General features: G+C 45.0%; 1 protein-coding gene across 2 annotated transcripts; it reads left to right on the top strand.

Moving 5' to 3' along the window:
• Nucleotides 1–20,706: 20,706 nt before the first annotated feature.
• ARL9 (ADP ribosylation factor like GTPase 9) lies at nucleotides 20,707–50,269 on the top strand. Of its 2 annotated transcripts, none has more exons than XM_044270731.1 (4): nucleotides 20,707–20,873; nucleotides 45,267–45,438; nucleotides 47,473–47,648; nucleotides 49,204–50,269. In XM_044270731.1, exons 2-4 carry the CDS (start codon nucleotides 45,396–45,398, stop codon nucleotides 49,390–49,392), a joined length of 408 nt encoding a protein of 135 aa, XP_044126666.1. In that variant the 5' UTR covers nucleotides 20,707–20,873; nucleotides 45,267–45,395; the 3' UTR covers nucleotides 49,393–50,269. The 2 variants fall into 2 exon arrangements, with proteins under 2 accessions (XP_044126666.1, XP_044126657.1); XM_044270722.1 differs by having other exon boundaries at nucleotides 20,707–23,631.
• The last annotated feature ends 21,820 nt before the right edge of the window (nucleotides 50,270–72,089 follow it).

Below are 72,089 nucleotides of genomic sequence, written 5' to 3'. Positions count from 1 at the left end.
TTCTTTCAACAGGGGGCAGCCCCATAGTATATGTAATAAGGTCCCTCTACTGCCGCATCCCCTCCAGCACAGCAGCCCCGAGCCTGGGTAGATGCGACTTAGTCTCAGGGGGGTGAAATACCATCTGAGGAGCGTTTTCGAGTAAGATTTAAAATGTGACACACATTTTTGCCTTTTGGTCACATAATTGATAGCTGTGGACCACTGCACTGGGGAGATACATGTCAAGTGTATATTTCTTATCATCTTGTGTAGTCAAACTGTGCATTTTCATCATTATATGTATTTTCCAGGTCTGTGTGATATATCATGCTGTAATTTCCCTGTCCGCCAGCAGGTGGCAGCAATATGTTTAGCAGTCCATAGCCAATTAGTATACCTAGCCTGGAATATTCCATTCCAGTCTAGCCTCCCCTGTATGAGCAGAAGTGGGTCGTTCCCATGTCCTGTCTCATGAGACGGAGAAGGAAGTGGGTTAGTGTACCAGCCACCCCTGTTGGGGCAGGCTGTGTTAGTAGGAGCTCCCAGCTACAGGGATCCCAACCTAGGATCCAGCCTCGGCTGAGGCCAAGGATCCATCTTCCCAGCCTGAGTCATCTATCTCAGCTGGTGACAAGCAAGCAAAGACCTCCAAAACTACAGATCTCCAGGACGACCTCATTCCCTGCGAGCAGTGCTGTGAGTACATATCCAGAGTCCAGGAGAAGCCAAATTCCTCCTCAGCTAGTCAGGCCCATACTAAGCAGAAGACAGACAGAGCAGAAGATAAATACCTGCCAGATTCACTAGGCATATGATCAGAAGCAGAATATATATAAATTCCTGCCACATATTGCCAATACCTGCTAGGACCCAAATGACTATTGCTGTAACTTGTATGGATATCTGTTGCCATTAAGTAAAGACAAGTTGGATTATATCTCCTGTCTGGCTCTCAATCATTTCACCATTACTTCTACTGACCACACTCAATTTTATTGCAAGTGAGCCAGGATTCAAGAGTCCAGCTGTACCAAGGTAGGAGACACCATTGACACTACCATATCTGCCATACAGAGACCATATCCCCCTCTGGCATTCCTCACCTGGTACGTGAGTTATAACATCTTAAAGGGCCCTACTACAGTACCTGCGCAAGCTGCAATTGGCGTCACGAACTACTACACATATATACTGACCCACTGTCCTGCTCATTGCATAAATGGCGTCACGAACAGGATCGGATTGGATTGTGCGCCATCCCTGCTAATAGAACCGGATACAATTGTGCATGTGAACAGACCCGACCGCATGTTCTACAGTATTGCAAGCGCTGCCGCTTGTGTAAATATCTTGAAAAGTGACTTAACTGCTGAATTGTTCTGCCAGAAAGCGCTGGACGTGCGCTCCAACAGTCAAAGGGTTAATTCGCTATTGTTAAATTTGCCATATTCATTAAAATGGTGCTTCATCTTCATGCCCAGAAGCGGGGAAAGAAAGGAACGCCCTCTCAAGAGCGCGAAAATGCTGAATACGCCCCCCCAGAAGCGGGAAAACCTAGTAACTCCCCCTCAAGAGCGCAAAGATATCGAATATGCCCCTCTGGGAGCGGGAAAAATAGAGACTGCCCTCCATGAACTTGTTATTGGGAACCGAGGTGATAAAGACTCCTCCCTCTGCGCCCCACCCTTAGTGCTGGCAGTTTGTGTGGTCAAGAGAGAAGCAGCTATGGCCTCCCGCGCCAGAAGTGGAACGAAATGTCCCTCGGCGGAGAGCCAGTGTACCCCGAGTACCCTTTGGAGATACAACTCTCACAGCTATTGAAGCGACGCGGACCCTCCATCTTTGGCACCAGTCCGGAGGCCGTGGATCCCTCCGCGGCTAAAGAGTCTGTGTCGCCTACCCTGACCAGCATCCCTGAGGATCCGGAGAAGGCCACCGCAGATGTCCCAGTTCCCGATACTAAGAGCCCAGACCTGATGGAATCCCCGGAGGCAGTGGATCCCTCCGCCAAGTCAAGCGCCCCCGCGGAAGATGACGTACCAAGCTGGATGGAGGTCGACGTCGAGACTGTTCCCGCGCAGGACGCCGCTGATGCAGTACCCATCGGCACAGACAAGTCGCTGGCTGAGACGAAGATGGCACCCCCAGATGGCACCCAGGAGGCACCGGAACCGGCCGCCCGGCCGCAACTACAGGTAGGAGTTACCGCTCTCCCTGAGGCCCCGGCCCGGTCCGTGTCCTCCCCTGCACCGCGTCCTGCAACCCCAGCCAACATCACCAGGCCCAAGCCTGCCCCGCTGTCAATACCTCCTGGTGCGGCGGAGGCGGCAGGTGCTTCCACTCCGTCGCCCAGCTACGCCAAGTTACGGAGCCTTAATCCTGAGGTGCCCCATGAGATTACCGCGTTTGCCCAGACCGCCTGGGAATACAAGTCAGCGGTCGAGGAATGGGTAAAACAAGTGATTGATAACCCCCAGCCAGAAGACCCCAAGTTAACGAGGAGAACCGGGACTGTGTTGTGGTTCTCTGTAGAACAGGGAGTCAGGTTCCTCCAGGACAATTACTCGGGCACCAAGGTCTTTGTAGGCCGGCGTTCCGTGAAAAGGCACTGCCTGCCCCAGGCCAGGCATAACCTCTATGTGGGGGATCAGATCGAATACACCCCCATGCGATCCATGCAAGGACTCTTTGCCGCCGGAGTCACACTACTAGATACACCGCTTACCCCTGCCGTCACCCCAGAGACCTGGCAGGAGGATCCAGGCTCTGCGGGCAAAGTAAGATGCCTCCAGGAAGCCTCGGACGGCCGCATGCAGTTCCGAGAGAAGCCCCAACCTGAACCTGCGCCTCTCATCCTGGATCTGTCACCACCACCAACCCTGAGGGTAGGACAGATCAATAATTCTGTCTTGACCTTCAACCCTAAAGTGCAACCTTATCTCAAGCCACCATATCTTCTACCTTGGAAGCAGCCCCAGGCAGCTGTTCCAGCCCTTCCTGAGCCCCTGCAGCCAGAGGTCCTATCACCCTCTGTACCGGCTGGAGATCCCGGGCTACAGCACGTTACCGCAGCTTTCTCCAGGCTGTCAGCACAGCCAGTTCCTGCATCCACCAGCAGAGGGCAGTGGCGCACCACGACAGCAGCTACCATGAGCTACCACCAGAGGCAGGAACATCCTCTCATGAGGTTTAGCAGCTCCAGCAACGATGAGGAGCTGGACACCTACCTGTAAAAGGTGTCCCATTTAAAGTAAAGAAACATAATAACCAGTGACATTTGGGAGCCACTCCATAGACTGATTTCCTGACGGGTGAGGACCTGTTGGCAGTTTTTGTGTGCTTTTAACGTTTTGTTGCAGGTTGCCTGTTTTAGTCCTCATCCAGATGGTCATGTCAGTTAGGACTCCCCCCATCAGCACTTAACCCCTCATGTCCAAGTTCAGTGTTTTATCTCCTTTCTCAGGTTACTTGATAGCCTGCTGCTCTTATATGACATTTTAACCCTGTGGATTACAAATTGACTTTTATCAGTTTCCAGAGGATTCTACAACTTAAACACTTCCAGGAAAAAGGGACTCAAGTTATTGTTGAGCCTCACCTGGCATTAACATTTGCACTACTTTTATATAAAATGTTTTATTGCAACGTAAAAGTTTGCACCCAAAGAAAGGACTCAAATGTGATACCTGAGCTCTTTGTGATTTCATACTGTGATAATTTTGCACTATTGTACCAGTTTAGAAATTTTGTAACATTCAAGATAACATGCCCATTGTGTGTATTCCCTTTCTAGGTGCCACAATGTGAATTTATGCACTGTTTATCATGATTGCACTTAACAAAATTGTAGCAACTTACTTAAAGTGTGCCTTTTTACAGCTCTTGTTCTCTCCCCCTTTGTACGGACTGTCAGCATAGGGACGTTGTAATATAAATTCCTGCCACATATTGCCAATACCTGCTAGGACCCAAATGACTATTGCTGTAACTCGCATGGATATCTGTTGCCATTAAGTAAAGACAAGTTGGATTATATCTCCTGTCTTGCTCGCAATCATTCCACCATTACTCCTACTGACCACACTCAATTTTATTGCAAGTGAGCCAGGATTTAGGAGTCCAGCCGTACCAAGGTAGGAAACACCGTTGACACTACCATATCTGCCATACAGAGACATTATCCCCCTCTGGCATTCCTCACCTGGTACGTGAGTTATAACATCTTAAAGGGCCCTACTACAGTACCTGCGCAAGCTGCAATTGGCGTCACGAACTACTACACATACAGGTCCTTCTAAAAAAATTAGCTTATTGTGATAAAGTTCATTATTTTCTGTAATGTACTGATAAACATTAGACTTTCATATATTTTAGATTCATTACACACCAACTGAAGTAGTTCAAGCCTTTTATTGATTTAATATTGATGATTTTGGCATACAGCTCATGAAAACCCAAATTTCCTATCTAAAAAAATTAGCATATTTCATCCGACCAATAAAAGAAAAGTGTTTTTAATACAAAAAAAGTCAACCTTCAAATAATTATGTTCAGTTATGCACTCAATACTTGGTCAGGAATCCTTTTGCAGAAATGACTGCTTCAATGCGGTGTGGCATGGAGGCAATAAGCCTGTGGCACTGCTGAGGTGTTATGGAGGCCCAGGATGCTTCGATAGCGGCCTTAAGCTCATCCAGAGTGTTGGGTCTTGTGTCTCTCAACTTTCTCTTCCCAATATCCCACAGATTCTCTATGGCGTTCAGGTCAGGAGAGTTGGCAGGCCAATTGAGCACAGTAATACCATGGTCAGTAAACCATTTACCAGTGGTTTTGGCACTGTGAGTAGGTGCCAGGTCGTGCTGAAAAATGAAATCTTCATCTCCATAAAGCTTTTCAGCAGATGGAAGCATGAAGTGCTCCAAAATCTCCTGATAGCTAGCTGCATTGACCCTGCCCTTGATAAAACACAGTGGACCAACACCAGCAGCTGACATGGCACCCCAGACCATCACTGACTGTGGGTACTTGACACTGGACTTCAGGCATTTTGGCATTTCCCTCTCCCCAGTCTTCCTCCAGACTCTGGCACCTTGATTTCCGAATGACATGCAAAATTTGCTTTCATCCGAAAAAAGTACTTTGGACCACTGAGCAACAGTCCAGTGCTGCTTCTCTGTAGCCCAGGTCAGGCGCTTCTGCCGCTGTTTCTGGTTCAAAAGTGGCTTGACCTGGGGAATGCGGCACCTGTAGCCCATTTCCTGCACACACCTGTACACGGTGGCTCTGGGTGTTTCTACTCCAGACTCAGTCCACTGCTTCCGCAGGTCCCCCAAGGTCTGGAATCGGTCCTTCTCCACAATCTTCCTCAGGGTCCGGTCACCTCTTCTCGTTGTGCAGCGTTTTCTGCCACACTTTTTCCTTCCCACAGACTTCCCACTGAGGTGCCTTGATACAGCACTCTGGGAACAGCCTATTCGTTCAGAAATTTCTTTCTGTGTCTTACCCTCTTGCTTGAGGGTGTCAATGATGGCCTTCTGGACAGCAGTCAGGTCGGCAGTCTTACCCATGATTGCGGTTTTGAGTAATGAACCAGGCTGGGAGTTTTTAAAAGCCTCAGGAATCTTTTGCAGGTGTTTAGAGTTAATTAGTTGATTCAGATGATTAGGTTAATAGCTCGTTTAGAGAACCTTTTCATGATATGCTAATTTTTTTAGATAGGAATTTTGGGTTTTCATGAGCTGTATGCCAAAATCATCAATATTAAAACAATAAAACGCTTGAACTATTTCAGTTGATGTGTAATGAATCTAAAATATATGAAAGTCTAATGTTTATCAGTACATTACAGAAAATAATGAACTTTATCACAATATGCTAATTTTTTTTAGAAGGACCTGTATATACTGACCCACTGCACAGCTGACCCACTGTACCAGTGTCCTGCTCATTCCACTTGCTGGATCCCTCTGCCGCAAGTGTGAAAGTAGCCTTATGTCATGCCCTGCTCTGACTATGTGCGGAGGTCTGCCAGATTAGCAGCACGAGTTTAGTTTTTTGTTTTGTTTTGGAGTCGTGCTAGATCCGCCTCCCTTCAGGTGCACTGGGTGGGGTCGTTGATTTAAATTACTTCCACTCCCAGTGTTCCGTGCGGGTTATAGCTTCTGTCTGGCTTTGGAAGCAAGGAAGGAAGAGTTGGCTGTTCCTGCTCAGATAAGATAAGTTGGTTTCTGATTACTTGTTGTTTGCTGTCTAGGCTGTTTGAGTTACATCTGTCCCCTCCAGGTTTGAGGGAGCAGTCTGCCCCTATTCCCCTTTCACCATCTCAGGGATTCTAGGGTATTTTCAGCCCAGGCACGAGGATACATTATTCCCACCTTAAGGGTCTGAATGTGGACATAGCAGTATAGGGAGAGCTTCTCGCCTAGAAACCTGTTTGTGTATCTGATATCCTGCCCGCCGTGACACCTTATATCTGTTGTTTGGTTGTTTCCTTTCTGATATCTAAAATTGAATACATGGAAATCAGATACAAATCACTGCATCGATCAGTCATGCAAGTTATGCCTTGGTAAACAATGTACAGATCACTTTTCTGTCTATATACAATGTACATCACAAACAAGAAGCCTGACATCCTCCAATAGATCAGATTGGACCAATAGTCAAGATTTGCTCCTTTAAGGCCCCTTTTGTAGTGGGATTTCAAATGTCTACCTAATAATAACATGTCTTAATAAGGTAGAATTGATAAATGATTAATTGTCTTATTCACTCCTGGACTCACTGACTATAATAAAGTTTAAAACGCTTTTACTTATTGAGGCCATTCTGAGATAGTTTTTTCGTCACATATTGTACTTCATGACAGTGGTAAACTTGAGTCAAAAAATAAAATAAATACAAAATTGACCAACAATTTGGAAAAATTAGCAAATTTCCAAATTCCCATTTCTCTACTTTTATAATAGATAGTAATACCTCCAAAAATAATTACTTTACATTCCCCATATGTCTACTTCATGTTTGGATCATTTTGTGAATGGGATTTGATTTTTTGGGGACGTTAGAAGGCTTAGAAGTTTAGAAGCAATTCTTAAAGTTTTTAAGAAAATTCCAAAAACCCACTTTTTAAGGACCAGTTTAGGTCTGAAGTCACTTTGTGGGCTTACATACTGGAAACCCCCCATAAATGACCCCATTGTAGAAACTACACCCCTCAAGTTCCTCAAAACTGATTTTACAAACTTTGTTAACCCTTTAGGTGTTCCACAAGAATTAATAGAAAATGGAGATTCAATTTCAGATTTCACATTTTTTGGCAGATTTTCCATTTTAATCAATTTTTTCCGGTTACAAAGCAAGGGTTAACAGCCAAACAAAACTCTATATTTTTGGCCCTAATTCTGTAGTTTATCGAAACACTCCATATGTGGTTGTAAACTGCTGTAAGGGCACACGGCATTGCGCAGAAGGAAAGGAACGCCATATGGTTTTTGCAAGGCAGATTTTGCTGGACTGGTTTATTGACACCATGTCCCATTTGAAGACCCCTGATGCACCCCTAGAGTAGAAACTCCAAAAAAGTGACCCCATTTTATAAACTACACCCCTCAAGGTATACAAAACTGATTTTACAAATTTTGTTAACCCTTTAGGTGTTCCACAAGAATTAATGAAAAATGGAGATAAAATTTTAGAATTTCACTTTTTGGGCAGATTTTCCATTTTAATAAAAAAAATTCCCGTTACAAAACAAGGGTTAACAGCCAAGCAAAACTCAATATTTATGGCCCTGATTCTGTAGTTTACAGAAAAACCCCATATGTGGTCGTAAACTGCTGTACGGCACACTGTATTGCGCAGAAGGAAAGCAACGCTATATGGTTTTTGGAAAGCAGATTTCACTGGGATAATTTTAATCTACCATGTCACATTTGAAAACCCCCTGATGCACCCCTCGAGTAGAAACTCCAAAAAAGTTACACCATTTTGGAAACTACGGGATAAGGTGGCAGTTTTGTTGGTACTATTTTAGGGTACATATGATTTTTGGTTGCTCTTTATTACACAAGGTAACAAAAAATAGCTGTTTTAGCACAGTTTATTTTTTTTTCTATTTACAACGTTCATCTGACAGGTTATATCATGTGGTATTTTTTAGAGCAGGTTGCTATGGACGCGACAATACCAAATAGGACTACATTTTTTGGTTGTTTGTTTCAGTTTTACATAATAAAGCATTTTTGAAAAAAAATATTTTTTAGTGTCTCCACATTCTGAAAGCCGTATTTTTTATTTATTTTTTATTTATTTTTTTGGGGGCGACTGTCTTGTGTAGGGGCTCTTTTTTCGGTTTGATTGGTACTATTTTAGGGTGCATATGACTTTTTAATCATTTGCTATTACACTTTTTGTGATGTAAGATGACAAAAAAATGGCAGTGACACAGTTTTTATTTACGGTGTTCACCTGAGGGGTTAGGTCATGTGATACTTTTATAGAGCAGGTTTTTATGGACATGGCGATACCTTTGTCTACTTTTTTTTTATTTATGTAAGTTTTAGACAAAGATCATTTTTGAAAAACAAAAACATAAAAAAACATGTTTTAGTGTCTCCATATTCTGAGAGCCATAGTTTTTTAAGTTTTTGGGCGATTGTCTTAGGTAGAGTATCATTTTTGTAGGATAAGATGATAGTTTGATTGGCACTATTGGGGTGCATATAACTTTTTGATCGCTTGCTATTACACTTTTTGTGATATAAGGTGACAAAAAAATGGCTTTTTTGACACCTTATTTTTTTACGGTGTTCACCTGAGGGGTTAGGTCATGTGTTATTTTTATAGAGCAGGTTGTTACGGACGCGGCAATACCTAATATGTATACTTTTTTTATTTACTTAAGCTTTACACAATAACAGCATTTTTTTAACCAAAAAAATGATATTTTAGTGTCTCCATATTCTGAGAGCCACCGTTTTTTTGTTTTTTTTTGGGCAATTGACTTAGATAGGGGCTCATTTTTGCAGGATGAGGTGACGTTAGAGTGGTACTATTTTGGAGGGCATTTGCCTTTTTTATTGCTTGGTGTTGCACTTTTAGTGATGTAAGGTGACAAAAAAAAATGTTTTTATAGAGCCGGTCGATACGGACACTGCGATATGTCTACTTTTCTTTTTTTCCCTATTTTTACACATTTTTTAACTTTATTTTGGGAATAGGACGCTTTATTTTTTTTTTTACTTGAAACTTTTTTTCACTTTCTTTTTTGTCCCACTGTGGAACTTCAACTTTTGGGGGTCTGATCCCCTTTACAATGCTTTACAATACTTTTGTATTGTAAAGCATTGGCTGTAAGTGTATTCCAGTGTAATACCCTTACAGCCTGCTTACCTGTGAGATCCAAGGGGCTGGATCTCACAGGCTCTGCCGGAAGGCAGCCACAATGCCGAAGTAAGGCATCGGGCTGCCTTCCATGCCATCGGGTCCCTGACACAGCAGTGCAGGGATCTGATGGCAGCTTCGATCCCCGCATGGACAGCGCATGTGCCGCGGTCAGCGTGGACCACGGCACATCAAGGGTTAATGCGCCGGCATCTGTGTTTTCACCGATGCCGGCGCATGCAACAGGGGTCCGACTATCAGTGACTGCCAGACCCCTGCCGCAGCGCTTGTCCCTAAGTCACGGACATCTGCGTGGGTCCTCTAAGGGTTAAATAAATCTGAATGTTAGTACAACGTTAAAATAAAAATTCAAATGGGCTTTCTTTTTCATTTGACTTTTGGCAGGGAAAATGCCTGCAAGAGATGAAATTGAAATCTCAATCTACAATTTTCAGCTTCTACATGGTGTTTTCATTTGATTTATGATTTTAACATGAAAAACCCACTATAGGAAGAGGAGAATTAGTTGACAAAGTAGTAATTTAAAATGAAAAAGGCTATTTATTTTGACATTTATTTTTGGCACTTATGACCCAAACTGGAGTTGGAAAAAAATTCAGTAGTTATAGACAACAGAACACTGAACATTATGTGGGAGATTTATCAAAACTGGTGTAAAGGAAAAACTGGCTTAGTTGCTGATAGCAACCAATCAGATGCTACCTTTCATTTTTCAGAGATCCTTTGACAAATGAAAGGATAAATCTGATTGGTTGTTATGGGCAACTAAGCCAGTTTTCCTTTACGCTAGTTTGATAAATCTCCCTCTATGTTCTAATATTTAACCACCTTCCGTCCGCACGTTGACTATAAACGTCCGGGAGGTGGTTCTCTATTTCTGAATGGACGTTCCAGAACGTCCGTTCAGAAACTGCAGCTGCTGATTGGGTCGCCCTGATTGGGTTGCCCGCTGTCAGTGACAGCAGGGCAACCCAGAGAGAAGGCAGGGACAGTGCCCAGGTGTCCCTGCCTTCCAGATCGCTGCATACACAGCGCTCACCGCTATGCGCTTCCTGTTCCTGCCCGGCGGAGAGTGCAGGAGCTGTGTGAGGTCTTTCAGAGACCTCGATCAGCCCTGCACTGAGGCTGTACAGTGCTGTATTGCGCTGTACAGCCTCTCTGGGGGGGTGTATTTCTCCTGTAACTGGGGCTACTATGTCAGCCCCAGTTACAGGAGAAATCAACAGTGAAAAAATAAATAAAAAGTGATGTAAATGTCCCCCAGAGGTCTTGTATGACCTTATGGGGGACGAAAAGTGTAAAAAAAAAAATAAAAAAAATAAAGTGTTAAAAAAAAAAAAGGTTTCACATGTAAAAAAAAAAATCCCCAAGTAAGGAATAAAAAAAAGGGTAAAAATAGAAAAAATATTATAAAATAGACATATTTGGTATTTCCGCGTCCGTGACGGTCGGTCTATAAATATATTACATAATCGACCCAGTCCGATAAACACCATAAAAAAAATAATAAATTACTGTCAAAAAAGCAATTTTTATCACCTTACATCACAAAAAGTGCAACACCAAGTGATCAAAAACACGTATGTCCCACTAAATGGTACCAATAAAACCGTCACCTCATTCTGCAAAAAATGAGCCCCTACATAAGGAAATCTCTTAAAAAATTCAAAAACTATAGCTCTTAGAACATGGAGACACTAAAACATCATTTTTTGGGTTTAAAAAATGCTATTATTGTGTAAAACATAAATAAATAAGAAAAAGTATACATATTAGGTACCTCCACGTCCGTAACAATCTTCTCTATAAAAATGTCACTTGACCGAACCCGGTGAACTCTGTAAAAATAAATAAATAAATAAATAAATAAAAACTGTGCTAAAACAACCAATTTTTTGGTCACCTTGCCCCATAAAGTGTTATAATGAATGATCAAAAAATCATATGTAACCAAAAATAGTACCAATAAAACTGGCACCTTATCCCCTAGTTTCCAAAATGGGATCACTTCTTGGGAGTTTCTACTGTAAGGGGGAATCAGGGGAGCTTCAAATGGGACATAACATCTAAAAAGCATGTGGAGTTCCTTTTCTTCTGCGCCCTGCAGTGTGCCCATACAGCAGTTTATGACCACATGTGGGGTGTTTCTGTAAACCGCAGAATCTGGGTAATAAATATTGAGTTTTGTTTGGCTGTTAACCATCGATGTGTTAAAGAAAAAATTTGATTAAAATGTAAAATCTGCCAAAAAAGTGACATTTAAAAATTTGATCTCCATTTTCCTTTAATTCTTGTGGAACGCCTAAAGGGTTAACAAAGTTTGTAAAATCGGTTTTAAGTAACTTGAGGGGTGTAGTTTCTACAATGGGGTCATTTATGGGGTATCCACTATGTAAGCCCCACAAAGTGACTTTAGACCTGAACTGGTCCTTAAAAAGTGGGTTTTGGCAATTTTGTTAAAAATTTGAAGACTTGCTTCTAAACTTCTAAGCCTTCTAACGTCCTAAAAAAAAGGACATTTCCAAAATGATGCCAACATAAAGTAGACATATGGGGAATGTTAAGTAATAAATATTTTATGAGGTATCACTTTCTGTTTTAAAAGCAGAGAAATGTAAATTTTGAAAATTGCTAATTTTTCTAAATTTTTGGTAAATTTTGGATTTTTTCATAAATAAAGGTGAAATATATTGTACTCAAATTTATGACTATCATGAAGTACAATGTGTCACGGGAAAACAATCTCTGCATGACTTGGATAAGTAAAGACGTTCCAAAGTTATTACCACATAAAGTGAGATATGTCAGATTTGCAAAATTAGGCCTGGTCAGGAAGGGGGCAAATGGCCCAGATGGGAAGTGGTTAAGGGGGAACTCCACTTCCTGCAAAATTGGCTGCCAAAGGATACAGTTATTGGGGCTCATGAACCAAGACTTCCCACTGATTCTCATAATGAAGAGGACACAGTACCAAAATCCCTTTAGCATGGCCAAAAAATATGGACATTTCAGAACAGCACCAATATGGAACCAGGGCTTCACTGAGAGCAGCTGCCAGGAGATAGAGATTTCCTTAGGTGTAATTCCCCTGTAAGTTACTGACATATGACAACCCAGCTCTTCCATGTGACCAGGCAGGTGACCAGTAACTGCCACCGTCCAGTGCCAACTGCCATCCTATGCCCTGCAGATGTACCTGCACCCTGCAGCGTCTCCTTCTCACACCAGTGACTGGATCTATAGGAACATCACTTGTTACATTATATCTGGTGAGATCAAAAATGTAGGAAAATAAAGAACTATACAGTTCCTGTTAATGAATATTGTGTCATTGATTTTCTTCCCCGGGCACAGGTCTATCGACCCCCTGCTGTGAAGAGCCAGCCATGATATAGTCATCAGGGTGATGATCGCTGGGTCTAGGGTTATAATCGGATTGTTTCAGACCAATGAAAATTGGTCTGTAAATTCAATAACTGATGGGAATATTGTCTGCTGGGAGTTATGATCATACATCTTAACAGCCATAATGGAGGGATGATGGGGAAATACTGGAGATAAGATGGAGATAAGGAGAGCCCCTCTGGAGATGCTTCCAGCTGCTGGTTGGTTGGAGATACTATAGTTGTATACTATAGATCAGAGATGGCCAACCTGAGGCTCTCCAGCTGTTGCAAAACTACAACTCCCAGCATGCCCACACTCCTACAGCTATTAGCCAACAGCAGGGAATGGTGGGAGTTGTAGTTCTACAGCAGCTGGAGAGCCGCAGGTTAGCCATCCCTGCTATAGATACTTGATACTAGATGATGATTGTAACAAAGGAACCCAACAGTTACTATGGTGATGAGCAGAAATTAAAGGGCCAGCTACTCATACTACGCAGGGTTCTGTGTGGAAGAAGTAAAATTCATGTTGATTCTTTTTTTTGTATATAGTGCGAACATATCCTGTGGCGTTGTACAGGGAAGTCACTCAGCATACAATCACACCCCATACTAAGGACCATTTCATAGGAGACCAATTCATTTACCAGGATGTTTTAGGTCTAACTGGATTTAAAAAATCTGGAAATATGTTTTATTTCCAAGTATTTTATAATTCTCTGTGGTTTATTGTATACATGAGAATAAATTTCATATATGGTTCCAAACGGTTCACTGCCTGGACACCACCACACAACGCCCCCCCTAATGCGCATTTACCTACAGAACCAGTAACCACATTCACCTTACCAGGGTCTAACTGGCTTCTAAATTTAAGATCTATGTGGTCTGCCATATGACAAAAGGAAGACTGCATGAGAATAGGCTGCAAATCCAAAACATCTGCTATTTGAATAGAGGAATAGAGGGGAACTCTCATGCATACGCTCATGCATACGGTAGTTAGTGTTTTGCATCCCAGCTATGAGCAAAAAAATCTGAAAAACGGACAAGAATAGGACATAATTTTTTTGTGGTGCCGCGGAACGGACTTACAGATGCGGGCAGCACACGGGTGTGCAGTCCCATTGAGAAGATGTCATCTTAGCCACGACCGAAACTAAGGCCGCGTGCATGAGGCCTAACATCCTTCATGAGGGAATACGATTGAGTTTAGTGTTTCCTCCGATATGTAGCTCATTAGCAATGTCACTATTCTTTAGTATGCCACATACATGTGTCCTCTGTGTGCTGGGTGTTTATGCAGTAACCCAGAGCAGAGAGTATCTGCAAATGGTTTGTTATGTAATGTATTGTATTGTTATGCATTTTCATGTTTTGGCCCACAAAAAAAGTAGCCGGCCTTGTATATCTCCAAATCAAACTGTCTAATAGTAAATCTGTCTTAGGCTACTTTCACACTAGCGTTTTTGCTGGATCCGGCAGGGTTCAGCAAAAACGCTTCCATTACTGATAATACAACCATCTGCATCCGTTAGGAACGGATCTGGTTGTATTACCTTTAACATTGCCAAGACAGATCCGTCATGATGTCACGGCGGACAAGCACTCAGACACACAGAAAAACCAACAACCAGACTCTGAGCGAGAAGCAGGGGAAGGGTCATCTCCTAGCTAATCCCTGACCTCTCTCCCTGCACTGCTCAGCCCACAGGCAGACCTTGGTGGTAGGAATGCTGTGTCCTCGTGCCTGGGCTAATTCACCCTAAATTCCCTGAGATGGTGAAAAGGGGAAATAGGAGCAGCCTGCTCGCACAGAACCTGGATGGGAGAGATGACACAAACACAACTTAGACAGCAAACAACAAAAACTGAAACCCCACTTATCTTATCTGAGCTGGAACAGACAACCTTCCTTCCTTGCTTGCTTCCAAGGCCAGACTGATTTCTATAACCCGCTCAGAGCACTGGAATTGAGAGCCATTTAAACTAATGACCCCATCCAGTGCACCTGATGGGAGGCGGATCCAGCACGACTCCAAAACAAACACTAAAGACGTGCTGCTATTCTGGCCGACCTCCGCACATAGTCAGAGCCGGGCTTGACACATGAACTCCACTGAAAGTCAATGGAGGACGGATCCATTTTCTATTGTGGCAGATTGTGTTAGAGAAAACAGATCAGTCCCCATTGACTTGCATTGGGGATCATGCCGGACCTGTCTTGCTCCGCATTCCAGGGCGGAATTCGGAAAGCAAACTACAACATGTTTATTCTCCAGTATGGGAACGCAATTAAATAGAACGGAAGACATTTTGGAGCATTCCGTTCTGTTCAGTTCAATTTTGTCCCCATTGACAATGAATGGGGACAAAACGTAAATGTTTTTTTCCGGTATTTGGCCCCTATGACGAATCTCAATACCGGAAAACTAAAACGCTAGTGTGAAAGTAACCTTAGTTGTCCATAGCAACCAATCAGAGCTCAGCTTTCAGTTTCTACAGAGCTCTGAAAAAAATGAAAACGGAGCTCTGATTAGTTGCTAAGACAGATTTACTATTAGGCAGTTTGACTTGGAGATATTGAAGGCGGTCTACTTTTTCATGGGCTACCCTGTATTATAACCAGCATAGTTGTGTAAGGATAACAGAGCCAGGGTTAACAATCCTGGCACAGACCTTGTAGGAAGCTATGTGGGCAGGCATGCTCAACCTGCGGCCCTTCAGCTGTTGTAAAACTACAACTCCTACAATGCCCTGCTGTAGGCTGATAGCTGTAGGCTGTTTGGGCATGCTGGGAGTTGTAGTTTTGCAACAGAACCGCCGGAGGGGCGCAGGTTGAGTATACCAGTTCTAGGGATAGTTCAGAGAGAGAGAGGATACAAAGTCCATGTGCTCCCTCTTCTCAGGCCTAGAGAACTTCAGAGACTAATCTCTTCAAGATATAGAGAAAGAAAAGGAGAGAGAAAAAGGAGAGAATTTGGAATCTGCATGTCCAAGCATAGGAGTCATTAAGTTAACCTGCTACTATAGCTATTCAGACTTTGCTGCAGTGAAGGACACCGTTAAGACACCCATCACGCTTGGACACATCCTGGCCAGATGTGCCTTCAAAACCCTGTATCCCACAGTGGACATTACAGCCATTCTTGCAAGAGTCCTATTGCCCGCTATAGATTCTACTGAGAGATACTTTAGCAAAATAGTTTACAAAAAGTGCCATACATCCCATCCTTGCCTTAATTCATACTGTACATCGCTATCTGGGACAGAATTGCACTGTGTACATTGTTAGAACCGTGTAACTGAGACCACTGCACACTCTACACTCCCTGCCTTGCACCCATACAGACATTTAACATCATAGACACCTCAACTACTATCAGGCAGGAGCCCTCAGAAACAGAGTGTGCCCCGGGGGGAAGAGAAGGTGCATCTTTCTTTCACTGCATGGCCCTAGGGCGCAGAGGTGTGAAGAAAGCCACTGTAATACATAGTAATATGACAGCCAGAGCAACTACCACTCCACACCTCTGCTCCAGCTCCCCTGGGTCACTGCTACCCACAGTAGTGCATTTATGCAGTATCCCAGAGAAGAGAGTATCTGCAAATGGTTTATTATTTAATGTAATGTTATGTTATATTTTCTGCCCTATATAGCTATATATGGATGGCACAGCCAGTGTTAACAAAACTGGCTCTGCCCTTGTAGGATGTTTGTATGTGGGCTAACCTTAGAGGAGTGTGGACTGGAGTTTAGAGAGAGAGAGAGAAGTGGCAGAGCCAATGCGCTAAGGCCTATTTCACACGAGCAAGTTTTCCGCGTGGGTGCAATGCGTGACGTGAAAGCATAGCACCTGCACTTAATCCTGACACATTCATTTCAATGGGTCTGTGTACATCAGCGTTTTTTTTCCCCACACATTACTTCTGCGTTGCGTGAAAATCACAGCATGTTCTATATTCTGCGTATTTCACACAGCCCTGGCCCCATAGAAGTGAATGAGGCTTCAGTGAAAAACACGTTGCATCCGGAAGCAAGTGCGTTTTTTCACTGATGGTTGCTAAGGGATGTTGTTTGTAAACCTTCAGTTTTTTTATCACGTGTGTGGAAAACGCATCAAAACGCATTGCACCCGAGCGGAAAAAACTGAACAACTGAACGCAATCGCAGACAAAACTGACTGAACTTGCTGGCAAAATGGTGCGAGTTTAACCGGACCTAATCTGTATCGTTCTTGTGAAAGAGGCCTAACTCTTCTTAGGCCCAGACAGCTACGGAAATTAACATATTTCTGCATGATCCACCGAAGGAGAAAGACAAAAAGGAGAGAATTTGAAAACTTGCGTTGTTGAGTATTAGAGTCAGTAAGGTAACCTGCTACAAAAAGCTGCCAAAACTTTACTGCTGTGTGAGACACTGTTAAAACACCCTTCAGACTTAGACACGTCCTGGCCAGACGTGCCATCAAAACCCTGTATCCTGCAGCAGGGGAGTAGCTACCATGAAAGCAGGGGAAGAGGATGCTACGGTGCCTGAACTCAGTAAGGGGCCCTGATGCAGTTTTCTTTAAGCCACATGGCCACACAGCGTCCATAGTGCCCCGGTTCAGAGCCACTGAAGGCCCTCTTACCACCGAAGCCCACAGGCCTGCCCCTGAACTTTAGGTTACACAGTGCCTGCAGTCAGGAACCTGTACAGATTTTTTTTTTTTAAGAATGCCCAGTCGCCACACCCGGCAGTGTTTGGGCCCATATGATTTTAATATGGTAAAAGTCAGGGGCCCATTTTTTCACCACATTAAAACCATCAGGGTCTCCCTGAAAGCTTGCCCAGCCCCCTGCCACCAAACACACACAGGAATATCCCGCCCCCTCGTCTATTCTCCTCCTTCAACCTCATAGGCCTCAGACCGCTTTAAAATTTTAATACTAAACGTCAGCACTACTGGCGGCATTATATTTAACTGACACTACTGGGGGCACCAAGGAAGAAGGGGACCAATATAAATTCCTGGCAATACGGGGGCACCTAGGAAGGGGGGAGCAATATAATATATAGACCTTGCACTGCTGGGGGCACCAAGGAAGGGGGGAGCATTATATAGAACTGGCACTACTGGGGCCACCAAGAAAGGGGGGTCATTATATATACCTAGCACTACTGGGGGCACCAAGAAAGGGGGGTCATATATATACCTGGCACTACTGGGGGCACCAAGGAAGGGGGAGTCATTATATATACCTGGCACTACTGGGGGCACCAAGAAAGGGGGGAGCATTATATACACCTGGCACTAGAGAAGAGGGCATTATCTACTGGTACTACAAGGGGAGCATTATCTACTGCCACTACAGGGGGAACATTATATCTATCTATCTATATATATATATATGTATATTGTAAGGGATTTCTCTCTAAGGGGGTCGCAATCACAGACTTCTCCTCTGACAACGAGGTTAAAGTCCAAAGGGTACTTTATTTTGGCCCTTCAGCACCATCACACACATAAACATCGAAAATAAACACCTGTCGGTCTGGGCTCTACCTAATACACGTGTTGTCTCTACCTCACCTATAGAGAGCCGTTCACACACGGGATTAGATCCGGCTTCCTCAGCCATATACGGTCCAGCAGCCTCCAGACTGTGACCGCACCAGCACCCTTGGGGGGAGATGGTTCAGAAGTCCTCCCAACTCTGACCGTGCGACCCTCTTTCCGTAGGTGTCGCTGGGCCCCCGAAACTTCAGGCTTTACAAAGCCTCATGGCCCCTCAGCCCTCCTGCCTGAGACCACCCAGAGCCTCTCAGGCTTCCTCAGCTTTCTTCCTCTCTCTCATACACAGACGGTTGGTTTATCCCTCCTTGATTACAGCAGCAGGCCTCACTTGCGATCACCTCCGACAAAAGACAATACATGTAATGGAAGGGTATGGACTGGCAGATCCCACCACCAAACCTATCCCCCAGTCCACATGAAATCTAGCCCAGAACAACATCTAGACAAAACTGTTTCAGCAAACTACACTTTCAGTTCTCTCACCCAGCTGAGGTATGTGGGTGTGATATACACGCCTTCCAGCACTTATACTGTATATATATACTGGCACGATGGGGGTATTATATATATACTGGCACTACAGGGAGGAATTTTATATATACTGGCACTACAGTGGTCATGGAGGAGTATTATATACTGGCTCTACAGGGGGCATTATAATATAGGGGGCACTACAGGGGGCATTATAATATAGGGGGCACTACAGGGGAGTTTTAACTCCAGGGGGGACAGTAGAACTACAGGCGACACTGCAGGAGGGGCTTTATAAAATACTGTGGTCACTATATTATATTATTACTACTGGAGTAACTGTAGGGGCACTATTATTATTGTGCACATTATTGAGGGCATTGATACTAATGGGGGCACTCTTGGGGAGTATTATTACTACTGGAGGCACTATTACTACAGACGGCAGTCAGGGCGCACTATTGCTATGGAGGGCACTGTTATTTCTGACAGTATAGCGTTTGTGGACATGGGTGAGCACAGCGGGCACTGTATTGGGAGTAGCAGCAGGATGACAGTGGTCTGTATGAATTTGGGGGCTTATCTGAAGTTTGTAAAAATCTGGGATCTGATTAGCAAAATCTGTAATAGTCCCCCATGTACTATATAGTAATCCTGGTGTCTTCTTATGTGGCAGAGAGGGCTGCACACCCCTGACCAAAGACATCCATCCGTGGATTCGGCCACACAATCAGGTTTCTGCATGTGGTTTTGGTAACAAAAAGAAGCGATGTCATATCTGTCCTGAATACTTTCTCTCCTATTATGATCCACTTCTGATTTTTGCTTCCAAAACTGCATGCAGAAACCTGTCCATGTCGCTGTACCCTTAGAAAGTAGGGTCGCTTTAAATTGATTCAGGAGAGAGGAGAAGGGTGGCGCACTTTGCCTGCTCCGCCTAGAGCACTGAAATACCTTGTCCCGGCCCTGGCACTACCCTGTCATAGCTCTTCTGTGCGTGTTGTGCGACACACCCTTGTTGTGAGGAGGTTACACATACAACACACAGCTCTACTGAAGATACTGTATGTGCCATAGGGCTAATTCACATGACCGCACTCGGTCCGGGAAACACAACCCATGTGCCGGCCGCATTTCCCGGACCACCGCGGATCCCCTGACCAGAACTGACTGCAGCATAGTGATTTATGACAATCTGATCTGGGGTCTATTGTACTGTACTCACATCATCATGTAGACCCGCAATCAGATAGGAACTGACTGTACCATAAATCACTATGATAGTTCAGGTCAGGGGAGCCGCGTTCAGTCCGGGAGATGCGGCTGACACGCGGGTAGCGTTTCCAGGACCGAGCGCGGTCATGTGAATCAGCCCATACACAGACAACTTTCTATAGTGGCCATTGTCACCTGTGAAGATTTATCAACTGCAACTTTGTAAAAAAAAATACCCTAAAAATTGTCTTAAAGGGATGGCATAGAAGGCGGAGTAACATATCAAGAAGATGCACCACATTTATAAAAAATCATGACATTTGATACATCGGGCGCTAATTATGGCGCACGACTTTACATGTGATGCATTACAATGGTGTCGCAATGCGACATGCTGCGACGTGACAGCCACATTTTTCTGCGACGCGACATGTTGCTCTGCGACCCCACTGTAATACATTATGTCAGTTGTAGCCATACCCCTCCGTCACCGTGGAGCTGGACCCTAAACTGTATAAGGGTATATTCACGCCTGACAGGCTTTTCTCAGTGTCCCATTTATTTGAATCATTGCTGCAGAAACAAACCCATTCAGAGTTATGGAATGGATTTTCAGTCATTTCTGCAGCCTGCCGTGTGACTCCTCCCATACATGTGACTGGTCACATGATCATGACATCATCAAAGGTCCTTTAGCCGTCACATAGTCTCCCCTCAGTTAGCACTCCGATGTAGACCTGTCTGTTCCGCTGGATTTCTCCTCAGGCTGAGGGAAGATGTCGGCCCTCCGGAGCTTGGGTCTGCCGGCTGCTTTGCTAGCTGCCACAGGAGGGGTGGCCCTGGCGACCTGGAGGTATCTGTCCACTAGGAGGCAAAAGAGTGCAGAGCACGGGGACACTCTGCGGGTGGAGGAGGAAGGAAATGTGGAGGCTGTGTCACCTCAGGGTGCCTTCAGAACAGGTGGGCAGCATGAGGACGTAAAGCAAGAGTTTAGGGCAGGCACAGCTGAAGAAGTATCTGCAGTGCAGAATGTAGAGGGCGGAACGGGCTCACTAGGGAGTGATGGGCAGTCACCTCCGGGCACCTCACCTGTGTGTCTGGAGGAGAAGAATGCAGCAGCTCCAGTCACCTCACCTGTGTGTCAGGAGGAGAAGAGTGCAGCAGCTCCAGTCACCTCACCTGTGTGTCAGGAGGAGAAGAGCGCAGCAGCTCCAGTCACCTCACCTGTGTGTCAGGAGGAGAAGAGTGCAGCAGCTCCAGTCACCTCACCTGTGTGTCTGGAGGAGAAGAATGCAGCAGCTCCAGTCACCTCACCTGTGTGTCAGGAGGAGAAGAATGCAGCAGCTCCAGTCACCTCACCTGTGTGTCAGGAGGAGAAGAGTGCAGCAGCTCCAGTCACCTCACCTGTGTGTCAGGAGGAGAAGAGTGCAGCAGCTCCAGTCACCTCACCTGTGTGTCAGGAGGAGAAGAGTGCAGCAGCTCCAGTCACCTCACCTGTGTGTCAGGAGGAGAAGAGTGCAGCAGCTCCAGTCACCTCACCTGTGTGTCTGGAGGAGAAGAATGCAGCAGCTCCAGTCACCTCACCTGTGTGTCAGGAGGAGAAGAGTGCAGCAGCTCCAGTCACCTCACCTGTGTGTCAGGAGGAGAAGAGTGCAGCAGCTCCAGTCACCTCACCTGTGTGTCAGGAGGAGAAGAGTGCAGCAGCTCCAGTCACCTCACCTGTGTGTCAGGAGGAGGAGAGCGCAGCAGCTCCAGTCACCTCACCTGTGTGTCAGGAGGAGAAGAATGCAGCAGCTCCAGTCACCTCACCTGTGTGTCTGGAGGAGAAGAATGCAGCAGCTCCAGTCACCTCACCTGTGTGTCAGGAGGAGAGCGCAGCAGCTCCAGTCACCTCACCTGTGTGTCAGGAGGAGGAGAGCGCAGCAGCTCCCGTCACTTCTAAGGCTGTGGAAAAGAAGAGCGCAGCAGCTCCAGTCACCTCACCTGTGTGTCAGGAGGAGAGCGCAGCAGCTCCCGTCACTTCTAAGGCTGTGGAAGAGAAGAGCGCAGCAGCTCCAGTCACTTCACCTGTGTGTCAGGAGGAGAGCGCAGCAGCTCCCGTCACTTCTAAGGCTGTGGAAAAGAAGAGCGCAGCAGCTCCAGTCACCTCACCTGTGTGTCAGGAGGAGAGCGCAGCAGCTCCAGTCACTTCTGTGACTGCGGAAGAGAAGAGCGCAGCAGCTCCAGTCACTTCACCTGTGTGTCAGGAGGAGAGCGCAGCAGCTCCCGTCACTTCTAAGGCTGTGGAAAAGAAGAGCGCAGCAGCTCCAGTCACCTCACCTGTGTGTCAGGAGGAGAGCGCAGCAGCTCCAGTCACTTCTGTGACTGCGGAAGAGAAGAGCGCAGCAGCTCCAGTCACTTCACCTGTGTGTCAGGAGGAGAGCGCAGCAGCTCCCGTCACTTCTAAGGCTGTGGAAAAGAAGAGCGCAGCAGCTCCAGTCACCTCACCTGTGTGTCAGGAGGAGAGCGCAGCAGCTCCAGTCACTTGTGTGACTGCGGAAGAGAAGAGCGCAGCAGCTCCAGTCACTTCACCTGTGTGTCAGGAGGAGAAGAGCGCAGCAGCTCCAGTCACTTCTAAGGCTGTGGAAGAGAAGAACGCAGCAGCTCCAGTCACCTCACCTGTGTGTCAGGAGGAGAAGAGCGCAGCAGCTCCCGTCACTTCTGTGACTGCGGAAGAGAAGAGCGCAGCAGCTCCCGTCACTTCTGTGACTGCGGAAGAGAAGAGCGCAGCAGCTCCAGTCACTTCTGTGACTGCGGAAGAGAAGAGCGCAGCAGCTCCAGTCACTTCACCTGTGTGTCAGGAGGAGAAGAGCGCAGCAGCTCCCGTCACTTCTGTGACTGCGGAAGAGAAGAGCGCAGCAGCTCCAGTCACTTCACCTGTGTGTCAGGAGGAGAAGAGCGCAGCAGCTCCCGTCACTTCTAAGGCTGTGGAAGAGAAGAGCGCAGCAGCTCCAGTCACTTCTGTGACTGCGGAAGAGAAGAATGCAGCAGCTCCAGTCACCTCACCTGTGTGTCAGGAGGAGAAGAGCGCAGCAGCTCCAGTCACTTCTAAGGCTGTGTATGAGAAGAGCGCAGCAGCTCCAGTCACTTCTGTGACTGCGGAAGAGAAGAGCGCAGCAGCTCCAGTCACTTCACCTGTGTGTCAGGAGGAGAAGAGCGCAGCAGCTCCAGTCACCTCACCTGTGTGTCAGGAGGAGAAGAGCGCAGCAGCTCCAGTCACTTCTAAGGCTGCGGAAGAGAAGAGCGCAGCAGCTCCAGTCACTTCTAAGGCTGCGGAAGAGAAGAGCGCAGCAGCTCCCGTCACTTCTAAGGCTGCGGAAGAGAAGAGCGCAGCAGCTCCAGTCACTTCTGTGACTGCGGAAGAGAAGAGCGCAGCAGCTCCAGTCACTTCTTTGACTGCGGAAGAGAAGAGCGCAGCAGCTTCAATAAATTCTATGGCTGCGGAAGAGAAGAGCGCAGCAGCTCCAGTCACTTCTGTGGCTGCGGAAGTGCATGCACCCAGATCATCTGTAGATCCTCCTGTGGAAAAGGGAATCGGCGACTCCTTGTCATCTGCAGAAATAGAGCATAAGGTGAGAAGAATCTGATCCTTAAGCTTCATGCACACAACCGTTGTATGTTTTGCGGTCCGCAAAACGTGGATAGTGTCTGCTTGCGTTTCGAAATTTGCAGAAAGGTGCGTACAGCCATTAATATAACTGCCTATTCTTGTCCACAAAATGGACAAGAATAGGACAGGTTATATATTTATTTATTTATTTTGCGGACCACAGAACGGAGCAACGGATGCGGACAGCACACGGACTGCTTTCCGCATCTTTTGCGGCCCCCTTGAAGTGAATGGGTCTGCATCTGAGCCGCAAATACTGCGGCTCGGATACGGACCAAAACAGCGGTTGTATGCATGAGGCCTTACACTAAGCGACTTGCACACGAGTGCAGGTGAGCGCTCACAAGATCCATACAATTTTCCGTGTGGATTTATGTTCGTTTCTGCACCAAAATCCACAATTTCTAGCAGCTGATTTTGTTACGGATTAGATGCGGTTTTGCAGCAGATCTGACCCTTCACTGGAAAAGGGTGAAATCCACAGCTAATGCCTCAGTCACATGTCAGTGTTCGGTCAGTGATTTCCATCGGTGATTATAAGCCAATAAGCAGGTGCAGCTCTACACACAGAACAGGAGCAGATCTTTCCCTTATACCTTATGTCTGTGGAGGCTCTAATCCTGGTCTTGGCTCACAATCACTGATGGGAATCACTGACCGAACACTGACGTGTGAATGAGGCTTAAAACCACAAACATAAGTGTCATGCTGAGGATCTGGAAATCCGCACGGCAGGTCAATTTCCGCACAGAAAAAATCCACAAAGCTTACATGACATTTGTGTATTCTTATGCACTTTGCTGGTACTGTACTACGCTGCTGTTTTTCCACACAGAAATTTGCACAAAAAAAACTGCTCGTATTCTACAACATGTGCAGGTAGCCTTTCTGGTAGCCCTACTTGCCTAGATCTGGAAGGCAGTGTTCTACAAGCTAAAAAATAGGAACTAGTGTTGAGCGAACTTGTGTTGGAAGTTGGGCGTACAAGGTTGGGGGTTATCTAAGAATTTAAGTTATAGTCCGTGGTAGTGGAATCCATAGCGGAATTCTTAGAGAACCTGAACATTGTACGCTAAACTTGCAATATTTTTCCAAGGGTGGATACCAAGTTTTGAAAGTTGCTGAGAGTGCAGCTCTTCACTATCTTACTTTTAAGCGCACTCAACTTCCTCTGGATAGATCATCAGCATCTGATCGGCGGGGGTCCGACACCCGGGACCCCTGCCGATCAGCTGTTTGAGAAGGCAGTGGCGCTGGCAGTAGCTCCATGGTCTTTTCTCAGTTTCCCTCGGGCTCAGTGATGTCACGACTAGTATCACTGGCCTGGGAACGGCTACACTCTGTTCATTTGAACGGAGCTTAGCCTCGCCCAGGCCAGTGATACTAGTCATTACGTCACTGGGCCTGCGGTATACAGCGAGAAGGCCACGGCACTACTGCCAGCACCGCTGCCTTCTCAAACAGCTGATCAGCAGTGGTCCCGGGTGTCGGACCCCCGCCGATCAGATGCTGATGATCTATCCAGAGGATAGGTCATGAGTTTAAAATAAATAAATTTAATAGCTTTTTATTTGACGGTTCATGTACTTTTGATTTAAACTTTTTTTTTTCTTTAAGATTTTTTTATTATTTTTTTAGGTCATGAGTTTAAACAAAGTGCAGAACCCCTTTAACCTCTTAGTGACCAGCCTGTTGTGGGCGTTAGTGACCAAGCGTTTTTCTTCCTTTTTTCATCGTCTCGCTCCAAGACCTATAACTTTTTTTTATTTTTCCGTCTATATAGCTTTATGAGGGCTTGTTTTTTGCTGGACAAGTTGTAGTTTTTAATGGCGCTATTTTGGGGTACACATAACTTTCTGATTAACTTTTATTAACTCTTTCTGAAAGGGAAATGGGAAAAACAGCAATACTGCCACTGCGTTTTTCATAATATCTTTATTCTCTGGGTCTGTACAATTACAGTGATACCAAATACATATATTTTTTTTTTTTAGGTTTTACTACTTTTTTGCAATAGAACCCCTTTTTAAAAAAAGAAAAATATGTTCTTACTTTGGCGCTTCCCAAGACCCATAACTTTTTACAGCGTTCACCGTAGGGGATAATTTATGTGATATTTATGTAGTCCGGGTTGTTACAGACGCGGCAATACTAAATATCTGGGAGAGATTTTTTTTTCCGCTATTTTTTTCATTGAAAAGCGTATTTTCAATAGAAAAAAAGTGTAATTTTTTTTAATGGAATTTTTTTTATTTAACCCCTTAAGGACTCAGCCCTATTTCACCTTAAGGACTTGGCCATTTTTTGCAAATCTGACCAGTGTCCCTTTAAGTGCTCATAACTTTAAAACGCTTTGACTTACCCAGGCCGTTCTGAGATTGTTTTTTCGTCACATATTGTACTTCATGACACTGCTAAAATTGGGTCAAAAAAGTTAATTTTTTTGCACAAAAAAATAAATTTTTTACCAATTTTTTTGAAAAATTAGCAAATTTCAAAGTTTCAGTTTCTCTACTTCTGTAATACATAGTAATACCCCCAAAAATTGTGATGGCTTTACATTCCCCATATGTCTACTTCATGTGTGTAGCATTTTTGGAATGATATTTTATTTTTTGGGAATGTTACAAGGCTTAGAAGTTTAGAAGCAAATTTTGACATTTTTCAGAAATCTTCAAAATCCCACTTTTTATGGACCAGTTCAGGTTTGCAGTCATATTGTGAGGCTTAGATAATAGAAACCTCCCAAAAATGACCCCATTCTAGAAACTACACCCCTCAAGGTATTCAAAACTGTTTTTTCAAACTTTATTAACCCTTTAGGTCTTCCACAAGAGTTAATGGCAGATGGAGAAACAATTTAGAAATTTCTATTTTTGGGAAAATTTTCCAATATAATCAATTTTTTCCAGGAGTAAAACAAGGGTTAACTGCCAAACAAAACTCAAAATGGGTTGCCCTGATTCTGTAGTTTGCAGAAACACCCCATATGTGGTCGTAAACTACTGTTTGGCCAAACGGCAGGACATAGAAGGAGGGGAACACCATATGGGTTTTGGAAGGCAGATTTTGCAGGACTGGTTTTGTTTATACCATGTCCCATTTGAAGCCCCCTGTTGCACCCCTAGAATAGAAATTTCAAAAAAGTGACTCCATCTAAGAAAGTACACCCCTCAAGGTATTCAAAACTGGGTTTACAAACTTTGTTAACCCTTTAGGTGTTCCACAAGAGTTAATGGCAAATGGAGAAACAATTTAGAAATTTCTATTTTTTGGAAAATTTTCCAATATAATCAATTTTTTCCAGGAGTAAAACAAGGGTTAACTGCCAAACAAAACTCAAAATGGGTTGCCCTGATTCTGTAGTTTGCAGAGACACCCCATATGTGGTCGTAAACTACTGTTTGGCCAAACGGCAGGACATGGAAGGAGGGGAACGTCATATGGTTTTTGGAAGGCAGATTTTGCTGGACTGGTTTATTTACACCATGTACCCTTTCAAGCCCCCTGATCCACCCCTAGAGTAGAAACTCCATAAAAGTGACCCCATCTAGGAAACTACAGGATAAGGTGGTTGTTGTTTTGGGACTATTTTAGGGGTAAATATGATTTTTGGTTGCTCTATATTACTCTTTTTTGAGGCAATGTAACAAAAAAATTAAATTCTAAAAATGTTTCTACATTCGCTATTTAGTTTTGTGGAACACCTAAAGGGTTAACATAGTTTGTAAAGTAACTTTTGAATACCTTGAGGGGTGTAGTTTCTTAGATGGGGTCACTTTTTTTGGAGTTTCTAGTCTAGGCTACATCAGGGGGGCTTCTAATGGGACATGGTGTCAAAAAAAAAACTGTCCATCAAAATCTGCCTTCCAGAAACCGTATGGAGTTCCCTTCCTTCTATGCCCTGCCGTGCGGCTATATAGCCATTTACGACCACATATGGGGTGTTTCTGCAAACTACAGAATCAGGGCCATAAATATTGAGTTTTGTTTGGCTGTTAACCCTTGCTTTATTACCGGCAAAAGGGATTCAAATTGAAATTTTGCCCAAAAATTGGTGTTTTGGCACCGTTTTTGTTTTATATTTTTAACGCCGTTCATTCGAGGCGTTTGGTCAAATGTTATTTTTATAGCGACGACTTTTACGCACGCGACGATGCCCAATATGTATGGCTCTCAGACTTTGGAGACACTAAGCAGGCATCCTAAAAACTGCGGCCCTCCAGATGTTGTAAAACTACAATTCCCACCATGCCCTGCTGATGGCTGTAGGTTGTCTGGGCATGCTGGGAGTTATAGTTTTACAACATCTGGAGGGCCGCAGTTTGAGGATGCCTGCTCTAAAACTAATATTTTTTTGGGGAAAAAAAATTGTTTCTGTGTCTCCAAAGTCTAAGAGCCATAGTGTTTTATGTTCTCTAGTGGACTGTTGGGGATTATAAAAATGTAGTACTCCATGGAAGTGTGATACTCCCTGAAGCAATCGATAACGCAGAGGCCCGGATGATCGGGGCAAGTGTCACATTGAGTGGTGGTGTCCTTCCGTATCCCCCTCTTGTGACACACTCTGCATCTTTTTTGGGTTCGTCCCTTCTTTCCAGTATGGGGGACCACACCTGGAAAGTGTTGGCCAGGGACGATCCGGGCGCCTCCAGTTCCCGAGGTACTCCGGCCTGCTCTTTCCCGGTCCGAAAAGATCAGGTCTTTGAGGACTGCCTCATAGAATTGGAGGAATGTCCCTGTGCTGCCAGCGCTTCGGGATAGTACAAAAGAGTTGTACATGGCAACCTGCACCATGTAGACCGTAACTTTTTTGTACCATGCCCGGGTTTTGCGCATGGCATTATATGGCGTGAGGACTTGGTCAGAGAGATCAACTCCTCCCATATACCGATTGTAGTCGACGATACAATCGGGCTTGAGGACCGTTGCCGTGGTACCTCGCACAGAGACTGGGGTGGTGCTGTTACCGTGGATTGTGGACAGCATAAGGACATCCCTCTTGTCCTTATACCTGACCAGCAGCAGGTTTCCACTGGTAAGTGCACGGGTCTCACCCCTGGGGATAGGTACCTGGAGGGGGTGGGCAGGGAGGCCGCGCTGATATTTCCGCACGGTCCCACAAGCGAACGTGGATCTGGCGGCAAGGGACCTGAACAAGGGAATGCTGGTATAAAAGTTATCCACGTACAAGTGGTAACCCTTATCCAGCAGTGGGTGCATAAGGTCCCACACGAGTTTCCCGCTAACACCCAGAGTGGGGGGACATTCTGGGGGTTGAATACGGGAATCTCGCCCCTCGTACACACGAAATTTGTAAGTGTACCCTGAGGTACTCTCACAAATTTTGTATAGCTTCACGCCATACCTCGCCCGCTTTGTGGGAATGTATTGGCGGAAACTGAGTCTCCCCTTGAACGCAACGAGAGACTCATCAACCGCGACCTCCCTTCCAGGTACGTAGGCCTGCTGAAATGTGGCCCCAAAGTGATCGATGACCGGCCGTATCTTATACAGCCGGTCATAGGCAGGATCACCTCGGGGTGGACATGCTGCATTATCGGAATAATGCAGACATTTCCGGATGGCCTCAAACCGGGGACGTGTCATGACCATACTGTACAGTGGGGTCTGGTATAGGACGTCCCCACTCCAGTATTGCCTGACACTGGGTTTTTGGACTAGACCCATATGCAGCACGAGGCCCCAAAATGTCCTCATTTCGGCTGCACTGACCGGCGTCCAGCCACCGGGTCTAGCCAAAAATGAGCCTGGGTTTTGAGCAACGAACTGTTGGGCGTACAGATTCGTCTGCTCCACCATCAAATTCACCAGTGGGTTACTGAAAAAAAAACTAAAAAAGTATATTTCAGTAAACCCCACTGTGGGAATCTGGATTCCAGGATTGCCAGCGAAATCCGGAATCTCAGGCTCAAAGTCCACTGGGGGACACCAGCTAAGTTCATCGGCAGGGTGCTCCGGTGAACTTATTTGGTGGGCCGGGAAACCAGTACGAACCCCAGGGCGGCTCGTACTAGGGTGGGCCACAGGATCCCTAGCATGTGTGGCCCCTGGCTCCGCCTGGCGGCGTCTCCGCCGCCTTGGTGGCTCATCGTCATCCGATGATGATGAGGAGGATGCAGATGACAAAAGGAACGTGGGGTCATCCTCATCCTCACTGGGGCTCTCGGAGTCGGAGGCAATCTGGGCGTATGCCTCCTCGGCCGAGAACACCCGGCGGGCCATGGGTGTGTGTGTGTGCGTGTAGGTGTGCGTGTGTGGAAACCTTTATTATATGTGCGTGTGTGTGGGGGCAACGGGTGTTCGCGTACTAAAAAAAGGAAAATAAAGGGGCAAGTGTTAGAAAAAAAAAAAAAAAAGTTCAAAGTTGCTGATCAGCGGTGGGGCGGGCGATGCGCTAACAGTGGACGGATGCTAAAGTGCCGACCAGTCAGCGAACGCAGAAAAATAAAAAAAAAGTGGTGGTAGGGGGGGGGGGGGGGGGGGGCTGGGGGAGGGCTGGTGGGGGGGAAGGGGGGGGGCTGGTGGTGGTGGGGGGCTGGTAGGGGGGGGCAAGTGGCAGGGGGGGCTCTGGGGTCTGATAGATGGATCAAAAAAGTTTTGTGTAAAAGTTCTTTTTTTTTTTTTTTCCTAACTAACTTTTCCCTTCTTTCCCTTCCTAATGGTGCCTCTCCCTCACTGACCCTAACCTACCTGAGTGGCGATGGGTGCAGGAGGGTGATGGATGCCGATTAGGGGGACACAGGAGCTGGTGCTGGACGATGCTGCACGGTCAGGGTGCTGGACAGGAAGAGGAGGGGAGAGAGGAGCGCAGGAAGTTTGAATCTCGCGCCTCTCTCCCCTGCACCAATCAGCACCCTGGACAGCAGTGTTCAGCACCAGGGCCAGCACCGCCTCCTCAAATCCTCGGACTGCGATTGGTGGTGTAAAATTACGCCACCGATCGCAGTCTTTTTCCGGTTCATCGGGTCACAGCACACCCGAATGGACCGGAAACGCAGAAAACCGCAGGTCTGAATGGACCTGCGGTTTTCTGCGATCGTCTATACGGGGGGGTCAAATGACCCCCCCCCTGCGTTGTTACGGTATGCCGGCTGAATGATTTCAGCCGGCATCCCGTTCCGATTAACCCCCGCGGTGCCGGAATCACGAATTAAAGCCATGACGTACCGGTACGTCATGGGTTCTTAAGGATTCGGGAAACATGCCATACCGATACGTCATGGGTCCCTAAGGGGTTAATGTGTTTTTTTTTTTTACCACTTAATAGTACCACAAGGGGACTATAACTTTAAAATGCAATGCACTATCCCTATAATGTATTGCATTTTAATAGCAATGCTATTTTAATATTGACCAGCAGGCTGTGCCAGAGAGGCGCAGCCTGCTGGAAATTACTACAGCCGGGACCAGGGCCTACATCGGAAGCAAGGTAGCCTTCAAACACATCGGCACCCCGCGATAGCATTTGCGGGGTGCCGATGGGAGACAGAGGGAGTCCGCTCCCTCTGTCACCCCTTCACATGCGGCGGTCGCCTTTGCCTGCGGCATATTAGAGCAGGGCCGCGGCTCTCATGCCCAGCCTAAGGCCCCTTAGTGATCGCCATAAAAACACATATCTGTGGTCACTAAGGGGTTAACTAAGGAGTTCAGGACATACATTTGTACTTCTGCACACACCGTTGTGAGACTTATCAAACTGGGGTAAAGTAGAACTGGCTTAGGGCTCTTTCACACCTGAGTTCTTTTCTTCCGGCATAGAGTTCCGTCGTCGGGGCTCTATGCCGGAAGAATTCTGATCAGTTTTATCCTAATGCATTCTGAATGGAGAGAAATCCGTTCAGGATGCATCAGGATGTCTTCAGTTCCGGAACGGAACGTTTTTTGGCCGGAGAAAATACAGCAGCATGCTGCGCTTTTTGCTCTGGCCAAAAATCCTGAAGACTTGCTGCAAGGCCGGATCCGGAATGAATGCCCATTGAAAGGCATTGATCCGGATCCGGCCTTAAGCTAAACGTTGTTTCGGCGCATTGCCGGATCCGACGTTTAGCTTTTTCTGAATGGTTACCATAGCTGCTGGGACGCCAAAGTCCTGGCAGCCATGGTAACCAAAGTCCTGGCAGCCATTGTAAAGGGGAGCGGGGGAGCGGTATACTTGCCGTCCGTGCGGCTCCCGGGGCGCTCCAGAGTGACGTCAGAGCGCCCTAAGCGCATGGATCACGTGATCGCATGGCACGTCATCCATGCGCATGGGGCGCTCTGACGTCACTCTGGAGCGCCCCGGGAGCCGCACGGACTGTAAGTATACTGCTCCCCCGCTCCTACTATGGCAACCAGGACTTTAATAGCGTCCTGGGTGCCATAGTAACACTGAAAGCATTTTGAAGACGGATCCGTCTTCAAATGCTTTCAGTTCACTTGCGTTTTTCTGGATCCGGCGTGTAATTCCGGCAAATGGAGTACACGCCGGATCCGGACAACGCAAGTGTGAAAGAGGCCTAATAGTTGACCATAGCAGCCAATCAGATTTCACCAGTTTGATAAATTTCCCCCAAATGCTCAAAGTGTACCTAAACTTTAGAAAAACTTTATTAAGAACTATTCAAAATGACAGGTAATTTTTTTTTTTTTATTTACTTAAATTTTTGTGTGTGTTTTCCATGTGAAATAGACACCCGGACTTCAGTTGTCTATCACATGTTTTTAATCCGTACCCACTACAGATTCCACCAGAGCCGCAGTGAGCGCACATCTCTGCTCCTACCTGTACCAGCTGTGCTCGGCTAAAGCCTGGCATAGATGTGCTGTCCCAGGCTGGAGCGGGCACAGGCAGGAGTAGCAATGTACTATGCAGCGCTCCTGCTGTGCCTGCTCCGCTAAATCATGGCAAAACAAATCATGCTAGGGTGAAATCTGCTGTGGACATCTACGGTAATTCTGCAATAAGTTGAGGATTTGAAAATTCTGTTATGGTATGTTCACACGGCTGGGTTAAAAAATTTAGGCACAGAATCTGCATCCAAATTCCTAGCATTTTCTAATGCAGATTTCTGTTTGAAGCATGTTTTGGTGTAGATTTTGATGTGGTTTTTGACATTTTATTGATTTCAATGGGAATTTCTATGCGGAATCCCCCCAATCTCTCCAGGGTGCCCACGCTCCCCAGCTCTTGGAGGGCCAGCATACGGACACTTTAATCTTCTCCAGCCTATAGTACTTAAGACATCTTCCTGTAGGTAATTCTAGTTTACTGGTTCCTGCAAAGATTTTCTTTTCCATTTGCCTGCCTCTGTACAATTTGTAGAAATAATCAGTCTGGGAGAAGGTGGTGCTCGTATCCTGGGTTGAAAGCCCATGCATCCAAGTATTAGTGGATCAGCACTCACTTTTTGATGCAAATAAATCTTCACTTTATTGCTATAAGAAGAATACAAGGGATGTGACGTGTTTTGGCTTGTTTCATAAAGGCTCTTTAGCCAAAATGTGTCATTTGCTTTTATTCTGTTTATGGAAATAAAGTGAAGATTTGTTAGCATCAAAAAGTGAGTGCTGATCCACTTTATCTATTCTGCCTTTGTACAGATCCCTCCCTATTTCCTGACTCTGACCCTCCACTGCCTGTCCCTATCTGTAAAGAAAATAAAAGTGGGAGTCAGTCAGCACATCCCAGTGCACAGGAGCACATCGACATGGCTGAAAGCACAAAAGCAAAAAAAACAAACGCAACAGCACTCTGCAAACATAAATAACAAGATAAATACAATCGTGCCATACTCGCTATAGAAAATGTAAAATGCTAATGCTGCGTTATAAATGTGACATTCTTGGCAAATACATTTTGTACAAAATTTTTTGTGCCCGTCTGCCGGAGATCTCTTTAAGGCGGGAACCTAACACTAAGGCTCCATTCACACGTCCTCAGCGTGTTTTGCGGACCGCACATTGCCGGTACTAATAGAATATGCCTGTTCTTGTCCGCAATTGCGGACAAGAATAGGACATGTTCTATTTTTTTGCGGAGCGGAAGTGCGGACCTGGAAGTGCGCCCCATAGAAACGACGATGTGCTGCCCCATAGAAATGAATGGGTCCACAATTCCGTTTCGCAAAATGCAGAACGAAATTGTGGAGGTGTGAATGGAGCCTAATACCACATTCACTGGTGCCATATTGGCCTCCATTAAATTCGGAAAATGCAGGTTCCACATACATGCTGAACCCACACTATAATGTATCTCTTTGGAACCTGCATTCCCTGAATTTAATGGATGCCGGTATGGCACCAGTGAATGTGGTATTTAGTGTTCGGTTCCCGTCTTAAAGAACTCGCCTTAACGCCAGTAGATGTATTTGCCAAGAATCTCACATTTATATCGCAGCATTAGCATTTTACATTTTCTATAGTATGGCACTGTTGTATTGACCTTGTTATTTGTGTTTGCAGAGTGTTGTTGCATTGTTTGTTTGTTTTTTGCTTCTGTCCTGATCTGTACCTGATTACTGTATTGACCCTGTGCTGCCATCCCTGACCTTGGACATGTTTCACGGATTCACTCATACTCTGCCTGTCCGGACTTCAGCCTGTCCCAGACTATGGTTTTGAGTGATTCCTCGGAACTCTGCATCAATTTCTCTATTACCTGTAGGTCAGCTGTCAACCACACAGGGACTACTCTAAAAGGTCGTGGCTTGGTGGCTCCCTTGCAGTGAATTCCAGAAAACCAGGGGAACTGCCAGGGTAATGCCCTTAGGATTAGCCCACGGTCAAAGTCCGTAACACATGCCTTTAAGATGCCTTCACACACAGCAGACTTTGTTGCAGAAACTTCTGCAACTATAAATCAGTGCTGTTTATTGGAACGGGCTTGTTTGGTGTCAAGCATGCACAGTTATGTTCAAAATAATAGCAGTCAGACATCACTAACCTCATCAATCACTGTTTTTGGTAGAAATTATATTTCTACATGGCAAATAATTTGCTAGCAGGTGTAGTAGAGTAATAGAAACCCAACAGTCATGACATGCATGCTGCTTATTCTTTGTAATTCAATCACTTATTGAAAGGGGCATGTTCAAAATAATAGCAGTGTGGAGTTCAATGAGTGAGGTCATTCATTCTTTGAAAAACAGGTGGCAATTATTGCCCTTATTTAAAGGGGTTGTCCAGGTTCAGAGTTGAACCTGGACATCCCTCCATTTTCATCCAGGCAGCCCCCCTGGCATGAGCATCGGAGCAGTTCATGCTCCGATGCTCTACTTTGCCCTGCGCTAAATTGCACAGGGCAAAGGCATTTTTCAGAGTTCCGGTGACGTACCGGGGCTCTCTATGGGGCTGACAGGAACCCCGGTGACGTCACAGGCACTGATGGGCGGGATTTGGCTCTGCCCTAGCCAGTAAAACGGCTAGGGCAGTGCTAAAGCCCACCCCTGAGAGCCGGTGACGTCACCGAACACACTGCTGGGCGGAAGTTACTGCCCGGCAGTGTGTTATTGAAAACAAAAGAGCCCGTTCCCTGCGCGATCTAGCGCAGGGCACTGGAGTGCATCGGAGCATGAGATGCTCCGATGCTAGGCTCAGGGGGGCTGCCGGGGTGAAAATAACGGTATGTCCGGGTTCAGCTCTGAACCCGGACAACCCCTTTAAGGAAGGAAGGCAGCAAATGTTGTACATGCTGGTTACAGTGCATTTCTCTCTGAAATTCTGAGGAAAATGGGTCGTTCCAGACATTGTTCAGAAGAACAGAATACCTTGATTAAAAAGTTGATTGGAGAGGGGAAAACATATGAAGAAGTGCAGAAAATGATAGGCTGCTCAGCTAAAATGATCGCAAATGCTTTGAAATGGCAACCAAAGCCTGAAAGACGTGGAAGAAAGCGAAAAACCACCGTTCAAATGGATAGAAGAATAGCCAAAATGGCAAGGACTCAGCCAACAATCAGCTGCAGGAAGATCAAAGAAGGTCTAAAGTTACCTGTGAGTACTGTTACAATTAGAAGACACCTATGTGAAGCCAAGCTATCTGCAAGAAGCCCCCGTAATGTCTCACTGTTGAAAAAAAGACGTGCAGAAGAGGTTACAATTTACCAAAGAGCACATTGACTGGCCTAAAGAGACATTTTGTGGACTGATGAAAGTAAAATTGTTCTTTTTGGGTCTAGTGGCCGGAGACAGTTTGTCAGACGACCCCCAAAGTGAATTCAAGCCAACAGTACACTGTGAAGACAGTGAAGCATGGTGGCGCAAGCATCATGATATGGGGATGTTTCTCATACTACGGTGTTGGGCCTATTTATCGCATATCGGGGATTATGGATCAGTTTGAATACTTGAAGAGGTCATGCTGCCTTATGCTGAAGAGGAAATGCCCTTGAAATGGGTGTTCCAACAAGACAACGGCCCCAAACACACAATTAAATGTGCAACATCTTGGTTCCAGACCAACAAGATTGACGTTATGGAGTGGCCAGCCCAATCCCGGATCTTAATCCATTAGAAAACTTGTGGGGTGACATAAAAAATGCAGTTTCTGAGGCAAAACCAAGAAATAGAGAAGAACTATGGAATGTAGTCCAATCATCCTGGGCTGGAATACCTGTTCACAGGGGCTAGAAGTTGGTTGACTCCATGCAACACAGATGTACAGCAGTTCTCAGAAACAGTGGTTATACAACTAAATATTAGTTAAGTGGTTCAAAGCAAAATCTTCAAACCATTTCAGTTTATATAGTGCATGTTTGAGTTCTTAAAGAAGAATACAAACTGCTATTTTTTAACAGTAATATTCACTTTTCTTCAATTATTTTAGTGGAACAACACAAATTTGTTTTTTTTTTTGTTTTTTTTCATGTTTTGATTTGGAATAGAATGTGTAGTGTTCCCAATGCATTCATGCATATGGAAATAAAAGCTATTAGAAGAGCTTTATTCACTTTTTTTAAACGCACTGCTATTATTTTGAACACAACTGTATCATTTAGATAAATGGAGCTGATTTCCTGAAGATCTTCAGCGGATCTCCCAGAATTCCACAACAGCAAAATCCCCACAAAATGGTTGCATTTCAAAGGGCGATATCCACTGAAGAAATCCGCAACATAAGTTGTCGTGCTGCAGATTTAAAATCCGCACAGTGTCGTTTATACAGGGAGTGCAGAATTATTAGGCAAATGAGTATTTTGACCACATCATCCTCTTTATGCATGTTGTCTTACTCCAAGCTGTAATAGGCTCGAAAGCCTACTACCAATTAAGCATATTAGGTGATGTGCATCTCTGTAATGAGAAGGGGTGTGGTCTAATGACATCAACACCCTATATCAGGTGTGCATAATTATTAGGCAACTTCCTTTCCTTTGGCAAAATGGGTCAAAAGAAGGACTTGACAGGCTCAGAAAAGTCAAAAATAGTGAGATATCTTGCAGAGGGATGCAGCACTCTTAAAATTGCAAAGCTTCTGAAGCGTGATCATCGAACAATCAAGCATTTCATTCAAAATAGTCAACAGGGTCGCAAGAAGCGCGTGGAAAAACCAAGGCGCAAAATAACTGCCCATGAACTGAGAAAAGTCAAGCGTGCAGCTGCCAAGATGCCAATTGCCACCAGTTTGGCCATATTTCAGAGCTGCAACATCACTGGAGTGCCCAAAAGCACAAGGTGTGCCATACTCAGAGACATGGCCAAGGTAAGAAAGGCTGAAAGACGACCACCACTGAACAAGACACACAAGCTGAAACGTCAAGACTGGGCCAAGAAATATCTCAAGACTGATTTTTCTAAGGTTTTATGGACTGATGAAATGAGAGTGAGTCTTGATGGGCCAGATGGATGGGCCCGTGGCTGGATTGGTAAAGGGCAGAGAGCTCCAGTACTCCACGCCAGCAAGGTGGAGGTGGAGTACTGGTTTGGGCTGGTATCATCAAAGATGAGCTTGTGGGGCCTTTTCAGGTTGAGGATGGAGTCAAGCTCAACTCCCAGTCCTACTGCCAGTTTCTGGAAGACACCTTCTTCAAGCAGTGGTACAGGAAGAAGTCTGCATCCTTCAAGAAAAACATGATTTTCATGCAGGACAATGCTCCATCACACGCGTCCAAGTACTCCACAGCGTGGCTGGCAAGAAAGGGTATAAAAGAAGAAAATCTAATGACATGGCCTCCTTGTTCACCTGATCTGAACCCCATTGAGAACCTGTGGTCCATCATCAAATGTGAGATTTACAAGGAGGGAAAACAGTACACCTCTCTGAACAGTGTCTGGGAGGCTGTGGTTGCTGCTGCACGCAATGTTGATGGTGAACAGATCAAAACACTGACAGAATCCATGGATGGCAGGCTTTTGAGTGTCCTTGCAAAGAAAGGTGGCTATATTGGTCACTGATTTGTTTTTGTTTTGTTTTTGAATGTCAGAAATGTATATTTGTGAATGTTGAGATGTTATATTGGTTTCACTGGTAAAAATAATTAATTGAAATGGGTATATATTTGTTTTTTGTTAAGTTGCCTAATAATTATGTACAGTAATAGTCACCTGCACACACAGATATCCCCCTAAAATAGCTAAAACTAAAAACAAACTAAAAAACTACTTCCAAAAATATTCAGCTTTGATATTAATGAGTTTTTTGGGTTCATTGAGAACATGGTTGTTGTTGTTCAATAATAAAATGAATCCTCAAAAATACAACTTGCCTAATAATTCTGCACTCCCTGTATGTGGACTTTCTTGCAGAAAGTACAGCGTGTGGATGAGATTTGTGAAAACCTCATCCACTTTCCTACTACTTTAATCACTGCAGATTTTTCAACACTCAATTCTGTGGTTGAAAATCTGCAGATCTGCCACGTGTAGGCATACCTAAAGGGTCATACCTATATCAGACATTGATGGCATATCTCTAATATACTCTATCAATATCTCACCCCTGGACCTTCTCCCCCTCCTATCTCCAGAATGGGGCCCCCAAAGTGAAGGAGTGCATACAAGCAAGTGCTCTTGGCTATTTTCGTAAGTCCCGAATAGTGATTGGAGAGTACGCAGTGTATACACGGCCACCTCTCCATTCACCACTATACGGCTGCTGGTGCTTGGCTATTTTGGAACTCAAATAGTTATGAATGGAGGTTGGCCGCGCTTGCACTGTGCACTCTTTCACTTTGGGGGGGCCTATTCTGGAGACAGGAGCAGGGACCTATCTGACATTGATGGTATAAACCCTAGCCATATGACATCAACGTCTGAGAAGGGATTACCCCATTAAGGGTGGATTCGCATGCAACAGATTTTGTTTCAGAAATTTCTGCGACTGAAGAGCCATTTCATTCATCTGAATAGGGTTGTGAGGTAGAAGGGGGTTCAACACTGAGCTGCTTTTATTGCTTTCTGAGACAGTCAAAGGTTTTTCTGCAGCTGCCACTAGGGGGAGCTTGACGCATAAGAATTTATAGAACTATTCAGTTCTATTTTAGATGTACAGTATAACTTCATATATACTTAGCTGCCCCTGGTGGTGGCTGCAGGTACGGATGTAGCAGGGGTAACACTCATGCTTTACAGGTGAAACTCGAAAAATTAAAATATTGTGCAAAGTTCATTTATTTCAGTAATGCAAATTAAAAGGTGAAACTAACATATGTGATAGACTCATTACATGCAAAGTGAGATATTTCAAGCCTTTGTTATAATTTGGATGATTATGGCTTACAGCTCATGAAACCCCAAAGTCACAATCTCAGGTACCCTTTGCTCAGGGGGTATGATGGATTAATTAGCTGACTAGAGTGTGACACTTTGAGCCTAGAATATTGAACCTTTGCACAAAATTCTAATTTTAAGCTGCATTAATGCGAGTTTCACCTGTATGTGTATCCACAGTTTTACCAGTTTGCCTTCATTTGCACAACCGCATTTGAGATGACATAGATACACGTCTGATTTGCATTTTTTTTAGGGGTCAGACACTTTTCCCAATTCATTTTGTCACAGTGCAGAACATTGCTGCAAGGTCGCTGTCCATAGGGAATGCAATGAGCAGCGGGAAAATTTCTTCCAAATCACAGCAGCCAAGTATTGCCAGTGTGAGACGCGCTCTATGATGCTGTATGGCACCAGAGGCATGACCGTATTCTTCCCAAGGGCTTATACATCCGACCGTTGGATGTTTTGCAGTCCGCAAAATTTGGGTACCAGCCGTGTGCATTCCACATTTTGCGGAACGTCCAGCCCATAATTGAACAGTCCTATCCGTGTCCGCAATACGGACAATAATAGAACATTTTTTGGGGGCAACGGCCATACGGTCACGGAATGCACCCTTGAGTAATTTTAGTTTTTTTTGCAGCCCCATTAAAGTGAATAGTTCTGCATACGGGCCGCCCAAAAACCCGGAATGGAGATGGAAAACAAAATACCGTAGGTTTATGAGCTCTAACCCAGAAATTTGAACCATACTGAATGGAGTCGGGTTATTTACATACAGTGCACATGCCATATAAATGTGTTTTTTTTTATTTTATTTTTTTTATTACTTTTATTTCTTTTCTGAAATAATAAATTGATGGTAGGCCCTCTTTAATGACCAGCTAATTTATTTTTTATTTTTTTGTTTGCCTCTGCATTTATTTTCTTGTTGCCATTTCTGTAAGGCCAAGTTCACATCACCATTATTTTTCCATTCTTCTGGTCTGTCAGGAAAAAAATAAAAAAGAAGCAGATCCTGAGCATCAGTTATGCAGATTTGGCATCCGTTTGAGCCATATCCGTCTGAGATCCACTATTTTAGAAGGAAAAGAAGTCTTGCATGCAGGACTTTTTTATTCTGTCTAAAAAACAGATCTGAGATATGGCTCAAACGGATGCCAAATGTGCATAACTGACCTATTCATTCTCTATGGGGCAGGAATGGATGTGGACAGCACACAGTGTGCTGTCCGCATCCGCATTTCCGGAGCGCACCCCTGATCTCTGGGTCCGTGGCTCCGGAAAAAAATAGAACATGTCCTATTCTTGTCTGCAATTGCGAAAAGAATGGAGCAGCCAGTTGGGCATGTGCGCAGCCTCTCCATTCATTTCTATGGGAGTTCCCGAGATAGCTGAGCGCTGTACTCTCTATGCGCTATGGGGTCCCTGTTCTCGTGATCAGTGAGGATCCCAGGGGTAGGACCCTAACTAGTCTAATAGTTATCTCCTATGTCTTGTGGTTAGAGGATAACTTCACATAACGAGAACACACCGTTGTCCAGTTTCTCATATATATTTATCTATCTTATCTAATATTACTATTTACCTTTCTATCTATCTCCCATCTTATCCAAAATCAGAAAAACAAGGTAGCACTCCAAAGAACGGTGAATAGGGTGTTGGACCAGATTTATTCCTCAGCAACATATCAGCCCAGCACAATGAGGTATTTGTTGAGCCTTGACTAAGCCCTCATTGTGCTGGGCTGATACGTTGCTGGGGGATAATGTGGGTCCAACACCCTATTCACCGTTCTTTGGAGTGCTGCCTTGTTTTTCTGATTTTGGATCATACAGTGGACCACGATTGCACCCACTACACCTGTGACCATGCTGCTGCCTTTGTCTTGTTTAGTCATATCTATCTATTGTAATATCTATCTGCCTGTCTATCTATCATCTTTGATAATTCACCAACCATGCTTTTACCTGTTGTTTTCTTTTGCTAACATGATGCACAGTGTATACCAAGGTAGGTAAAGATGTGTTTGCTTTTAGGTCACAGTTGGATTAGATTTAACTGCATTAACTGCCAAATCTTATTAATGACGGCTCCCATTAGCCACGTCACCACATTTGCTTTCTACCTCTTGTTTCCACTTGAGCCTTGCTATTATTGTGGACATGAGAGCCAGTAATTTGGGCATGAACTCACACGAGAAGGAATGAAGAAAAGAATGGTAATGTCTCGTCTGTTTCTCAATATTGATGGTGCTCCTTATGTTTTGGTCTCCTGAATGGATTTCTTTTACGAATGTGTGCAGACCTGGTGTTAACCATTCTTACTTGCATTACATATGCATTTATTCTGACTTTTATTTATGTATTTCATACTAGTAAATTGTGTAACCTGTTACACTATTCCCGAATTTGTGGAGGTCTCGGTGATCAGACCCCAATGACAATATATTTTATGACATGTTTATTTAACATGTCATAAAGGTTGGTGGTAGGAACCAATTTAATGAATGCTTGTGGGATGAGTAGCTGAAGTCTATATGGAATTTATGACAGAGTTAGGTGAACATACACAGATTTATTAATCTGCACATTGCAGTATCCTCCAGCAGTAGTCCATATTTTGCCTTTCGGGTGCATGGTGTCCATCTCGGGCTTGCACTCCTGTAACAGAACAGAAATATGCAATGTCCGATGCAGATGTGCACAGTGCCTTATGAAATTGTCCCAGGGTAACAAGGCTCAGCAATTGGATTCAGCTAAAAATAATTTGAGCAAATTTCTTGAAATTCGTTTGGCTCCGATTCAAACTAGTAGGTTGTAAGATTGGATTCAGCTACAAATAATCTGATCCAAATTTAAAAGTGCTTAGATTGCCCTGAAAAGTCATGTATAGACACTTTAAGCTCCTACGACTTTATCTAAGCCCCTCAAGGTCTTTAACGCGAGGACAGCATTAGTAATGTCAAAGTGACAATGACATATATGGCTATTGGTAAATGGATGGTAGCTGGTGGATAATTATTTCTTTTTGGAGACCAATGTCTGCCGGTGTTCACACACATGGTCTCAGAAGAAGCATTAGCTTGTTTTTAACAAGTGGTTCAAAAATTGTCCCTTTTTGTGCAGTACCAGCAGATCTGGTGTTATGTTAGATATATTATAGATTATATACTGTATCCACCAATTCCAGCACAATTACATGTGGCTGTGTATGGGTAAAAGTAGTGGCAGCAGAGGTAGTAATAGCGGCAGCACTACAGTACAGAACATGATGGACACGATAGATGATGTGCGGTTGTGTAGTAGAAGCAGGGGCAGTAGTAACTGCAGTGGCAGCAGTACAATATGGAACATGGTAGACAGCAGCAGTGGAATCATTACGCTGTGATAAATGGCCAATTGCCTCTGTGAGCAATGGCAGCTAATTAATTGGTATCAAGTGGAGTTGTGTGCAAATCCTCACAGATCAATGCCTGATTCATTTTCACAAATGTAATGTTTTCCACACTTGTAGAACATATTTCTGTCTGGTAAATCCAATATTTCAGGTCAGGTACACTAGTCTGTGAGCAACTGAGATTGTTTTTTTTTTTTTTTCAAAGAAACGTTGCAGTATCTTTATTTTTTATTTATTTTAATTTAGAATAGTCCTGTGCAACTATGATGCAGAAAAATATATCAACCAGTACACTGTTGGCACCAGGATTAATGTACTTTAAGATTTGTGTCTTTGATTGTGATTTTTTTTGGGCTGGCAGATGGCAAATGCACATTAAGACAAGATGAGTACTGTAGCTTTAAATGTTGATGTGCAGTACAGAGTCTCACGGAATGACTGTAGCCCAATGACACCAACTAGTATACTGCTATACATTGACTCTAACCTCTCTGTTGTTTAAAGGGGTTATTCAGTATCTACAACAGCCCCCCCATGTGCAGGGCCCCTCCGTGGGAATATACTTACCCCGCTACCTGCTGGTCCCCGCACCGCCGCTGCTTCTCCCTGTACAGGGATGAAAACATCCGGTGGGGGTCGCAGAACAGACGTCTATTGAAATATTGGGTCCGCATCCAATCCGCAAAAAATCGGGATCGTATGCGGACCAAACGCATTACATCATCATATGGGCAGTCCACAATTGTTTATAGGCATAGTAATCTTAGTGTATGTAAACTTTTGACATTGCAGAAAGTAATAAAAATGCCTTAAAACATTCTCTCTATCTCTTTAATTAATCTGGCATTTGGAAAATAATAATGGTAATCCTAATTGACCAAATGGTATCCCTGTAATCATACTGTTAGAACACAAGTTATTGTGTTGTGTTATTTATGCTGAAAAATTAAAACTCGGTGGCAGTATTGCTGTTTTTTCCCATTCACCTGAGAAAGAGAGTTAAAAGGATCTTCTGACTTTTTACTTGAGAGGTCATCAGTATCTGATCAGTGGGGGTCCAACACCCAGAACCCCCGCCAATCAGCTGTTTGAGAAGGCAGCAGCACTGCCTTTTCCATGTTTGCAACCACATAGCCATACAGGGTATAGCGGTTGTGCTTGGTAATGAGCTCAGCCCCATTCACTTTAATGGAGCTGAGCTGCACCTAGGCCATATGACCAAAGAAACGTGTCATCACTGACCTCGGAAAAGCCGAGAGAAGGGTGTGGTGCTACTGCGAGCACCTCTGCCTTCTTGAACAGCTGATTGGTGGGAGTCCGGGGTGTCGGACCCGAACTGATCAGATACTGATGACCGATCGTTAGGATAGGTCATCAGTAGAAAAAAGGTCAAAGTCCCTTTAATAATAGTTAGTAAGTGTGTGTACCACAAAATGGCACCAATAAAAACCGCAACTTGTCCTGCAAAAAACAAGCACTCATACGGCTACACAGACGAAAAATAGGGCAACAATGGAAAGAATTGCTTGTTCACTAAAGCCCAAAATTCGTAGAGGGAGAAGGGTTTAAAAAGCATAGAGTAAGGCTGGGGTACACCTAGTGAGTTTGATTTATTTTAGTGACAGCTTCAGTGCACAAGATAGCATACAAGTCAACTTACAGCTTTAGACTACAGCTGTCACTCGATGGTTAAAATCAATTAAAAGTGCGATGGACGTTCATCCCCAGCCCACAGATGCAGTTACATATACTGACATGTAGGTAGTGGTACGATGATGATGATGATGATGATGTCGCAGGTCGATATGTGTTTTATTTCATGTATTAGTTCTCTGACGGTGGACGGATTGTTAAATGGTCACACACAGGGTACTGTAAGCCTGCTCCAGGTTATGTCTGACCATCATTAAAAGCGAGAATCTGCAATATTGGCGTAGGGGCTCAGCAGTTCACTTTACATTCTAGGTGCAGCTTTGTGTAATTGCTACAATGCCCAATCTGTACATTGTGCACGCAGAAAGTTAGAATATGTACTGTATTTGATGTGATTTAAAGGGGTTTTCCAGGCTCCTTATATAAGTCATACTATCCAATCAGTGACGGCCCGACACCCTGCACCCCCATCAATCTGCTTTTCCCTGCAGCCTCTGGTGCTGGAACTAGCATTTTGAATGGAGCAGACAGCAAATCTCTGTTCTAGTAGCAGTACCAGATTACTGCAGCTCAGCTACCATTAAAGTGAAAGGGAGATGATATGCAGTAATCTGGCATGGCCACTACACCTTGAATGGAGCTCAGCTTCTTGCTCCATTCACAGTGCTAGTTCCAGCTTCAAACGCTGCAGGGAACAGCTGATCGGCGGGGGTGCCGGGTGTGGGACCCTCAATGATCCTGAGAATAGGTCATCAATATGAGCAGCAGTGTCTGTTACATGTGTTGTAAGAGCTTTCTCTATGCTGTCTACAATCTGCTTTGCTTCTTTGTTAGGAAAAGCATGCACCATGCAAGCAGGTTTTAGTACTCGGTCTGGATGGAGCCGGGAAGACAAGCATCTTGAACTCTATTGCCGCCAATAAAGGAAAACTTATTACAACACCCACAGAAGGAGTAAATGCGATGTGTGTCAGCAACGGCAATTCCAAAATGGACTATTTGGAAAGTAAGTTTTAAGATTTAGTTGATTCTGTAGCCAAAGCTACAGTATGCTCCCTTTCAGCTTGGGCAACTATTCAGTTTCCTGCTAAGGCTACTTTCATACTAGCGGCAGGATGGATCCGACAGGCTGTTCACCCTGTCTGATCCGTCCTGCAGCTATTTCGCCGTGCCGCCGCTCCGTCCCCATTGACTATAATTGGGACGGGGGCGGAGCTCCGGCGCAGCACGGCAGTGCACGGCGAAAGGCCGCCGTACTAAAAGTACTGCATCTCCAACTTCTTAGTTAGGTGGCCTCTCGCCGTGCACTGCCGTGTTGCGCCGGAGCTCCGCCCCAGTCACAATTATAGTCAATGGGGACGGAGTGGCGGCACGGCGAAATAGCGGCAGGACGGATCACCCTATCGGATACGTCCTGCCGCTAGTTTGAAAGTAGCCTAAGACAGAGTGGCTACACACTAAGGGCTCATTCAGATGGCTGTATGTTTTTTGCGGTCTGCAAAATTGCGGCTCTCTTTTCTTGCGGTTAGTTCAGCATGTCGGCAAAAAAACAGATGGCATTCCACATTTTTGCTGACCCATAGACTTCCATAGGTCCACATCCCGATTTTCACTCATCAGTATAGGGCGTGTTTTTATTTGCTTTGCGGGGCCGTGGAAGTGAATGGGTCCACATCTAATCCAAAAAATGGCGGATCAGATGCAGAAGGCAACATACGGCCGTCTGAATGAGTCCTAGCAGAGAGGGCTTTTTTAATAGTTAAATAAATTCCTCTTAACAGCCCTTAAATTCATAATGACCTCAATAGCTAACTATATACAGTATTCCCTACATAGGGATTATACAGTTCCCACTCCTTCCTTTGACGTCAGTCTAACTAAATCATTAGGCTTATATTTGCTCTATAGATCCGTTATATCGGCTAGCACCTTGGTGCATTTATTTCCCGTTGTTTAATGGCGCCAACATATTCCACCATATTTGTCAGCACTCGCAAGAGTCGTGTCCCCAGTGACGCTCACAGTGTAAGGCTACTTTCACATTAGCGTTTTTCTTTTCCGGCATAGAGTTCAGTCACAGGGGCTCTGTACCGGAAAATAACTGATCAGGCATATCCCCATGCATTCTGAATGGAGAGCAATCCGTTTAGGATGCATCAAGATGTCTTCAGTTCAGTCATTTTGACTGATCAGGCAAAAGAGAAAACCGTAGCATGCTACGGTTTTATCTCCGGCGAAAAAAACTGAAGACTTGCCTGAATGCCGGATCCGGCATTTTTTTCCATAGGAATGTATTAGTGCCGGATCCGGCATTCAAAATACCGGAATGCCGGATCTGTCCTTCCGGTCTGCGCATGTGCAGACCTTTAATAATGAGAAGAAAAAAAAACGGATCCGTTTTGCCTGATGACACCGGAAAAACGGATCTGGTATTGCAATGCATTTTTCTGACTGATCAGGATCCTGATCAGTCTGAAAAATGCCTGGTCAGTCAGAAAAAATGACATCTGTTTGCATACAGTTTGCCTGATCAGGCAGTCAGTTCAGGCAACAGAACTGCTTGCCGGAATCAAGCAACGCAAGTGTGAAAGTACCCTAATATTTCTGTCTCTGGTGGACACATGTTACAGTTTTTCTGATGGAAGCGCAGGATACATAGGCTGACTTTGTATGAGAATTAGGCCCCATGCACACGGCCGTTGTTCACGGCCGTGTGCGGGCCGTGGAACCGCGGCCTGGATCCCTTCCTGTGAGCTGGAGCGCACGGCGTCACTGGTTGCTATGACGCCGTGCGCTCCCTGCTGCCGCCGCAATACAGTACTACACTGGTATGATCTATACCAGTGTATTACTGTACTGTGCCGGCAGCAGGGGGCGCACGGCGTCATAGCAACCAGTGACGCCGTGCGCTCCAGCTCACAGGAAGGGATCCAGGCCGCGGTTCCACGGCCCGCACACGGCCGTGTGCATGGGGCCTTATTGGGGCGGTCTTCATTAACATTTGCACTCCAAGCCAAGGGATTTTCTTTTTCATGTACAGTTGGGGGAAGTGAGCAGCTTCGTCCTTACTGGAAAATGTACCTCGCTAGAGCCTTTGCTGTTATTTTTGTGGTGGATTCTGCTGATCATGGTCGTCTTCCACTCGCCAAAAGACATCTTCATCAATTAATCCAGCAAGACTCTGTACTTCCTCTTCTGGTACTTGCTAATAAACAGGTATTGATTGATGGTGCATGCTGTTATAAATGTGCCTGTTTATTTTAAATATTTGATATAACTAGCTCATAGTTTGGAGAATTATAAGAGAAACCTGTCACATTGAACTTGGGGTCCGATCTGCCAGCGGTATGTTAGGGAGCAGAAGGAGCGGAGCAGATTGATTCAGAGTTTAGTGGCAAACGACAGTATAATTTTTGAAATGTATTAATCTGAATCTCTGCTCGTTCTGCGTTTAGGAGCCGTGTGGGTAGACCTGCTTGGTGATTGACAGCTCTATATGCACAGTCATACACAGATGGCTGTCACTTCTATGTGCTTCTGGCTCCGTGTGGTTGCGCCAGAAAAGATAGGACAAGTCCAATCTTTGGCCGCAACATGCGGCTCACAGACCCTTTGAAGTCAATGGGTGGACATTGTGATGCGGGGTGCACGTGGCCAGTGTCTGTTTTGCGGATTCACTGTCATGTATGTGAATATTCTTTTCCCACAAAACTATATATTGATTTGCTCAGCTCCTCCTGCTCTATAATACACTGTGCCTAGACTTCAAAGCATTACCAATGTGGCAGGTTTCCTTTTAAGTGGGAAAAATGAATTGTCAGTACATCCGAGGTATAATGGTGACATGTGGCCTTAGACACTGAGACCTCAGTTTCTTATCCTCTCTTAATATTTAGACAGTAATCTTAGACTAGAGTCTAAAGATGCAACAAATGTATCAAAGTGGCTCACACTGGATGATAAATCTGGATTAGGCTACTTTCACATCTGTGTTTTCAAAGCCAGGACAAAACTGATCAAGCTGCGGTTTTGTGTCCGGTTGGCAAAGAAAACAGGTCAGGCGCCCGTTGACTTACAATGATTTTAATACCAGATCAGTTTTCTTTCGTTTTGAATTAATACAACTGGATCCGGTCGATATACATGAATCTGTTTGATTCCAGTTTTGAGATCCTCTGCCGGATCTTAAAACCAGAATTAACAATGCAGATGTGAATGTAGCCTAAGGGCTCATGCACACGAAACGTATTTTCTTTCCGTGTCTGTTCCGTTTATTTTTATTTTTTTGTGGACCGTATGCGGAACTATTCATTTCAATGGGTCCGGAAAAAAAACCTGAAGGTACTCTGTATGCATTCCGTTTCCGTTCCGCAAGAAATAGAACATGTCCTATTATTGTCCGCATTGCGGACAAGGATAGGACTGTTCTATTAGGGGCCAGATGTTCTGTTCCGCAAAATACGGAATGCACACGGACGACATACGGTCGTGTGCATGAGGCCTAAGATTGAGACCTTTTTGTGTCAGTACTGTATACACCACCTATCGGTTAACGATTTTCTATAGACATTATTTAGCAATTAGGAAATTCCGCTTACTAGCCACAAACAACCATCTTATTTGCATAATCTGGCAATTTATTATGTCCAGGATTCTTTTGATATTGAGACATTTTATGCAGTAATACATTGCAGCATTTTGCTATATTGAAGGCTCTGTGTTAGCGGTTGATAACTGTAATATCCAAACACTTTTTCTGTTTTCTCTGTAGGATTTGGAAACTGCACATCACATCCCCGAGATTCACGATGCCCTGGCACTGTCAGAGATCTGTGAAAAGAGGAAGTTATTTCTCATTGGAACATACGTGACAAAGGAGGGCTCTGAGGTTTCCTCTGGGATTCAGGACACCAAAGAATTTCTTGCACATCTGCTCTTAGAAAACTCTGAAATCCAATAACTCTATTTGTCCGACACCAGTACTATCGCTCAGTATAAACTGGGGGTGTCCTGTTTGGATACCTACGTTTTAAATTTAAGGGTCCCTGCCAAAGATGATGGAACCGAGGTCAGATGATGTCCATAATGTAAATGCTCATTACCCCTGCACCAGTGCTGGAGGGAAAATGAAACATTACATTGATATGAGCATCCATTCATTTTCACTGAATGCTTGCGATCCCCCAGAATACATAGCAACACTGCTGGAAGTCCTCAATAGGGCTGGACTGACCATTAGGGCAAAGCCCAAGGTGTCATAGCCAGAAGGGGCCCTGCGATTGATCCTTTAAAATTTAAAGGTAAAGTCTGCAGAAAACATGGGCTACATGAGATAAACACTGCCCAAATGTATTATGTTCACCTGACAGTAGTGCATTTTTAACTCTGGTGGCTGATCAGGGGCCATGAATGTTAGTGCCCAAGGGTGCAGACCTCTCAATTTTCTGGTTCTCACTAATGCGAGAGAACATTTCGAGAGGTTGTCTTGACTAAATAGCTTCTTTTTAATAATGGGTCAGAACACAATGTGTTATAATTAAGGGTGGTGGATATTGTATACTGAAGGTGATCACATATTGCAGCAGTCCATTTTCTGGTTCTTATTCTCCTGCATCACAGCCAGTTCACAGTTCTCAATGATGTCACTGGTTTCTGGAGAACTAATAGACTGCAGTTATAATGTCTAGTGGACTGATAATTTCTGTATCTTTAAACAGGTCTCAGGAGTCTTGGGTACTGCAAATAATGGCTTGATTGCTGAGATGTTCAAGACAAGCCATAATCTACTATGTTGTACAATACAGTCTAGGATTGCGGTGGTGGCATGGGATATGGAGTAGGGCAGAAAAAATGGCAGCAGAAAATCTATGCTTCCCACACGCCCTTTTGTTTATTAAACCATCAAAATCTGATAATTTAATTTTGGTATTCTACTTTGAATATCACAAAGCAGCAGCTGCAGTCTGTAGAAAGGCACAGAGGGTTACTATGCAGTGATGTTTAAAAACTCTACCCTAAACCTCACGTGCTTGACTATATATTACAATTTTGCACAACATCTGTCGTATGATAGGGCATCCACTTTATACAGACTTCATACATTATTTTTTTTCCTGTAGTGTTCAAAAACATGTTCCACTGGATGCTGTATGTATTAAAGGAATTAAGAAAATGAAAATACTTAAATATTATTTTATTATAAATATATTCCAAAATACCTTTCATTAGTTATAATGGCTTGTTTTGTCTGAGGAGCAATCATTAGCAGAAATAAAATGGCCGCCATCCTATTACACACTCAACCTGTCCTAATTACACAGGAGGACAAGTTACATCAGGGCACTGAGGTAAAGAACTGCGCCATCTTCCTCTCTTACTTGTCAGGGATTATGATCAGGAATACAGTTTTAATATGATCTTCAGCTGAATCTCTGTGGAAATGGATTTCATGAGGAGACATAAAGTACAGAGAGAGGGGGTGGGGATGTGGCTAATGAGCAGCAGCTCTTGTATGCAGTCTCCATTACCACAGTCTGTCCTGTCCATTCTCTCTGTACTTCATGTCTTCTCATGAACTCCATTCCTACAGAGATCCAGCTGAAGATCACATTAAGGCTGAGTTCACACCAGCGTTCAGCCTTTCCGTTCTCCTGCTCCGTTATAAGAGCAGGAGAACGGAAAAGACGGATTGGGCACGTAACTGAGGCGAGCGGAGCCTACGGACCCCATAGACTATAATGGGGTCCGTTAGGTTTACGCTCAGAAGATGATTTTGGAGCGGAGACAAAAGTTGTGCATGCATTATAGTCTATGGGGTCCGTAGGCTCCGCTCGCCTCAGTTATGTACCCAATCCGTCCTTTCCGTTCTCCTGCTCTTATAACGGAGCAGGAGAACGGAAAGGCTGAACACTGATGTGGACGAGGCCTAAACTGTATTCAGGATCATAATCCCTGACAAGCAGAGCAGAGAGGTGGATGAGGCATCTCTTTAGCTTAGTGGTCTCCTGTGTGATTAGAACATGTTTTGTCTGTACTACTAGGACGGTGGCCATTTTATTTCTCCTAATGATTGCTCCCTAGCCAAAACAAGCCATTCTAACTAATGAAATGTATTTGGGAATATATTTATAATAAAGTCATATTTAAGTATTTTCACTTTCCTAATTCCCGGAGAACCCCTTTAAGTAGCTGTTCTTCTGTAAAAGCATTAGGGGAATAAAACCATAATCTAGTTGAATGTGGAACATCATGAGGTGGCACACAGAATTCCTGTGGATCTCTAGTATGAAGCTCTGGGGAATCGCCGTACAGCTTCCTGCACATGGCTCTGCCATGTACAAGAGGCCTTATCCAAAAAAAACAAACCACAGGATCAGTCTCTGCATGCCTAGATTTACAGTTCATTACCAACTAAAGGGCCCTTTTACATGGCCCAAAAGAGCAGGCAGTGATCATAAATGAGTAATGTTAACTCCTGATCATTGCCCACCTGTTAGCTGCATTTGCATGTGGTAATGATCTCTGCTGTATGGGGATGAACAGTCATTACTAAGATCATTCATCCCCATATAGATTCATTGTTTACACAGGGCAATGTGCTGTCAAAAAACAAGGATTTTTGGTGCCACAGTATAGACTCAATCACCTGACAAACAAGCTGGTTTGTCAGATGGTCAGCAGCAAAATAATCAGCACCTCTTATCTTGTGTAACTGGGCCGAAACAGTCAATTCTGCATATAGACTGTTTATTAATAACTCAGGGTCAGATATAAGATATGACCTCACCAAAGAGACATAATGCACTGAAAGTAACGAAGACGCACTTTTTTTCATACGTTTTTATTGCCAGTCTCGTTAGCTGATAACTCTTCTTAATATATATATAATTTGTTTGTGTGTCCTAATGTTCAATATTATCTTTGTCAGCTGTTTAATAAAAAAATTTCCTAGTGCACTGCAGTATTGTCGATGTGACGTTTGTTTGCAATGCATTCATTGGGTAGCGGTGTATTGTATGGTAATCACAGACTGATCACTAAGGGTCCCTTTACATTGACTGACGCAGCAGGCAATTGTCGGGAACGATCTGTTTGTTCCTGACAATTGCCTGCTCGGCAGAAAAGGTGAGGGCTACATCTCCGCTGTATGGGGTCGAGGGAACACTGCTGATAAAGAATCCATAGAGAATCTAGGTTCTGGGCAGGAGATCCCTGATTACACAGGATGATATGCTGCACAGAAAACTATGATTTAGGTAAGTGATGGCTAACCTCTGGCACCCCAGCTATGGTGAAACTATGATTCCCAGCATGCTCCATTCATTTCTATGGAGTTCTGAGAACAGCCAAGCAAGTATACATCTTGGGAGTCGTAGTTTTACCACAGCTGGAGTGCCGGAGGTTAGCCATCACAGATTTAGGTGAACGTACCAGCTATGGCAACTTTAGACAGGGCAGTTATCAGGAATGAGCATTCCTAGTAACACTCCTTTTCAGAAATTTGCCCCGATCATTGTCCTGTATAAAGGGGCCTAAACACGGTTATCTCAAGTCATATCCTGGATTCCAGGTTGTATAAGTTCCCAAGTTTTGTTCACTAAAAGGGGTTGTCTCACTTCAGCAAATGGTATTTATCATGTAGAGAAAGTTAATACAAGCCACATACTAATGTATTGTTATTATCCATATTGCTTCCTTTGCTGGATTCATTAATTTTTCCATCACATTGTACACCTAGTTGTTTCCATGGTTACAGCCACCCTGCAATCCATCAGAGGTAACCATGCTTACACAATATAGGAAAAAGCGCTGCCCTCTCTGATGGCCAGGACCATGGAAGTGCACATAGGCTTTTTTTTTTTTTTTTTTTTTTATATAATATGCAAGCACGGCAAACGCTGATGGATTGCAGGGCGTGGAAAAAGGGCATGTATACTGTGATGGAAAAATGAATCACACCAGCAGTATGGACAATCACAATACATTAGTGAGTGCTTTGTATTAAGTTAGTCTACATGATAAATGCTATTTGCTGAAGTGAGACAACCCCTTTATAATTACTTTACTTTTGCCAATGATTGGGACAATTATCATGAAAGAACACTTGTTCCTGATAATTGCCCTGTGTAAATGGTGCTGGCGATAACCCAAAGAACGAATAAACAAGCTTATTCCTCATGTGAAAGCATCGCCTGTGTTGTCACTCAATTCATCATTTCTAGGCAGCAGCGCATGCTGTCCAAACAACGATCTGAAACAATGAATTTGATCTCGATACAGTGGAGGTGATCACTGCATGTAAATGCAGCTCTCCCCTCCTGTGTGTCTGCTCATGTAAAGGGGCATTTATAGAAGAGTAAGGCCAGGCACACACGAGCAAGTTCAATGCAATAAACTTGCAGCATGTGTCAGTGAGAGGTCCCGTTCTGACCTCCCCTTGATGCTGTGTGAACATGCAGAATCGGTATATACTGAATTACACTGAGCGTTAGGTCTGTGTAATAAAATAGATTCCATTACTCTCAGGGTCACACAGCATTATAAATCAGTATAATGCCCTGTGATCCTGTCAGAGATGGGGAGGTCAGAACGGGACCTCTCACTGACACATGCTGCGAGTTTATCGCATAGAACTTGCTTGTCACTCGGCATCACCATTTTTTATTTTTATTATACCTATTTTTGAAAGATCAGCAAATGAGACCATGTGGATCCATTTACAGTGGCCAATTATTGTAATGATTTGCTTGTTTCTGAGCATATGTAATATTAGACCAGTATGAATGCATGAAAGTGTGTATTCCACAAACTGATATTCATTTATTCGTAATAGATTCTTTATTCATTTTAAAACAAGAAATACATTATATTTCATCACTCTATCAATTCATTTCATATTTGGATTGCAGCATCCACGTGGATTCAAGTCCATGTGCACTCCCTTAGTGTCCCAGTGAGCACCATTCAGAAGCACCGGAGCAACATATTGCATTCAGCTTTGCAGCATTTCAGGGACATGCCCTCTTTGTCAGGCATGTGCCACTGCCTTATAAGGCCCATATTTAACAAATCAACATTAGCATAAATTGACATATGGTAAAAATATCAAAGTAAGATTAAAAAAAATAATAATAATAGATATATATATATATCTATCTATCTATCTCTCTGCAACAACAAAGATGATTACTAGATAGAATCGAAGTTGACAAAGTGGAATTCGATCCGAATTTCCCCAGCTTCGTGATAATGAATCGCATTTTTTCCGAAAATGGCTGCTGCACGTGTTAGGACATGGAGCAAGGAACGAGGAATCACCCACAATGCCATGCATGCAGCCAATCAGCAGCCAGCCAGCCCCTTTGATGTCACAGCCCTATAAATAGCCTTAGCCATCTTGGATTCAGCCATTTTCCAGTGTGCTTAGTGCACGGAGAGACGTCAGAAGGCGCTAGGGACAGTGGTAGAAAAGACTTTCAAACTTTTATTTTGCTGAATAGAAGCTCAGGGAAAGGATAGGCAGGAATAATTCCACAGTATTGAAGCAGAACAGGGTTCAGTAGGGGAGTTTACAGCCTGAGTAATAGAAACAATCCAATTACACCTTGCTGCACTGACTGTGGATCCAAATTGCCATTATACAGCTCTGTAGTTCCAGCAGACCGTTCTTGTTATTGGGGTGCAAGTGCTGTTTGATACAGCCATTAACAGGGTTTATTGCAAGGAAATATTTCTATGTCTTATTTGCCCTTATGAGGTGCAGTTATATGTTCTAAAACATTTTTTGGCTTGTATTAGTGGAAAAAAGGGCTTATTAGCCATTGTGTGGTTAAGTGCTAAAATTACAGCCCTTTTTGGCGTGTATTAGTGGCAAAAAAATATATATTATTTGCCGTTCAGCGGTGCAGTTATACACCCCACAAAAAGCTTTAGAACGTATAACTGCACCGCTGAACGGCAAATAGGCCCTTACTTTTTCCACTAATACACACCACAAAAGGCTTTAGAATATATAATGGCACAGCTGAACTCAAATATATATATATTTTTTGCCACTAATACACTTCAAAATGGGCTTTAGAATATATAACTGCACCGCTGAACGGCAAATAATATATATATTTTTTGCCACTAATACACGCCAAAAAGGGTTTTAGAACATAAAGTATAACTGCACCGCTGAATGGCAAATAGGCCCTTACTTTTTTCCTCTTATACACCCCACAAAAAGCTTTAGAACATATAAGTGGAAAAAAGTAAGGGCCTATTTGCTAGTCAGTGGTGCAGTTATACCTTATGTTCTAAAACCCTTTTTGGCGTGTATTAGTGGCAAAAAATATATATATATTATTTGCCGTTCAGCTGTGCCGTTATACACTCACCTAAAGAATTATTAGGCACACCTGTTCTATTTCTCATTAATGTGATTATCTAGTCAACTAATCACATGGCAGTTGCTTTAATGCATGTAGGGTTGTGGTCCTGGTCAAGACAATCTCCTGAACGCCAAACAATGTCAGAATGGGAAAGAAAGGTGATTTAAGCAATTTTGTGCGTGGCATGGTTGTTGGTGCCAGACGGGCCGGTCTGAGTATTTCACAATCTGCTCAGTTACCGGGATTTTCACGCACAACCTTTTCTAGGGTTTACAAAGAATGGTGTGAAAAGGGAAAAACATCCAGTATGCGGCAGTCCTGTGGGCCAAAATGCCTTGTTGATGCTAGAGGTCAGCGGAGAATGGGCCGACTGATTCAAGCTGATAGAAGAGCAACGTTAACTGAAATAACCACTCATTACAACAGAGTTATGCAGCAAAGCATTTGTGAAGCCACAACACGCACAACCTTGAGGCGGATGGGCTACAACAGCAGACCCCACCGGGTACCACTCATTTCCACTACAAATAGGAAAGAGAGGCTACAATTTGCATGAGCTCACCAAAATTGGACTGTTGAAGACTGAAAAAATGTTGCCTGGTCTGATGAGTCTCGATTTCTGTTGAGACATACAAATGGTAGGGTCCGAATTTGGCGTAAACAGAATGAGAACATGTATCCATCATGCCTTGTTACCACTGTGGAGGCTGCTGGTGGTGGTGTAATGGTGTGGGGGACGTTTTCTGGGCACACTTTAGGCCCCTTAGTGCCAATTGGCCATGGTTTTGTCACGGAAGGTGTACAGGAAGCAAGACAATACAAAATGAATATATGACTCACTGGATCCAAAACTAAGGAACAAAAAGGGAAACCCCTGCATAAGACCTGGCACTCTCCCTGACTGCTCAGCCTATGCGAACATCCCAATGGTAGATGATCGCATATCCTCGTACCTCGACTGTATAACACCTGAACACCCTATAATAGTGAGGGGACACGACCACCGGCTCCCTACACTAGACACGGAGGGAGTCGGGGTCACCTGGGATCCAGCAAACATAAAATCACAAATGAATGTACAACACTTATCTTGTAGAAGACTGGGAAATAGGATCAGCATGCACACACACTCCAGGAAGTTGTATAAACCGCACACTAATGCATTATGGGGAGGAATTTAAAGGGATGCAATCAGTCCAACTACAAGACAGCTGAGAGAGGCTAACGAGATGAGGAACTGAAAACCAAAACAAAGAAAGCTCAAGGAGGAGGTTCTGAAAGGCATGTGTCAGAGCTTCTCAGATGTCTGGTTGTGACAGTACCCCTCCCTCTATGAGTGGACTCCGGACACTCAGAGCCCACCTTCTCAGGATGGGACCTATGGAAAGCCCTGATGAGACGAGTGGCCTTAATGTCCGTCACTGGGACCCACATCCTCTCCTCAGGACCATAACCCTCCCAATGAACGAGGTACTGGAGAGAACCGCGGACAACACGAGAATCCACAATCCTAGAGACCTGAAATTCAAGATTACCATCAACCATAATCGGAGGAGGAGGCAAAGGCGAGGGTACAATGGATTGAACATAAGGTTTTAATAAGGACTTATGAAAAACATTATGGATCTTCCAAGTCTGAGGAAGATCAAGACGGTAGGCAACAGGATTGATGACAGACAGGATTTTGTAAGGCCCAATAAACTTAGGACCCAACTAGACAACCACACCAGATCACCCACATTCAGGTCCGGACCAGGCACACGTCTCTTATCTGCCACACGCTTATATCTCTCACTCATGCTCTTTAGATTATCCTGAATCTTTTGCCAAATCGATGACAAAGATGAGGAGAATCTGTCCTCATCAGGTAAACCAGAAGACCCCTCTCCCGAGAATGTCCCAAACTGCGGATGAAACCCATATGCACCAAAAATTGGTGACTTATCAGAGGACTCCTGACGACGGTTATTTAAAGCAAACTCAGCAAGGGACAAAAAAGAACACCAATCCTCCTGATTCTCCGCCACAAAACAGCGCAGATATGTCTCCAGATTCTGATTGACGCGCTCTGTCTGGCCATTCGACTGCGGGTGGAAAGCAGAAGAGGATGACAACCGAACCCCCAAGCGAGAACAGAAAGCCTTCCAGAATCTGGAAACAAACTGCGTGCCCCTATCAGAGACTATGTCTGAAGGAATACCATGCAATTTGACAATGTGATCAATAAATGCCTGCGCCAGCGTCTTAGCATTGGGCAAACCAGAAAAAGGGATGAAATGCACCATTTTGCTAAAACGGTCCACCACCACCAGAATCACAGTCTTCCCCGAGGAACGAGGCAGGTCCGTTATGAAGTCCATGGACAGATGTGTCCAAGGACGGGAAGGAATGGGTAAGGGAAGGAGAGGACCTGATGGCCGTGAATGAGGGACTTTGGCACGAGCGCAACTCTCGCAGGCAGCCACAAAACCCTCAACCGACTTATGAAGCGCAGGCCACCAGAATCTCCGAGCGATGAGATCCACTGTGGCTCTTGCCCCCGGGTGCTCAGCAAGGACAGTATCGTGGTGTTCCTTAAAAATCTTGTGTCTTAAAGCGAGAGGCACAAACAACCTCCCAGGAGGACAAAGATCAGCAGCCTCTGACTGGGCTACCTGCACCTCTGCCTCCAATTCAGGAAAAAGAGCAGAGACCACCACACCTTCAGCCAAAATGGGACCCGGGTCTTCAAAATTCCCACCTCCCGGGAAACAACGTGACAGGGCATCTGCCTTCACATTCTTAACCCCAGGGCGGAACGTGACAACAAAATTAAATCTTGAAAAGAACAAAGACCATCTGGCCTGTCTCGGGTTCAGATGCTTGGCTGACTCCAAGTAGGCCAGATTTTTATGGTCAGTAAACACGGTAATAGGGTGTCTGGCTCCCTCTAGCCAATGGCGCCATTCCTCAAAAGCCAATTTGATGGCCAACAACTCCCTATCTCCCACATCGTAATTTCTCTCTGCGGAGGAGAGTTTCTTCGAGAAAAAGGCACACGGTCGCCATTTGGCAGGAGAGGAACCCTGAGACAAGACCGCACCCACACCCACCTCAGAAGCATCAACCTCAACTATGAAGGGTAGAGAAATATCAGGTTGTACCAAGATGGGAGCGGAAGCAAAACTCTCCTTGATATTAGAAAAGGCCTTACGCGCCTCTACCGACCAGGAAGAAAAATCTACCCCCTTTCTGGTCATATCAGTGAGTGGTTTAACAACAGAGGAATAATTCAAAATAAACTTCCTGTAATAATTGGCAAAGCCCAAAAAACGCATCAGCGCCTTCTGATTCTCAGGAAGCTCCCACTCAAGCACAGCGCGGACCTTCTCGGGGTCCATGCGAAAACCAGAAGCGGAGAGAAGAAACCCCAGAAATTGAATTTCTGGAACCGCAAACACACATTTTTCCAGTTTTGCGTATAATTTATTCTCCCGTAGGATGAGCAAGACCTGACGTAAGTGTTCCTTATGAGTTTTGAAATCAGGAGAAAAAATCAAAATGTCATCCAAATACACTAATACAAATTTTCCCATTAAATGATAAAAAATGCTGTTCACGAAATGCTGAAAAACGGCTGGGGCATTCATCAAACCAAAAGGCATAACCAAATTCTCAAAATGGCCCTCAGGGGTATTGAAGGCCGTCTTCCATTCGTCTCCTTCTCTGACCCTGACCAGGTTGTATGCCCCTCTTAGATCTAATTTGGAAAAGACTTTAGCCCCAACAATCTGGTTAAACAGGTCCGGGATCAGAGGAAGCGGATAAGGGTCACGAATAGTGATACTGTTCAGCTCCCTGAAATCCAGACAAGGTCTTAAAGGAAACCTGTCACCGGGATTTTGTGTATAGAGCTGAGGACATGGGTTGCTAGATGGCCGCTAGCACATCCGCAATACCCAGTCCCCATAGCTCTGTGTGCTTTTATTGTGTAAAAAAAATGATTTGATACATATGCAAATAAACCTTAGATGAGTCCTGTCTGACTCATCTCACGTACATGACTCATCTCAGGTTAATTTGCATATGTATCAAATCGTTTTTTTTAAAACAGCGGCAACAGGTGACTTCGAGGGTCGGATGTGTCCTTTTCTCAGACTCTCAGAGATATAAGCACGCATAGCAACCCTTTCAGGTTGGGAAAGATTGTATAAACGAGATTTAGGCAGCTTGGCGCCTGGGATGAGATTAATAGGGCAATCGTACTCCCTGTGCGGGGGCAAATCCTGAACTCCACTCTCAGAGAAGACATCCGAAAATTCAGAGAGAAAAGGTGGTACAGTCTTAGTTGAAACCTCAGAAACAGATGTCGTGAGGCAATTCTCTCTGCAAAAGTCACTCCAACCATTTATTTGCCTCGCTTGCCAATCAATGGTGGGGTTATGTTTAGTGAGCCAGGGTAGCCCCAACACAAGAGGAGTAGGTAATCCGCTAAGGACGAAACATGACACATCCTCAACATGAGCATCACTCACAATTAAACGGATATTGTGAACTATGCCCTTTAATGATTTCTGAGAAAGTGGAGCGGAATCAATAGCAAAAACAGGAATATCCTTTCCCAAAGTGCATAACTGGAAACCATGAGTTATCGCAAATTGATTATCAATGAGATTGACAGCTGCTCCACTATCTACAAAAAATGTTCTTGCTCTCTAGCGCCACCCTGGCAGGCAGGACAAAATGGGAACTACAAGCAAACGGAAAACCTTCAATTTCCGCCTCAACCCTGCCAATAGTAACAGATGGAACATTTTTAAAAGATTTTTTCCTTTTTGTTTCTTTATTACTCTCAAAAAGACTGCCTGAATCTCCTAGAGGGACAAACATTTGCCAAATGATTTATACCTCCACAACAAAAACAAACCTTCCCATGCGGGCTGAATCTTCTACATGCCAGCTGCATGGGCTCATGCTCAGAAGGGGCTGACAGCGACTGAGACCCCTGCGCACAGAATGAGACCGCCGCACTGTCCTGGGATTGAGTATGACAGGAAGGAGTGATCTCTCCTCTCTCTCTCTAAGATGCCTGTCAATACGAACGGCCTGAGACATAGCAGAGTCCAAGGAGATAGGCCTCTCATGAAAGGCAAATGCATCTTTCAATCCCTCTGAAAGACCATTGCAAAATTGACTTCGGAGTGCAGCATCATTCCAACCAGTATCAGCTGCCCATCTCCGAAATTCTGAGCAGTATATCTCTGCGGATTGTTTACCCTGGCATAAGAGACGTAGACTAGACTCAGCCAAAGCAATGCGATCCGAATCATCATATATCTGACCCAGGGCTAAAAAGAATTCATCCACTGAACGAAGGGGCCGTGCCCCCACCGGCAGCGAAAAGGCCCACGACTGAGCGTTACCCCTGAGCAGCGATATAATGATCCCCACCCTCCGTTCCTCATCACCAGAGGAATGGGGAAGAAGGCGAAAATGGAGTTTGCAAGCCTCTCTAAAACGCACAAAATTCTCACTACCCCCAGAGAACGTATCCGGGAGCGAGATCTTAGGCTCAGAACAAACTCCATGAACGCAAGCTGAACCGGTCACTAGAAACTGAGAAAGAGTCTTACGGAGATCAGCTACCTCCAATGAAAGACCCTGAAAGCGTTCAGTCAAAAGTGAAACCGGATCCATGCTTGAGACGGTTATGGCGGTTTATAATGTCACGGAAGGTGTACAGGAAACAAGACAATACAAAATGAATATATGACTCACTGGATCCAAAACTAAGGAACAAAAAGGCAGACCCCTGCATAAGACCTGGCACTCTCCCTGACTGCTCAGCCTATGCGAACATCCCAATGGTAGATGATCGCATATCCTCGTACCTCGACTGTATAACACCTGAACACCCTATAATAGTGAGGGGACACGAACACCGGCTCCCTACACTAGACACGGAGGGAGTCAGGGTCACCTGGGATCCAGCAAACATAAAATCACAAATGAATGTACAACACTTATCTTGTAGAAGAACTGGGAAATAGTATCAGCATGCACACACACTCCAGGAAGTTGTATAAACCGCACACTAATGCATTATGGGGAGGAATTTAAAGGGATGCAATCAGTCCAACTACAAGACAGCTGAGAGAGGCTAACGAGATGAGGAACTGAAAACCAAAACAAAGAAAGCTCAAGGAGGAGGTTCTGAAAGGCATCTGTCAGAGCTTCTCAGATGTCTGGTTGTGACAGGTTTAAATGCCACGGGCTACCTGAGCAGTTCTGAAGGCAAAAGGGCGTCCAACACCGTATTAGTATGGTGTTCCTAATAATTCTTTATGTGAGTGTATGTTCTAAAGCCTTTTGTGGTGTGTATTAGTGGAAAAAGTAAGGGCCTATTTGCCGTTCAGCGGTACAGTTATATGTTCTAAAACCCTATTTGGCGTGTATTAGTGGCAAAAAAATATATATTATTTGCCGTTCAGCGGTGCAGTTGTTATATGTTCTAAAGCACTTTTTTGCGTGTATTAGTGGTACCCAAAAAGTATTTGCGGTTGTGGGGTGAAGTGAGAAAATTACAGCCTTTTTTGCCTGTATTAGTGGCAAAAAAAAAATGCTGTTTAGTGCTGCAGTTTTATGTTCTAAAGCCCTTTTTTTATCGTGTGTTAGTGGCAAAAAAATGCCGTATTTTTCACCCCAAAAGACGCACCCCCCAAAGTGGGGGACTGGGGGCTGAATTATACATTGTGACATGTATTAGTGGGGAAAAAAGTTTTATTTCCTTTTTATTTATTTAGTGGATCTAACAGTATGTCAGACAGAGAAGTGCCAGGCCCTGCACAGGGGAGTGGCAGAGGCCTAAATATTTCTGGTGCAGGCACAGGTCGCAGCAGATATATGGGGGAGAAAAAAAGAACTGGGTCGCACATCCACAGTGCTTGGCTTTGACCTAAAAAGTGTACAGCCCCCGTATTGCATGCTGTACAAGAGGCATTAGTGTACATTTTGATCAAAAGGCATAAGCCCACTCACCACGTCAAGGAAGCCTCTATTGAGTGGGACCTACTCTGACAAAAGGGCGCAGCACGGTGCGATGACAAAGCGGCGATATCCTGGTAGGCGGCGGGACCCAGGAGTCAAAGCAGCAACCATGCTGTCTGACGATGCCACCCATGGCACTGGGTCCCACCAACCCACCAGAACAGCACCACAAAAACAAAGGCCACCGCACAGTACTGCACCATATGAACAGCTGTCTAACACAGCATGTCCATTACTATCAGGAGCTACAGGTCAATGACCACTATATGCAATCCTGTGTGATTAAAACCACCTGTGCCGAATGGGAGGAGTGCTGACACCAGTAATAAAGAAGAAAGATTCAAATAACAATTATATGGGGGAGAAAAAAGAACTGGGTCGCACATCCACAGTGCTTGGCTTTGACCTAAAAAGTGTACAGCCCCCCGTATTGCATGCTGTACAAGAGGCATTAGTGTACATTTTGATCAAAAGGCATAAGCCCACTCACCACGTCAAGGAAGCCTCTATTGAGTGGGACCTACTCTGACAAAAGGGCGCAGCACGGTGCGATGACAAAGCGGCGATATCCTGGTAGGCGGCGGGACCCAGGAGTCAAAGCAGCAACCATGCTGTCTGACGATGCCACCCATGGCACTGGGTCCCACCAACCCACCAGAACAGCACCACAAAAACAAAGGCCACCGCACAGTACTGCACCATATGAACAGCTGTCTAACACAGCATGTCCATTACTATCAGGAGCTACAGGTCAATGACCACTATATGCAATCCTGTGTGATTATTACCACCTGTGCCGAATGGGAGGAGTGCTGACACCAGTAATAAAGAAGAAAGATTCAAATAACAATTATATGGGGGAGAAAAAAAGAACTGGGTCGCACATCCACAGTGCTTGGCTTTGACCTAAAAAGTGTACAGCCCCCCGTATTGCATGCTGTACAAGAGGCATTAGTGTACATTTTGATCAAAAGGCATAAGCCCACTCACCACGTCAAGGAAGCCTCTATTGAGTGGGACCTACTCTGACAAAAGGGCGCAGCACGGTGCGATGACAAAGCGGCGATATCCTGGTAGGCGGCGGGACCCAGGAGTCAAAGCAGCAACCATGCTGTCTGACGATGCCACCCATGGCACTGGGTCCCACCAACCCACCAGAACAGCACCACAAAAACAAAGGCCACCGCACAGTACTGCACCATATGAACAGCTGTCTAACACAGCATGTCCATTACTATCAGGAGCTACAGGTCAATGACCACTATATGCAATCCTGTGTGATTAAAACCACCTGTGCCGAATGGGAGGAGTGCTGACACCAGTAATAAAGAAGAAAGATTCAAATAACAATTATATGGGGGAGAAAAAAAGAACTGGGTCGCACATCCACAGTGCTTGGCTTTGACCTAAAAAGTGTACAGCCCCCCGTATTGCATGCTGTACAAGAGGCAGGTCGCAGCAGAGTAAGGGGGCGTGGCAGCAGGAGTCGCAGCGAGATGCCTGAGCTCCCGGTGTCATCTAGCATTCGTGTCTTGACCAGCAACCCAGCGGTTCTTGAATGGTTGACTCGTCCCAAGTGACATCAGACACCCCTAACCAAGAGTCAGTGGGTTCGTCAGACACAACCCTTAGTTGGCATGGCCCGGGAGCAGGCCCTGTGCCCTCACCTGTCCTCAACCTGCCTCTATCCTTTTCTGTCCCCTTTTCTGACCGTTGAGGAGGATATCAGTGACGTGCGGACAGTACTTGATGATGATGTAGCTGATCTCACTTGGGAGCCGGGTGAATTAGGGGCTTCATCATCATCATCATCATCATCGGGAGAAGAGGGTGACAGTTTACCCATGAGGCAGCGGCAGAGCCAGCAATTCGCTAGCGTGGCCGGGAGTCAGCAGGGTGGCAGCAGTGGGAGTCAACCTGCCCAGAAAGTAGTGGTGCAGGGGTTCACGGAAGCAGTAGCAGTCAGTCAGTGCGGAGTGTTGAGGGTAAAATCACCTACTCGGCGATGTGGCAGTTTTTGGCTAAGCCATCGGAGGAGGTGACCATGGCCATTGGTACAATCTGTGGGCAGAAGGTGAAGCGTGGCCAGGGTGCCAATGTTGGCAACACGGCCCTGCGTCAACATATGCAGTGTCACCATAAAGTGGCAGTCAAGGCTCCACCATCTCAGCCAAAAGGAAGCTGTCTGTCCTTCCCATCATCTGCCGGTCCTGATGCTCCTGCTCCTACTCCTCGTCAGTCATTCTGTCAGCAATCGATCACCGAAGCGGTTGCCAAGAGACAACAGTATGCACTCATCCAACTGTGCAGAAGCTAAATGTGCTCCTGTCCAAGTTGCTGGTGCTGCAGTCCCTCCCTTTCCAAGTCGTGGACTCTGCACCTTTCAGAGAACGGATGGCTTGTGCTGAGCCGAAATGGAGAGTCCCAAGCCGTAATTTATTTGCCAAAAAGGCAGTACCAGCCCTGCACATGTATGTAGAACAGAAGGTGAGCCAGTCCTTGAGCCTGTCGGTGTCTGCCAAAGTGCATGGCAGCACCGATGTGTGGACCTGTAACCATGGTCAGGGACAATACATGTCCTTTACGGCCCACTGGGTGAATGTGGTTCCTGCACAGCCACACCAGCAACTTGGCCAGGTGACGCCGCTTCAGCCTCCACGTTCTCACGCCATTGGTCCTGCGACAATGTCCGCCTCTACCTCCTCATCCTCCACCGTGTTCTCAGCCTCCACTGCAGGGACAATTCAGGACAGGGCACGGCGGTGTCACGCTGTTCTGCACCTCGTTTGCCTGGGCGAACGGAGTCACACAGGGGAGGAACTGCTCCGTTTCCTTCATCAAGAAATCAAATCCTGGCTTTCCCCGTGACAAAATTGGAACCATGGTGACCGACAACGGTAGCACATGGTGTCAGCGCTGCGTCCAGGAGGGCTGAGCCATGCGCTCTGCATGGCACACGTGTTCAATCTGGTTGTCAAGCTATTCCTGAAGTTTTCCACCCATCTGCAAGACATCCTAAAAATACCCAGGAAACTTTGCATGCACTTCAGCCACTCGTACACCGCAAAGCACACCCTCCTTGAGCTGCAGCGGCAGAACGACATCCCCCAACATAGGCTGATATGCGACGTTTCCACCTGTTGGAATTCCACCATCCATATGTTGGACCGACTATACGAACAAACGATTTCTGGATGATCCAAGCAGACAGGAGTACTCGTCTGTGTAACTTTGATGTCAGCCAGTGGCAGCTCATACGTGACACCTGCCGCTGGCTCAGACCCTTTGAGGAGGCCACGTTATTTGTCAGTCGCCAGGACTACAGGATGAACAACATCATTCTACTGCTTCATGTCCTGGAACAGATGCTGGTAAATCTGGCTGGTCAGGAGACTGGAGACCTGGCGCCTAGATCTCACGGTCATATGAGCCCTGTGGGGGCTGAACTGGAGGAGGAGGAGGACATTGGAGCACAAGCAATGTGTAGCGAAATGGGTGGTTTTTATACACAGGTGATAGGAGGGGAGGAGCAGGAGCAGCCAGACAAGCTACAGGGTGATGAGGAAGACCAGGCAGAAAACCTAGACACACCATGGCAGTATGCAGTGGAGATGGAGGCAGGGAGTCCCTCCGAGTCACTTGCACAAATGGCCCGATGCATGCTCACTTGCTTGGGTAGTGACAGCCGAATTGTCAGCATTTGGCAGTGGGATGACTTCTGGCTCTCCACCTTGTTGGACCCTTGCTACTGGTCCAAAATGGGGGCCTTTTTTACACCTGCATAGAGGGAGGACAAACTGAACTTCTATAGAGACATACTATGTAGTCAGTTGGCCGCTGATGAGCAGCTTTCTTTACCCGCCTAGTGAAGAAACTACTCGCCAGCAGCAGCAGCTAGACCTGGAGCAGGACCTGAAGCAGCAGGTGGTGGCATACTTGGGCAGCACCCTGCCACCCCATATTGAAGATCCGCTGGACTACTGGGCAGCCAAACTGGATTTGTGGCCGCAACTAGCAGACTTTGCCCTGGAAAAGCTGTCCTGCCCGGCAAGTAGTGTGGCATCAGAGCGGGTGTTTAGTGGGGGGTGCCATAGTTACCCCAAGAAGAACTCACCTGTCCACCCAAAATGTGGAGAGACCGACCTTTGTCTTGATGAATCAGGTGTGGATAAGCCAGGATTTCCACCCACCAATGCTTGATGCATCAGACTAGGTCATCCATGGTGCCACACCAACACTTTGACAACAGAGACAGGTTTCTTCTGGCTACCTGCCTCAGCTACTATTATGACGCTGCCACCCTCCTGATGCCACACATCTGATGCCAAGTGCTCCTTTTTACCCACCATCTTCAGCTGGTACTGGCATTGCCACCCACTGGGGGTCACTCTGTGGTCTCCTGATGCTGCTGTCACCTCACCACTCAAGTCTCCTGATGCTGCCACCTCCACACTGTCATTGTGCCACCCTGTGGCCTCCTCCTGATGCTGCTTCTGCCGCCACCTCCACACTGTCCTTGTGCCACCCTGTGGCCTCCTGATGCTGCTGCCACCTCCACAATGTCATTGTGCCACCCTGTGGCCTCCTGATCCTGCTGCCAACTTCACGCTGTTATTGTGCCACCCTGTGGCCTCCTCCTGATGCTGCCGCCACCTCCGCACTCTGTCATTGTGCCACTTGCTGGCCTCCTGATGCTGCTACCACCTCCACACTGTCATTGTGCCACTCTGTGGCCTTCTCCTGATGCTGCTGCCACCTCCAGACTCTGTTATTGGGCCACGCTGCAGTCTCCTCATGCTGCTTCCACCTCACCACTATGTCATAGGGCCACTCTGTGTACTTCTCATGCAGTTTCCACTCTCCCCACTTCAGGACTGGGCCACTATTTTGCCTTTCGGCCTGGCTGACCTCATCATTTATTTGACCCTTCTGCTCTGTCAGAAGGAAGAAAAAATTAAACGCACAACGGATCCTGTCTGTGTAGCAGCTGTAAGGCCTGTATGGCCCCATCAGAATTGGCTTGTGATTTGGTAGCCAAAAACAGGAGTGGGCACAAAACACAGAACACATGCAAATATTCCATTCACGTGTCATCTCTGTTTTGGATCTGCTCATGTATTTTTGGCTTTAGCAATACTGATGGATTACTGACCAAATGCTGAACGAGTGAAGGCGGATGCTCCACAGATGGATCAGGGGAAGTGCAAAATAATCTGCGACGTCAACACAAACTTACTGCTGACACCCTCTCCACTCTGTCGGGGGAGGGGGGCTCTACTTGTATAAGCGTTTAATAGAACAGGTTCTGTAGAAATCTATGTCACGTTATAGTAGGATCTTGGGCCTCTGCACGGTTCTTTATACCTGGCGCTAACATTGACCTGTAAGGCTCAGTTGACACTTGAGTTATTTGGTCATTTTTGCCCCCGCAACTGCCCAAATAAGTGAAGTGTGCAGTGATTCTAAGAGCAACGCCTGTCATCTACATGTCACACTGACTCACAGTATTGTTTCACTACTAAAGCAGACTCCCTATGCATGTTACTGCAAGGCACAATGTTCTACACCACTATACAGGCTCTCTGCAGCCAGGAAAAGCCGTTTTTAAACACGATTCGCCACAAATAAATTCGAATTGAACCAAATTTTGGGGGAAAATTCGGCGAACCAGCCCAATCAAATTTTTTTGAAATTTTGAAATTTGCTGATCTCTAATGATTACATTCTATCTGTTACAGGAAAACGCCAAAATTACAAATCTCATTCAGGCCGTTTTGGCCTTGGACCTTATCCTACAATAGCTTAGAGTTAACTCCTTCACTACCACTTCTTTCTACATACAAGTACATCTTAATAAATTTGAATATCAGCAAAAAGTTTACCGTAATTTATTTCAGTAATTCAATTCAAAAAGTGAAACTCACCTACTATATAGATTCATTGCACACAGAGTAAACTATTTTATGTGTTTATTTATTTTAAACCCTTAATGCGTAATGCTGAACATGTACGGCATTATGCACCCGCAATTGTATGGAGCGGGCTGCTGTGGTGAGCTCCATACGTGGCGGGTGCCAGCTGTATCATAGCAATATGGTAAGTTTATGCTTTTTTTCAGTTTTTTTTCTCATGTAGATATCATCTTTTTGTTTTGTTGTGGCAGACATTTTTGCAAACATAACAGGCATAACAGCTATATTGGTTGTCACCTTTCAGTTAATTTCTCAGACACTGATAATAAATAAGAAAATAATTACTGAGAAGTTAATTCAGAAGTAACAACTAATATGGCAGCAATTTGTGCTACATACATAAAGCATAATTGCCAAACTGGGGCTGCTGCTCTAACATCCATCCTAGGGCTCATGCACACGACCTTTGTTTTGCAGTCTGTTTTTCACACATCCGTTGTTCCACATCTGAGTTTTCTCTGATTTAAGTCCTCTTCCATTCTCTTATTGCACAAAACATATCCATATGGTTTCCATATTTGATCCGTTTTTTGCGGATCGGAAACAGTAACTTATTAATCGCCAAACACATGAGCAATATGGGCTGGGCATAGCATTTCTACAGTATGGATCCGCAAAATACAGATGACATACGGATATGTTCCGTGTGCGTTCCATATTTTTTGCGGACCCATTGACTTGAATGGGGCCTAGGACCGTGATGCACTACTTTTTTGCGGAACGGAAATACAGAAACTGAATGCACACGGAGTATATTCCATTGTTTTTGCGGACCCGTTGAAGTGAATGGTTTTGCATACGATCCGCAAAAAAACTGAACGGAAGCGGAAAGAAAATACATACGCGTACATGAGCCCTTAGGCTGAGTTCACACTTCACTTTTTTTGTCAGTTATGTCGATCAGTTATTGTGAGCCAAAACCAGGTGTGGATCATAAAATCTGTGTTTCGGATGTATATAACATCCTTAGTCGTAGCTATGACTAAGGGTTTTATATACATCCGAAAAACACGTCACAGGAGGTGCGTTTTTCTGTGCATACCTGGATTCCATTGTTTTATCCGGCGGCTGGAATGATCTTTTTATTCAGTTTGCATTTGTTGGAGTGCCACGCTTTTCCGTGCCCTGGACCTCTGCATTGGATCTAGCCGTGATTATCTTTTGCTTGTTCTGTGGATATCATATACTTACAGTATATATATATCTGATGATAAAGAAAGTGTATCCCTTTAGGTCGGGAAAAGGAGAGATTGACGAGTCTGATTGTAAGAGAGAGAAGCTAGTCTCCATATACATCCTTTGGGAATTACTTGAGTCGACTGTAATGCCTGCATTTCATATGAATAATGCTGGTGTGGATCACCTGCTGACCAGTTTCAGTAAAGTACCGTGAATTAATTATACCAAAACCGGTTTCCCCACCACATGCAGAGGAGGCTATAGCCAGATAAGTGGCGATTGCCTTCACCACACTACAATTTACTCCATCACTATCACCGCAATGGACGCCTGGGAGCAACGGCTTGAGGTAGGACACCAAGACCATTACAACTCCCATTCGCACTATGACTCCCATCCTCCACACCGGCTCCCACAAGTGCCCGCTGCAAATAGAGAAGGTATGCCATGGTATACTGCCCGAAAGTATGCCAAGGGGACATTCTTTTTGCATATGTCAAGCATTTCCTCAAGTAAACCAGGAACATAAGGAAAATGAGGGGTGGGCATAGCCATTAAAGATTTCTCCAGCTTTTTCTGTTAAATTCTGTACCAATTGGATAATTAATACTTAACCCACTTCTCTGTTAAGGCTCCTTCGCTCTCATCCCTGGTCTTCCAGTCCCCATCTGTTAACTTCCGAATGGACAAAGAAAGACAAATCTCAGCGGCATGTCATCCAGTAGTGGCATGCTGCATGGGGACAAGTCACCACAGAGGCCAGTCATTGGCTGCAGTGGTGCCTTTGGGAAGTTGGGAAGCTGACAGACGAGGACTGGAAGACCAGTGAAAGGAGCCGGAAAGGAGTGGCGGGAGCAGGTAAGTATTGAAGTATCGAGCTAGTTGGGGCACAGATTTAAAAAAAGCTGGACAATCCCTTTTAATCCTTTTAGATTACTGTCAGCTGAATTTGTCAATTTTGGTAGGACTGGATAACCATATAACATATATTGTGGCCTAACAGCTTTCCCCCGACAGCAGATGTAGAAGGATCAGACAGTTACATTGTAATATGCCTGATCCTTTTGTTGCTGTTGCTAGTGGTGTCCAGTAGTGGCTTTCTCCCCATTCAGAACACACGCACACTCGGCTGAAGGGAGAGTTCAAGAAAGATAGCAGTCAGCTGAACAAGCAGAAACCAACATGTCTCTAAAATGTATAGCCAGCTGAAGTTGTATCAAACAATAAAACTTAGAAATAGAAAAGTTTCCTACATGGCAAAACTCCCAACATGGCTGACTGACATAAGGGCAAAACGTGCAGAATATATTTAAATGGTTTCTGTGGTACAAGAAAACTGCTGTACAAAACTGTGACTGTCTTTATATTGTAGTATTAGCTTGTAATATGTTTGGAATGACGACTGACAGACAGCCAAAAAACAAAATATGTAGCAATATTTTTTGTACTATTGCTGTTCACTAGTTTAGAGACGCTTCTTCTGTACACATATGACTTCACATGATTACGCCTGCACTGCGTCCTTCTTGTTCTACTTCATCACTGCGGCATAGTGTCTGAGGAAGGCCTGCAGGCCGAAACGTTGCATACTTGAATATCGCCATATGTAAAATAAAAATCTCTACTATCAGGACTCAAATCCTGATGCTGTAGTTGTATTAATTACTGTTCATTAGTTTAACCAGCAGGTGGCATTATGACCCCACATAAAGGTTTTAGCCACAAGACTGCAGCTTTGGTAGTGTGCTGTCTCTCCTTAAGGCTCCATTCACACGTCCGCAAAATGGGTCCGCATCCTTTCCGCAATTTTGCGTAAAGGGTGCGGACCCATTCATTCTCTATGGGGACGGAATGTGCTGTCCGCATCCACATTTGCGGATCCGCACTTCCGCATCCGTGCTTCCGTTTCCGCAAAAAAATAGAACATGTCCTATTCTTGTCCGCAATTGCGGACAAGAACAGGCATATTCTATTATGTCGGCAATGTGCGGTCCGCAAAATGCGGAAAGCACATTGCCGCTTTCCGTGTTTTGCGGATCCGTGTCTCCGTGTATCCGCAAAACACATTGCGGACGTGTGAATACAGCCTAAAGAAGCACTCCCAC

This window comes from Bufo gargarizans, chromosome 1, assembly GCF_014858855.1.
Source record: "Bufo gargarizans isolate SCDJY-AF-19 chromosome 1, ASM1485885v1, whole genome shotgun sequence".
Lineage (NCBI taxonomy): Eukaryota > Metazoa > Chordata > Amphibia > Anura > Bufonidae > Bufo > Bufo gargarizans.
This window is presented reverse-complemented; position numbering and strand designations above follow the sequence as displayed.

Excerpts from the sequence above, each read along its gene's own strand:
- ARL9 (XM_044270722.1), top strand. The coding sequence starts at position 20,797 with ATGTCGGCCCTCCGGAGCTTGGGTCTGCCGGCTGCTTTGCTAGCTGCC. Across the intron at positions 23,632-45,266 it reads CTGCAGAAATAGAGCATAAG|GAAAAGCATGCACCATGCAA; the intron begins GTGAGAAGAATC and ends CTTCTTTGTTAG. Across the intron at positions 45,439-47,472 it reads CAAAATGGACTATTTGGAAA|TTGGGGGAAGTGAGCAGCTT; the intron begins GTAAGTTTTAAG and ends TTTCATGTACAG.